Below are 72,089 nucleotides of genomic sequence, written 5' to 3' on the forward strand. Positions count from 1 at the left end.
TTGCACGTATGCTTGTGAAGCACATCTCCAGTGGGGCTCTCAGGGGAGCGCTTGCAAGTCATCTGTTCCTCAGGGGGAACCGTCTGGGGCTCTTCGAGCATGGGCTGTCCCTCTGGTAAGGCAGTGGAGACCGTAGACAGAGCCGAGGGGGTCTAGGCAGAGTCCAAGAGGGTGGTCAGGGGTTTTGATCTGATAGAGAGGACCCTTTCTACCACATCGAATGCCAAAGGAGAGTGGACCTCCTGGGAACCTAATAAGGAGGCCGGTCTCCCCGGGTCCAATGAGAGAATTGGAGCTGGTCCCGAAGTGGACGGAGCTCCTAGGGAGGGGACCTGGCCTGACAACATCAGAGTCGATGGAAAAGGTTCCATTCCCTCAGATCCAACACCCAAGCTTCGGCTCCGAGAGCAGCTCAGATCTGAACTGGTTGGATCCGAGATGCTCCAGGCAGTTGTCGGCATCGAGGAAACAAGTACCATCAGCACTGACACCCAGACCAAGGCCAACCTTGAATCCGAGTACTCTGAAGCTGAAGGTCGGATCAAGGAAGGAGAAATGGGTTGAAAAAAAGGAAGCGAGCTCTCCCCTCCAGAGGGAGAGGGGCTGGGAAGACCCCCATATGGATCTGTGTATGGATAAAGCATCTCATCATCTTATCCAGATCCATATCCAATAAGCAGCAGGTTGAGTGTGACGAGGCCATGGACTCCGACCTGGCGGGTCAGGGAACCAAGGCCCGGGAGGACTGAATGTGCCTCCTCCAGCTCCAGGGAGAACCTTGTGGACCGGAGCCGTGGGGAGTCACAGATCCATGCTGACTTGCTTGGAGAAGCGAGGTCCAGGGAACTCTTCCTCTTTTCCTTCATCTTAGACCCTCTCTCCTGTTCTCCAACTCTCTTCCACTACCACAGGCTTAGGTGCAGGAGTTTGAGTCCCAGCCTGGAAGGGAGGAGAGGCCAGAGGAAGAGAAGAGGGAGAGGCAGTCACAGCAGCCACTGTGACTGAAGCCGAAGGCGAGGAAGGAGGTTCAGTAGAAAGAAGAATACCTTTAAGGGCCAACTTGGCCTTCCTATCTTTTAAAGCTCGGGGGTTGAACCCCGCACAAATGGAGCAATCCACACTAAGGTAGGCCACACCTAAGCACAACATACAAAGAGTGTGGCCATCCGCTGGGGAGAGCTTATAGCCACACTCTGTGCAGTGCTTGAAGACAAGGTTTTCAGCCATCCTATGAGAAAGAAAGAAAGCCTTAAAAAAGGACAGGCAAAAACTTTCTTAACTCTAACAGACACACACCCACTCACCACACTAGTCCATAGACAACACTAAAAGGGGGGTAGGGGCACCACAGAAAAAACTACTCTATCTAAACAAACCAACACTCAACACCAAAGTGATGGGAGGGGAGAAGGGGTACCTAAACTAACCTAGATCGGCTGAAAGAAACAGAAATTTTTAACTTACAGTAGAGAAATAACCCACTGCTAGCTGGAGCTCTGAAGACACGATGTATAACAAATTGCCGCAAACGAGCTCTGGGGATGGAAGGCAGTGGAGGTGTATTATGCATAAGGGGAGGAGTATTCCCACTATTTCAGATTGTAATTTAATTTCAGTATCTGAAATTATCTGGATGTTACTAGCACAACTGATTGCCCCTTTTGTGGAGCCAAGACATTTGTATAAGATTTTAAAAATAGGTCTATATTCTATTTGAGCCAATATGTTTGTATAAGATTTTAAAATAGGTCTATATTCTATTGTGTTTGAGAATAAGTTTTAGAACCTGCACACAATTTATCGATTTGCATATCTTTACTCATACCTCATTTTTATATCAAAAAAACTGTTTCCTACTGTGCTCAATATTTATATATAAATTGTCTTTAAATTTTTCCTGATCTTGTTTTACACTGTGTTTAATTTGTATGTCCAGTTTGTTTTCTTAAGTTTTCAAAGTTATAGTTCAACCTCATTTCCATTTCTTAAATTTTTATCTCTCAAATTAAGTATCTTTTCTCTTGTGGAAATATATCCTCCTGACCTTGCGTGCCTGGTTCCTGATGCTGAACATTTTTTTTTTCTTAAATTCAAACTATTTTCCTTTCAAAACTTGCCACATTCATTGTGAAGTCTTTCCACTGAATGAATCCCTCCAGTCAGTTTTAAATAATGACTATTCTGCTTCCACATAATCTATTATTAATCTTCTGTGCATTGGTTTAGAGTTTAGTTTAGTCAAATAATCTAGCAGTAGTTTAACTTTTATAACCCCATGATCACTGTACATCAAAGGTGGTAAAACTTGGCATGAAGTAATAATTACCTCCTTAGGAACACAATACCCAATCCCTTCCTTTCCCTGGAAGGGTTGTTTATAATCTGCAACATTTTTTGTTCCTGAACATATATTGTAAATCATTTCCTTACCACTACTGTAAAATCAATTCAATTTCAGCTTGATTCTGGTAAATGTAAGTCATCAGCTACTGTTAGGTTTCATTCATGTATTTTATACATGAAATATATGAATTTCTCTAGGTCATCAGCACTTGACTTTGGTGGTCTGTACACTCCAATAATTGTAATCTGTTCCACTGTTGTCTTTATTGTCACAGTTACACAATCTACAGTACTGATGTTATCACTGAGCATGTAATAATCACAGGTCTCATAACAATCTTTAATCCTTATCATAATACTTCCACCTGACAGAACTGCTTTCTAATCATTATTATTTAACCACATTTCACAAGCAGTAACATCAATCTCATGTGAACACAGAAGATTTTCCAATAAAAAATGTATTATTAATGCTCCTGACATTAACAACTAGCACAGAAAAATCAAATTTTGCTATCTGTGAACTATTAAATTTATAACCTGGCAAACATTATGTCTTGTGCTTGTGATATTTTGCAATATATCTGCTACAAAACTTTTTCCCTTGTCTTGGCAAGTAGACTCAATTCTGTCTAAATTTATGTGTGCCCAAAATTAGGCTTGGATGTTCTACACATTTTCACTTTTTAAAATGAGACATTTTTTTTAATGTAGGCATTTACCCAAAAAATATTTTCATTAACGCTGACCTGACTCTTTTTTCTATATGTGATTTGTGAAAAATGCATCCTAATACATGTACAAGATATGTTATCTAAGAGGCCGCAAATTCTCTACCACCAGTCAGTGAGTCTTTGAAGATGAGCTCATCTGAACCACATGAATACAAACAAGTTTATACTTCCTTACAGTAAGGTGATGTAAGGCTCTATTCAGATCCAATAGTTTTGTTCCTGGCAAGCACAACATTTTTCAATGTCCATTACCTTCTCTGCAAATGGGAATAACTGTTCATGTAAGAATTGATGCTTCAATTACTAGTATATAATTTCTGTCCAGATCTGAAGAATCTGCTATTTCTAATTCAGTAATGTCTGTTTTTTCAATTGTTGCAAAAGAATGATCTTTATCACTATTAGTCATATTAATCTTGCTATTTTCACTGCTTATTTAATTTTTGCAATCATATAATTTGCATCTTGTCGTCTTTGTACTTCCACAGCCTGAGCCATGTTGTCAAATTCAGGCCTTCTCTTTCTCCACAGGAATGTTTTTTAATCCTTCCAAGTTCTATTAAGATTTCTTCTTTTTAGTCCACCCCTCCCCTCTTTTGTTTACTTTCTCTGTTAGCAAATGATGTATTTTTTTTTGTAGACTACAGGTTTATGTGTAGAAAATACAAAAAGCTGAGTGTTTTTCAAATTATCTTTCATTTAACATCTGCGATCAAAAATGACAAGAAAAACAGCAAAAAAAAAGATATTCTGGATATTTGAGATCCAAACATGATGTTTCATTTGACAATTTTACTACTGGCAATGCTTTGTTCTTGACTGATATGAACAATGATCAGGGATCTACATCCTCAATCACCAAAAATGGACAAAACCAATTGGCCTTTTTTCAAGGAGGAGGTCAGGGTAGAAACACAAGAGATCAGCAAATTATAGAGCTATTCCAGAAACTGATGGATAAATAGATGGTAGTAATTCAGAACAATTGTTTTTTTAACCTTTCTTCTTACGGGTTTAATGAGCATGAGATTTGTCTGTGAAATAAAGGGCTAATTTTATACCTATTTGTTTAGTGACAGAATATCAAATAGCTTCTGATGTTAGAGCCTTCTGTAAGAAGTTAACTTTGAAACTTTTAAACAACAGAACACTGCAACCAACTTACCTAAAACAGTCACCTTTCAAATTCCATTTTCTGCTCTCTGCCCCCCATAAAATATATGTGTGGTTGACTTTGAGAAAGCAGTCTTGAAAGATGTGTATTTTCATAATAGAGAGGCATCCATATACATTTGACAGTTTAACTAATGAAGAGAAAAAGTATCTTAAGTTATTACAAACTAAAAGAGATATAGACATTACTAAGGCTGGGGGCAGCACTGTGGTTCTTAATGATAGTGATTATCAATACGAAGCCGCTACACAGCTGAATGATGGAAGGCTCTATCAAAAGATGGTGCTGGGTCCTACTAGTAAATTCAAAACAGAATTTGTTTGTCCTTGGCAGCCAGTGAAGGCATTATTTTTTAATGAACAGCTACTGAATATCAAAATGTTTACATTCTTCCTAGAATTCATGAAAACATGGACATGGGCAGACCTATTGTGGCAGGATATGTATCTTTAATGGTACCCTTCTCCAGTTTTCTAGCTAAATTTTTGTCCCTATTATTAGGCTGAGTGAGATCTAGATTAAAAGACTCCACAGAATTTTTATGTATATCAGAAGAGGTCCAGAAAGAGACAAATTCCATTTTTCTCAGTATACCACATTGGGTTGGCTTAGAAACACTTGAATATTGGATAACATGCATAGAACGTTATAGCCCAGGTTTTAATACTTTATGTCTGATGGCGCACGTATTAACAAAAAATGTTTTTTACATTCAAATACATGAGCTATGGGTGCTTTGTTTGTGCACATTTATGCAGATTTGTTCATAGGGTATATTGAAAAATATCTAACATATATCGGTCATAATCTATTTTTCTATGCCATGGACATGTGGCATACATTTTTTTCTAGGGGTATATATCAGAAGATCAAAGTTTCAAAACTTCGAATCTGATATGGTTGACACTATATAAAGTCTTGAAACTTCAAATCTTTTAACAGAGATCTCTGTACAGCGCGGAAAGGGAAGATTTCTCTTTTCTGGACTGCAGTGTGATCTCGGAGTTGGTATATTTAAGTAGCGGGGGGGTGCAGGGGGGCTTTCCCCCCTGCTTAGAGCATTTAGATGGTTTGTTTTTGTAGGTTGTTGTGTTTTATTACATTTTTGATGTTTCAAAACTTTGATTATATGGTGTCGACTATATAAGATTCAAAGTTTTGAAACTTCGATAATGTAATATAGACTCCATTTCTAGATGTTAGTGCAGACTGATTTAACTGAGCAATAAGGAACAAAACCTCTCTATATCACCATAGAAGAAAGTTCACAAAAAGCTCATGAATAAAAAAACAAAAGTTTAATGATAAAAATGACCACTGGTAAGCGCTTTCAAAGTAAATAAACTGCTTCATCAGACCACACACATAATAAAATACAACCATATAAACTTAAACAATAGCCAATCAATATAAAATAACTAGTCACATGTCCAGAGTTCATTTACAAAAATGAATAAATAACTCAACCCACGTGCCTTCAATACTGGGTTAACTGAGACTGTTTCATTTAAGCCGGGATGTTTATCTGCTTAAAAACAAACAATCCATTTAAGTTCCATTCACTCAGTCTTATTCTTTAAATTGCCTCCTCTTAAACAGTCTTTAACTACTTCTAAAACAAAAAATCTAAACATATGAGCTGGACCAGCATCATATAGATGTTTAGCTAAAGAACTAGTCATTTTTACATTACAGATACCACTTAAATGTTTTAAAACCCTGTCCTTAAAACTGCAATTTGTCTTACCAATATAAAAACCATTGCAGGCACAGCACTGGGCAAAATAAAGAACATTTTTATCTTACAATCTGCATAAAAAATTAAAATTAATAGATGAAAGATGTGGATGTGTAAAAGAACTCGGTGCATATATAAGAACAGGCTGTACATGATCTACAAGAAAAAGTGCCCTTACGAACAGAAGAGGTGGCACTATAGTCAAATTGCTTATAACATAATTGTCTTTTAAGAGATAAATGATTATGAAATGCAAACTTAGGACGCAGTCTAACCAAATCCTTAAGTGTGTCACCAGCTAATAATACTACCCATTTTTTTCTAACAATATCACAAATTATCCCAATGTTACTAGAGTATGTAAGTACAGGTCTAGGGGAGAGGTAATGAGAAACATTATGAACAACCAAACTGTTATGTTCTGCAAAAAATGGTGCAGTAGCAGTCTCCATTCATAGGAGTAAACCATTAATAACATGTTGTACCTCATCCTTAGAATAACCACGACAAATAAATTAATTAGATACCATGTTAACAGCTTCCAAATTAGCACTATCATCATTATAAAGTAACATAGTCCTAAGTAATTGCCCTTTAAGAATATTCTTGGGAATATGTCTTGGGTGCATACTGGCTTTGTGTAAGAAATTATTTTTCTTACATGGCTTCCTATAAACACTTGTAGTCATATGACCAAGGTCATTTTTAGTAATCATAACATCAAGAAAATTAATAGAGTCTTTAGAAAAATTCATAAACGGAAAAAATCAGTTGTGGTGTGTAAAAAATCGAGAAAAGATATAAGATCCTCAACTTTCCCCTTCCAAACTAAAACCATTGTCAACAAACGGTCTGTAATAAGCAATCTGGTGGATAAAGGGATTATTATTATACACATTATTACATTCCCATTTTGCTAGAACAAGGTTAGCATAAGAGTTAGCACAAACTGTGCCCGCAGCTACACCTGTACATTGTAAATAGTAATCCTGCTCAAACAGAAAGACATTATTCTTGAGTATTAACTCAATTAATGTACATATAACCATCACTTTATGTGAAGAAAGATCACTATAATGAGTAAGAAAAGCCCTCACATTCTCAACACCATACTCATTAGGTATAATAGTAAACAGTGATGCAGTATCTAATGTAACAAATATTAAGTCATGATCAGCTTCCAAGTCCTTATACCAAGCATATAAATCAGTGAGAAAACTTTTAGCGTCTTTTAGTACTCCAGGAACCCCATCTAAAATACGATGTATAGTCTTTTCAACAAAAATAGAGAGTGGCTCCGTGATCCACCAATAACAACGGACTATAGGACGCATGGGTGGGTCATGTAAACCCTTATGTATCTTTGCGAGACCATAAAGCACCAGAACAATTGGACATTCAACTGTAAAATAATCTAGCATCTCAAGTGAAATAAGACCTTGTCATATGGAGATCATAAATGTAGAAGCCAACTTGCTTTAAAAGCTCATCTACTTGGTATTTATACAGATGCACATAAGTGTTTGTGTCTGCAAGCATCTCACACATTTTACTCAAGTATCGATGTCTATTATCCATAACAACAGTTCCACCCCCTTTGTCTGCAGGACATATTTCAAGGTAAGGGGTCTCACGCAACTCTTTCAAGGCTAAGATTTAACCTTGACTCTAATTATAAAACTCTGCTTTGTCATTAGTAGATAAGCCTGGTCTAAGATCATTTTCACATAAATTCACAAAAACCTCAACAAGGGGGTGTCCAGATGGTACAAAGCAATTAGGTCTCTTAAAAATGGAGCATGTGAAGGGTCATGTTGAGGAGACATAAGATCAAGATTGTGATTTCTGGCAAACTACTTCACATCAGTGATGGCATCAGTCAAGCTCATCCTCTTAACTGGTATAAAGAATAAGCCTCTATTCAAAAGGCTCATCTGTTCAGAAGTCAATGAACAGGAAGAGATGTTCCTTACTAAATTATTCACTTCATGCTGCTGGTGTTCACAGTATGCTCCATGTTGTTGCGATACAATGACCGATCTCGCCTCTTCCTCATTTGGCTCTGTGAACGTTCCCTCGATGACCGTGCCTCTATTGGAAGGGGATATTTCAGGAAAACATTAACAGTATCAGTAGAGTCAGAGCCACTAAAAGTTGAAGAGCTGTGAGTCCCTATTGGAAGGGGGTCTTTTGAAGAAAGTTGAGCAGTACTGGTGGAATTAGAGCCATTAGGTACAGTAGAGGTATGGGCAGAGGATGGAAGTAACTTATCACTACAATCAGCGGGAATGGCAGATACTACATTATTAGTAGTATTAAATGTCTGCTAGCTTCTGTTTGTTTTTTGATCTGCCTGAGCTACAGAAATTTGTTCTTTACCTACATTAAAATGATTGAGTAATTTTACTCACAGTCAACCATCATTTGAATGAGGTTTCTTTTCTGGATGTAACGATCAGAAACCAATCAGATAGATGTACTACTTTATTTAAAAAAGGATATTCAACAATAATTCTTTATTATTGTCTACAAACTGCCAGCCACACCAGATTATTAAATATATAACTAAATTGCAAGTTCTTAGAAGTAGATGCATTTGCTAATTACCAACAGATTATGACATTTGCTCTCAAGATATGAAGGACCACATTATCAGAAGGCAATATAAGTTGGGAGACAAAGGAAATGATAAACAACTGATACAAGACCTAGAGGTCAACTTATTCATTATACTTCACATGTAAAAAAATGATAATTCTGAACTTACTTTTGTCACTACTTTTAGTAAAAAAATTTGCCATGTCAAAAAGTTAATCACTACTGGGGTATCTTGCATGCTGAACCTGAAATTAATAAACTGTTACCTCAGTTGTCATTTTGTACACAAAGAAGAAAGTGGAAAAATGTCTTGGCTCATATAAGAAGGGGCATAACATTTCTTTTACACAAGAAACCTTAGATGGTAGCATAATGAGTGGTTGTTTTCCATGTAGTAAGTGTACCTTTTTTAAAAAAAAAATGACTTCAAGGAATTCTCAAAAAATGTATGAGACCAGAAGTTTCATTATATGTAGAAGTGGGAATATTATTTAATTATCTGTCTGCATATGCTAGGCATTTTATGTGGGTCAGACGTCTAGAATGTTTAAATCACAAATATCTGAGCATGAGTGATATCAGATGTCATAGAATCAGTAATGCTCTATATAAAAATTCTGTTCAACATCCAGAGGTACGATTTTTTTTAAAACATAGTACAACTTTACTGTGAAACATACAACTTTCATTCCATTCATTTATGCAGTCTTCATGCATGGTGCACTGTTAAAAGGACCCCAGCAATTGTCCCATGACAGTACTAGCTTTCATATCAAGTACCTTTATCTTTCATCTACACACATAAGGAACAACCCCAGTTCTGGGGGTTACAGTAGTTTTCACACATCATTCTACAAACTTCATATGACAAAGAATGACACAACTCACCCTTGCCCTTATTTTTAAACATTACATTCCTCATTGCACAATTTCCCATCTTTGTACATTGTCTCAATTAGTCTCGTGTTACCTCATCCTATGCCGCATTTCTTTTTGTTAAACTTGCTAGGATTGTGTCTTCCTAACCTTCTTTCATTCTCCTTCAAATCTTCCATGAGAGCTCCTATTATTCAGCTACAAGGGGATCACCTATCCTTCCAAGATTGGAACGCTAAGAGCACTGCCCTCAGTTCTAGGATGTTGATATGCAAACTGGCCGCTAAAGGGACCAAGTGCCTTGGACTGTCTTTCCCTGGAAATGCCTCCCTACCCTATCAGGGATGCATCCATGGTCACTACGGCCTTGGGCTGAGAGGGGGGAAAAGGTGAGTCTCCATAATTCGTCTTCTGGTTTCATCCACCAATAGAAATCCTGCTTGCATTGGTTGGTTATTTGGATTGGGTGAGTTAAGACTGACCACTGTGATGCCAGAAGCCACTGAAGCAGCATCATGTGGTATCTCACCAGAAGAACTAGAGTGATCGTTGCAGTCATAGACCCAGGAGCTGTAAGACTTGGTGAGCTGGAACCCCGTCTTGAAAGAGTATCACTTGAAGTTGTGAACTCAAGTTCTCCAGTCTGTGAAGTGGAAGAGTAGCTATGCAGGATTTTCTGATTTGCCTTGCTCTTATGAGTTCTATGTCCTGGGTTGGGGATAGTTTTGACTTTTCCTTGTTTAGTGATGCTCAAGAACTCTGCAAGCCCTAGAATGGAGTCCAAGGCAGAAAGCAGCAGATGCCTGGTGGGGGCGGTGAGGAGCTAGTTGTCTAAATATGGAAACATACAGAATCCCTGTAGCCTTAAGTGAGCTGCCACCACTACCATGCATTTGGTGAACACCTTGGGGGCTGTGGTGAAACCAAAGTGCAGTGTTTGAAACTGGTAATGACTGCTCCTAGCTGGAAGGGGAGGTATCTTCTGCAGCATTGTCCATTTTTATGTGGTAATGTGTCCTGAAGATCTACAGAGCACATCCAATTGTATTTTTCCAGAAAGGAAAGGATAGACTGAAACATGACCATCCAGAATTGTGTCTGCTGAAGAAACTTGTTCAGTAACTGAGGTCTAAAACTGGCCTCTACTCCCCTGTCTTTTTGGCAGCAAAAAGAATCTTGAGTAAAATGCGGATCCTATTTGGTCTGGTGGGACTGTCTGAATTACTCTCTTTTGAAGCAGCTTTTGAATTTCTAGTGCTACTATATCCCTATGACTGGGTGGAACATCGGGGATTTGCCTTTGTGGTCTGAGATAAAGAGTGAAGAGGATATGGTATCCTCTGATAATTAATGTCTGCACCCAGGAATCCGATGTCACTGTGTGCCAGACTAAATGGTGCAGAGAGAATCTTCCCCTGACTACCTCCAGAGGTAAACAATCGGGCCACTGCTCAGGAGCACTGGAAGGGTTGCCCAGATAAAGAATCTCTGGAACCCTGGTTACGTGGCCCCTCTGCCACGTGAGGGGCATCTTCCAGGAGAGTTCCCCCCTCTGCCTGGGAGGAATACTCAAAATGTGTGTCCTGAAAAGGCCCTTGGGACTTAATGAACCACATCTTTCCACTCTGATTCCTGGAGTAAGGTCGTTGAGGAGCTTTAAGAAGCAAAGACCCGCTTCCCAAACTAATCATTGTCCAGGACTCTCGGTTTGGGGGATGGACAGCTGGACTTTCCTCAGTGAGTTCCTTTTTTGTGGCAGCCACCATCACCATAGCATCTACTGCTAGATCTTTTTACCAGTGAGGCTGATCCTCAGGCACAGGAAGAATGTTATCCGGTGTCCAGGGAATTGGCTCTATAGTGTCAGCAGCCTTCTACGCATGCTGCATGATGAGTTTTACCAGTTCATCGGCAGGTTGGGTCACCCAGGAAGTAGAGAGCTGGGCACAAAAAGCCTGCAAGAAAACAGATTCCTCAGAGGATGGGTTTGTGGGCTTCCAATCACCCCTCTGTTTTAAAATTTCCAGGATGTCTCCAAAGAAGACATCTTCAGGGGATGCCCAAGGGGAACTTTCCCCTTCACAGAAATCTGTATCCTCAGTGACCAATTCTTCTAGAGAATCCAGATGCTTCCTCTTGCATGATCTCTTATGAGGTGGCTCCTCAGGGGGAAGATCTGAGAAGGACTCCGAAGAGAAAGTACCCTGAAGCAAGTTGTCTTGCTGCTCTTGTGCCCGCTGCCCCGAAGTAGCAGCTTGTGACAGCTGCAAGCCAGAGTATATATAAATGTGACACTCCGACGAGGGTGGTGCCAACTGTGAGACTGCTGAGGCTAGGGCTCTCTCCATAATCTGGAAGGCAGGCAGGCCCACCTGAAGAGGGATGGGAGTCAGGAACCAAGGAAGACAACCTCGGCACCGGGTTCACACCTCGCTCCAATGAGTCCACATGCAGAGTACAAGCCACTAGAGGACTTGTAACTGCCAGGGCACCAGGATCTGTAGACGGCACTGTGGAAAAAATCTGAGCTAATCTAGGGATCCCAGAGCCAGCAGCCAAGTCACAGTCCCCATGGGTCACCTCTGACAGAGCAGCTGACCACAGAGTCAGTTCCAGAACCAAGGTGAGGTCCACCATCGGCACCGAAGTAGATGGCACTGGAAACATCGAAGTCAAGGGCTCAAAGACCTGCAGAGAGGTTAAAGGAGGAAGATAAGTGGAAATTCTTGGAGAGTAAACCCCGGCTCCAGATGGGAGAGAGGTCCTAGATGGTGTAGGGAGACCTCTGGCTGCCAAGAGCTGATCCATTAATCGGACTACATCAAGCTCTGAAAGGCTGCTGGTGGAATGGAGGGCCATCCCCGAGGATGATTCTGGCCTTTCAATGAATGGGCTTAATTGCTGACCCAAGAGGGGTCTATAGATGGAGAGTACCTAATCCTGGTTGTACTCTCAACCTTCAGCACCATGGTCGGTTGACCAATAACTTGCTTTGCAGGGGAGGAATTAACCAGTATACTAGGGGAAACTATTGTTAGTGCTGAGAGGGTCATTGGTATCGATGATAAAATCAGTGCCATAGGAATTTTCGAAGTTTCAGCAGTTATCGGCACCATGGGAGATGTGACAGGCATCAGTCCTGAAACAGTAGCAGTTGGTGTCAATTTTGGTATCTTGGGCCTCTGTTCTGAAGGATGAGTCGGCACCTGGCCCGTAGTAGGTTGTGACTCGTGCAGTTTAGGAGATGCAGGAATGGAATGACTCCCTTTCTTGGTCTCTTTTTTGGGAGACTTATATCTCCGCCTCAGACAAAGTCCCACCAAAAAGGGCATTTTAGCAGGCCTTAAGGATAAGTTTATTATGCCTCTCTGCAAGGGTTCGAGCACTGAAACCCTTGCAGAGTTCACAAGGCGGTTGTATTTCCAAATGTGGCACCCCCAAACAAACGCAAGAAAGATGCCCATCTGAGTTGGGCATCTTCCTGCCACATTCCTCACACTGCTTGAACCCTGTGGTTCCCCTTCTGTTTCTCAGCCATCTTTCAAAAATACAAGAGGGCACGTGCCCAGAGACAAACTCACACATGCACACTAACAGAACTAATAAACTAACGGAAAGTACAGAGTAAAGATTTTTTTTTTTTTTAAGTGTACCAACAATGGTAGTTAGGAAAAAATACTCTCAAAAATGGTAGAGGGCGGAAAGAAAGAAGAAAGGGAATACCAATGATAGTATTTAAGAATTTACCAGCAGTAGGAGTGAAGGGAGGGGCCTATACCAATGATAGTAAGCTTTTATCGACAAGGTAAAGAAGAAAGTAATGTATAACAAACCAAAAAACACAGTAGTAACAATGAATAACAAGGAGAGGCAACTAAAGAATTAAAGAGGAGAAATTATATATATATATATATATATATATATATATATATATATATATATATATATATATATATATAAAAGTTAGCACTTAGCTGAGAGCACAGCTGACGCGTCTGATTTTCTATGCGGCAAACAAGATCTGAATGGAAGACAGGCAGTATGGGTAGCCTTGTCTTGAGAGTTTCTGGCTGGCATGAGCTTGATATAACGGCCGAGCTGGTTCCGAGGATTGGAACTGAAACACAACAGTCAAGAATAAATGAAGACTGACATCAGACTGTACTTTTGAGAAAAGCCTTGGAAATCTTGAAAGCAGTCAAGGGAACATTGTCCCTACTAATATGTAAATTAGAAACAGCTGCCAAATGCATCTTAATTATACAAAAACTAGAGCCTGAACAAAACAACTCAGCAATAAAATCCAGAACAGGCTCTAAAGGAGCAGGAAAAGGGATCAAATCCTTGAGATTCTGCCCACAGCGCAAAACATCTACATTTACTGAAATACACCTACCTAGTAGAAAGCGGTCAGGACAAAGAAAAGATATGCACAACACTAACAGTGTACAGGAAGTTCTGGGGACCAAGCATACAGAAGAGCAGTCAATGGGTGAATGACCCTGAAGAGGGCTATGGTGTAACAGCTGTTGCAAATTTTCTGTTGGAAGTGGTGGCAAAGAGGTAGCAACATGGAGTAGTTAAGCAGAAGACCCAAACTGCCACTTGGATTCAGAGACCACTCATGAAGAAGAATGTCCCTGCTCAAGATGCCTGCCAGAATGATGGACTTCCCCAAGATGTGCATTTCAACCTGAGATTGAGAGAAATTCACCCAGTGCCAAATACTCAAGGCCTCCTGACAAACAGGATTAAGAACTTGTTTCCCACTTGCTTGTTGAGATACCAGATAAACATTGTCAGTATGTATCAAAATCACACTGCTGGGATGAAATCCTGAAAGGCCTGCAATGCAAGGACAGCCCTCATGTCCACAACACTGATGTGGCTGTTGGCCTCCGCTGAAGACCAGGACCCCTGAACTGCCCTCCCTTCAAAATGCCCCCTCCAAGAAGGGAGAAATCTGTGGTGACTGTGGCCACAGGAAGTGGAAAAAGAAGAAGTAATGTCTTACCATAATGTTCCATCTGTGTTGTTGATCTTCATCTATTCTTGACTAATGGGTTACTGTTGTGATTCTCAGAACTGATCCAGCCATTCGATATCTTGTCAGCCAAAAAAAAAAAAACCTCTCTAGCTGTAAGTCTACCCAGAATTCTCCTCTCCAGTTTATGTCAGATCGACTTTGCAATAGACAGAAAGACTGAAAAATAAAGGTCAGAAACCTTGTCCAAGGTATCCATAAGAAGACAGGACTGGAAAGCGCTCCACCAGAAACCAAAGGAGGGGGTAGGCAGGAGGGATGCAAGAATAGATGAAGATCGACAACACACATGGAATGTTATGGTAAGAAATAACTTCTTTACCTGAGGTTGCTAATCTTCATCTATTCTTGACTAATTGGACAGAGTCCCCAGCTACCTTGTAACCTGGGAGGCCTTATGGAAGGACATTCTTGAGGACCACAGAACCAAAAGATGCTCTGCCCCTGGAGACCATATCCAACTTGTAATGTTTAATAAAGGTATGAGGCTTAGCCCAAGTTGCAGCCTTGCAAATTTCTGACATGGAAGCCTTGGAATGGAAGACAACAGAAGTCACTACTGATCAAGCAGAATGTGCTTTGACTGGTTTTGGTAGCTTCATGTAGATGAAAGATGTACAGTCTCTCAAACCACCTGGAGAGAGTTACTTTGGACACTGATCTGCCCATAGTTGCACTAGCGAAGGACAAAAACAATTGTTCAGATCATCAAAATTGTTTAGTTCTGTCTAGATAGAACTGCAACTGTCTATGAACATCAAGAAGGTGAAGGCAGTACTCTCCTTTGTTAGAATAATTTGGAAAGAATACTGGTAAGTCTATAGACTGATTGATATTAATATCTGAAATCATCTTAGGTAGAAAGGTTGGGTTTATCCTGAGAGACACCCTTATCCTTATGAAAAATTATGTAAGGAGCTTTAGAACATACAGCTTGTAATTCAGACACTAGTCTCAATGAAGTGAGAGCTACAAGTAGCAACGTCTTCCAGAATGGAATTTTAAATCACAGGTAGCTGCTGGTTCAAATGGTGGTGCCATAAATGATTGCAATACCAGAGTGAGATCCCAAGGTGGGACAGGATCTATAAAAGGTGGCTTTAAGCATATTGCACCCTTCAGGAAAACCTTGCAAGGTCTGTGGCAAATTAAAGGTTGGTCTCCAAATCTGGAATGAAAATTTGAAATTGCTGCTAACATAACTGACGCCAGAAGCAGAGGGTCCTTTATTAAAGATGGCAGCTAGGAATTTCAGAATGTTCTCTACTGGTGCTGAAAAAGGGTCTAGTCCATTGTCCAATGCCCAAATAGAAAATCACCAATTGTTCAGGTAGAGAGTCCTGGTGGACTGTTTATGACATGCCAACAAAATGTGCCACACAGGAGAAGGTACACTATTATGTCTGGCAGCTATCAGAAGTGGAGGAACCAAACTATCAGCTTGAGAGTCTGAAGACTGGGATACACTAGCCCTTTGGGAATGGGACAGGAGATCTGGAACTGGGTCCATAGTCCATGGTCAGCACAGCAGATGAGGCCAAAGGAAGGGAAACCATAGCTGTTGAGGTCAATAAGGAGCAATGAGGATCACTTTGCTTCTCAACTGAAATGCTTTCTTGAGAAATAATGGAATTAGAGGGAAAAGGGGAAAGGCATAGAGAAGATCTGTGGGCCAATCATGGAGAACATCATCTCTGGGGGACTTTCCCGGAGTGGGAATTAGGGTAAAGTAGCTTCTGCACTTGTTCAGCGGTGAGGCAAACAGTTTGCAGCAAGGCTGGCCCCAATGAAGAAAAATCTCCTTTGCTACTCTGGAGTTCAGAGACCACTCATGAGGCATGAGGAAGCATCTGCTCAATTTGTCTGCAATTACGTTGGAAGTCCCCAGGATGTGTGCTATCAGAAAGCAGTTGGAGGGTATGGCCCATTGCCACACTCGAAGAGCTTCTCGACACAATGGGTAGGACTTGGTTCCCCCTTGTTTGTTGATATACCAGACCACTGACATGTTGTCTGACTGAATATCTATCATCCCTAGAGGTAAGGCAGAATGAAAAAGCTTGCAATGTGAGAAGCAATGCTCTTAGCTTCAGTATTTGATGTGCAGGTTGGCCTCAGAGGGGACCAAGTACCTTGGACTGTCCTCTCCAGATAATGCCCCCCACACCATCTGAGAAGCATCCATGGTCACTATGGCCTTGGGCTGAGGGAAGATAAAGGGACAACCCTGAAGAATCTCTTCTGAATACATCAACCAAGTTAGATTGTTCTTGCATTGAATGGATAAGAAAATTAAGTGGTCCATGGGGTGCGTTAGAATTGACCATTGGTTTGCTAGTAGCAATTGGAGGACCCTCATGTGAAACTTTGCTAATGGAGCTAAGGTGAAGGCAGCTGCCATGGAGCCCAGTGCCTGCAGAATCAGCTGAGCAGGTATCTTGTTTGAGCATAATAGTGGATGAACCTGCACCTGTATCTTCTGTAACCTGTGTAGGAGAAAAGATGCTATGCAAGAGGAAGTATTGAGATGAGCTCTGATGAATTCCATGTCCTGGGTGGGGATTAACTGGGATTTCGCAGAGTTTACTATTATGCCCATTTGGTGGGATAGGTCCAGGATGAAGTTCGTGGTCTGCTGTAGCAGATGCATGGAGGGAGTGGATAAGGAAACACTCAGGATCTGTGCAGCCTCAAGTGAGCTGTGACTGCTGCCATACATTTGTGAAAACTGGAGGACTGTGGTGAGGCCAAAGGGCAGCACTCTGAACTGGAAATGACTGGCTCTCAGCCAGAAGTGGAGGAACTTTCCTGAGCATTTGTCCACCTTTATGTGGTAATAAGAGTCTTGAAAGTTGATGCAGCACATCCAATCATCTTTCTCTAAGAAGGGAAGAATAGACTGAACAGTGACCATCTGGAATTTTGCTTGTTGGACGAATTTGTTTAGAATGCTGAAATCCAAAATTGGTCTCCAGTCCCTGTTTTCTTTGGCACTAAAAATCTTGTGTAAAACCTGGATCTTAATTGTTCTGGTGAGACTTCTTGGATGATTTTTTTCTAGCAGCTTTTGTATTTCTATTGCTGTTTGAACTCTGATCGGGTGGAACATCGAGGAGTCTTGCAGGGGTTCTCGGATAAATGGGAAAGGGAATTAGATAACTTCTGGTAATTATCTTTAGCATGCAGGCATCAGTAGTTATGGGTCGCCAGGCATCTTGGTGTAAGGAAAATCTCCCAACTACTTCCAGAGGTAAGCAATTGGGCACCCCTTCAGTAGTGCTGATAGGGTTGACCAGTGAAAGAATCTCTGGAACCCTGATTCTGCAGACCACCCCTGCCTCTGGAATGGCGTCTTCCACTATAACTCCCCCTCTGCCCTGAGGGGAGTCCGAGCCACGTGTGCCCTGGAAAGGCTTCTGGGATTGCTTGAACCACATTTTACCACTCCTTTGATTCCTGGAATAGGATCATTGAGGAGTGGAAAAACATACTCCCACAGCAGACAAAGTCCTTCCATCCTTTTCACACCTGGACAGAGTTTCCCTTACTTTGGGACCAAATAAACAGGACCCATCAAAGGGGGCACTGACAAAGGAAGACTTGAATGGTTCTACAAACTCGCACAGGCACATCCAAGTGTGTCTCCAAATTGTAATGCCTGAAGCTGCTGACCTGGTCACCTCTTTGGCCACATGTGCGATAAGCTTCACAAATGAGTTAGAGATGGACTTCAGGGTAGTTAGTTGGGAAGCCACTTTTTCCTGGATCCCCTCATCCACAGCTCCTGCCAGAATATCTGACAGAGCCTTGATTAGATCCCTTTGGAACCTGGTTAAGTGTGCCAAGAAGTTCAAGGATCTGATGGAGAAGGTCGATGATGCATATACCCACTTCCCAAATCTATCCATCTCTCTGGACTCTTGGTTTGGGGGATGGACAGTAGAACTTTCCTCAGCTAGTTCTTTTCTTGTGGCAGCTGCTACCACCATGACATCTACTACTAAACCTTTAGTCCAATGTGGTTGGTCTTCTGGGACAGTAAGTATCTTATTAAGTCTACGGAGGACTGGTTTCACAGAGTCAGGAGCCTTCTAAGCCCACTGAGCAATCAGTTTAATTAGGTCAGCGGGCGGGGTCACCCAGGAAGTAGATGGGCGTGTACCAAAGGCCTGCAAGTACACAGATTCCTCAGAGGATGGGTCTTTGGAATTCCAATCACCCCTCTGCTTTAGGATCTACAGAATGTCTCCAACAGAGATGTCTTCTGGAGTGACCGTGGAGAACCCTGCTCATTGTCGAAATCTGTCTCTTCTGTGACGGATTCTTCCAGAGAATCAAGGTGCTTCCTCATACACAATCTTTTCTGAAAGGGCTTTTCAGTGGGAACATCTGAGAAGGACTTGGAAAAGGGAGTATCTTTAGAAGGCAAATCTTGCAACCATGATGCATGCTGTCCAGGGGTAGAGGTAGGTGGCTGAACTGAGAAATCTGGGGTCACAGGGGAAGACTTCAATAACCCAGAAGCCACATGAGAAGAAGCAGTGGCGAAAGCCCTTTTTATAGCCTGAAAGGCAGGAGGAGGGATAGGAGCCTGGAAAGTACAGTTGTGTACACTTACCATAAATGTAGATGTTAGAGTGTATTCACTGTTGCAGTCATTACATTTGGGCAATCTGCTGGGAGGTTGCCCTCAGTCGGCCTGAATTCCAAAGTCTTGGGTCCTGCGTCAGTTGCTTTCTTCTCTTCCATGACGTCAGGTCATCAGGGGTATAAAACATGCAGCCAATGCCATTTTCATTCGTTTTTCTTGCCCCAGATATATATATATTCCAGGCTCCTATCCCTCCTCCTGCCTTTCAGGCTATGAAAAGGGCTTATATATATACATACTTGACCTTCATCTACAAGCAACTACACCACATAGGTTGCTTGTAGAAGATAGAGAAGGAAAGATAAACTATAGAATGACAGGGGGATGGCGGGAGGGTAACCTGGACTGCAACAGTGAATACACTCAAACATCTCTATGGTAAGTGTACACAACTGTACTATGTTCTTCGTGTTTCACTGTTGCAGTCATTACATTTGGGTAGAATCCCAAAGCTATGGATGGGAGGCTGGAGCTAAACAGTATTAGGTGAGGCTACAAGGCCCTGCAGCACTGCAGTGGCAAAGCCGGCCCTGGACTTAGAGTAGAGAGGCAAATGGTAATGCTTTGTAAAGGTGTGAACAGAACTCCAAGTAGCAGTGTCTAGAATGTCCTTGGTTGGTACTCCTTTGAGAAAGGCTGATGAAGTAGCTGCAGCCCTGGTGGAGTGAGACCTAATGCCCTAGGGCACAGGTTTGCCATGGTGCAAGTAGCAGAAATGGATGCAATGGCTTATCTGCTTTGAAATAGCCTTTCCTTCTGATCCTGCAGCATATGACACTAGTAATTGCTCAGTTTTTCTTAGAGCTTTAGTCTTCCTCAAGTAGAATCTTAGCTGTCTGTGGAATGCAGAATTCTCTCCCCTTTATTCTGCGGATTTGGATAAAAAGTTGGCAGATGAATTGTTTGGTTAAGAGCCACATTAGAAACGACCTTAGGCATAAAAGTAGGATTTGTCCTCAGAGACACCCTGTCTGGGTAAAATATGATAAAAGGCTCTACAGCCATGAGGGCCTGTAGCTCTGAAACTCTTCTTGCTGAAGTGATTGCTAGTAGCAGAGCTGTCTTCCATGATAAGAACTTTATATCAGTGGAAGCAGCTGGTTCAAATGGAGGCAGGGTGACCTTTTCCAACACATAATTGATGTCCCATGCAGGTAATGGTGATCTTCTAGGAGGCCTTACATTTTTGGCTCCTCTAAGATACTGCTTTAATAAAGGATGAGAAAAGATTGGTGGCTCTGTATTGTAATGAGCCAAAATGGCAGAGGCATGGATTTTGATTGATGAAAAAGATAGACCTTTGTCAAGCATCTCAGTTAAGTATTGTAATATCTGAGGAATATGCGGTTCTGCTGTATCAGTTCCTTGTGCTTGATTCCAAGCACAGAATCTCTTCCACTTGTCAGCATAAGATTTTCTAGTACTAGGCCTTCTGGCTTCCAAAATGACATCCATCACAGCTTTACTGAGAGGTGTCATCTGTATGATTACAGGATTAGCCATGCTGCCAGGTTCAGAGTCTGTAGTTGATTGTGCAGGATCTGATTGTTTTGCTGGGACAGTAGTTATGGTTTTTGAGGCAAGGTCCAAGCTGGGTATTGAGATAAGTTCCTTAGGATTGGGACCCAGTATTGGCGGGGCCAGTCTGGGGCAATTAATATCATCTTTGGCTTCTCTTGTCTGACTTTTAGGAGGACCTTGGGTAGAGGAGGAAAGGCGTAAACTGATAGGTTTTTCCAACTGAAGGATAGGGCGTCCACTTTCCTTGTGCAGAATCTTTTCAGTTGATAATTTTGAGGAGAGGCAAAAAGTCTATGTCTGGGCTCCCATTTCTCTGCTATCATGCTGAAGACTTGTGGATTTAGTTTCCACTCGTGAGGATCCATAAGGTTTCTGCTTAAATTGTCTGCCAGAGTGTTTTGTTTTCCTGGCAGGAATTGAGCTTGAAGATTTATTTGGTAGGTCAAAGCTGTGTCCCACAGTGCCATGGCTAATCTGCAAAGGGGTATGAGTGTGTGCTCCCTTGCTTGTTTATATACCACATGACTGTGGTGTTGTCCGTCTTTATCAGTAGTTGTCCTGGATGAAGTAAGTCCTTGAAGGCTGTTAGGGCATTTTGAACAGCTAGCATCTCTTTCTGGTTGATATGTAGATACATTTGATTTGGTGCCCATATGCCCTGAATGCAACTTCCTGCCATGTGGGCACCCCAGGCATAATCTGATGCATCTGTTGTTAAGGTTTGGCTGGCAGGGGGTAGAGTGAAGGGCCATCCCATGTTTTGGTGACAGGCCTTTGCCCACCATAGAAACTTTTGTTGCAGGCAGGGGATGAGAGGAATCATTGTTTCCAGACTGTGTGAATGTTGACTCCATAAACTTTTTAGGTACCATTGAAGTTTCCTCATATGTAGTCTTGCATATGGAATTAGTAGGATGCAGGATGCCATGAAGCCCAGAGCCAGCAGAATTTGTCTTGCAGAACACTGAGTTTTTGTTGCCATCAGTTTGAAGTAAGACGTCAGTTGCCTTTGTTTGTCTGGCGTGAGGTAAGCCATTTGGGCAGTTGTATTCAAGCTTGCACCCAGGAATGTTATCTTTTGAGAGGGTACCAGTTGTGATTTCTTTTCGTTTATTGTGTACACTAGGCATGTTAGAAGCCTTTTCACAAACTTCAGGTGTTGTAGAAGAGTGTCCTTGTTCTCTGCTTGAATGAGACAGTCGTTCAAGTAAGGATATATTTGAATACTTCTTTGTCTGCAAAATGCAATTACTGGTGCCAGGCACTTTGTAAAGACCCTGGGCACAGTAGATAAGCCAAAGGGCAGTACAGAGAATTGGTAATGCGTTAAGCCAGGCTTGAATCTGAGGTATCTTCTGGTGATCGTCTTATTGGGACATGCAGGTATGCCTCTAAAGTCACCAGCCAAGCATTCTTGCCCAGCATGGGCAGAAGCTGTTGCAAAGTGAGCATTTTGAATTTTGGAATGTCCAGGTATGTTTTCAAAATCAATAAATCCAGTATTGGCTGCCAGGCCTTGTCCTTTCTGTGTACCAAGAACAGTCTTGAGTAAAAACCTTCTCCTTTTTCCTGTTCGGGTACTGTATGAATGGCCCCCATATCCATGAGGGACGTAACCTGTTTTTGTGCCTCTGCCCATTGTTTTTTGGCAGATATGGCCAACCATTTGCCATTGGCAGAGTGTGGAAATGGAATCTGTATCCTTGTGATACGATGTTTAGTACCCACTTGTCCTGGGTTATTAACTGCCAGTTTTGAGCAAAAAGTGCTAATTTTCCCCCTATGGGTGCTGCCAAAAGATAAGTGCTTGGTGTAGACAGAGGGAAGTCATTGGGATTACTTTCTGTAGGTTTGTGCTTTATCTCCTCCACATTTGGAGGTGGATACGCCCCATTGCTTTGACCTGTATGAGTCTTGAGCCTAGTACCAGAAACCCTTAGGGTGTCTGGATTTCGCCCTTTGAGCTCTGTCTGGCACAGGAAAGGAGCAATTTTTTGTAGGCCAGTGTCTACTGAATCTAGGTGGCTGCACTTGTAAGAAATCTTTAACAGTTTGCATAGATTTAGCTTTGTCTTCCATTTTTTTTAAAACCTCTTCTGCCTTAATACCAAACAGAGAATCATGCTGTAAAGGTGCACCTAGCAATTTAGCTTTAACATGATCAGGCAAATTTTGTTCCTTTAACCAAGCATGCCTCCTAATCACAGATCCAGTAACTGTGGCCCTGCAGGAGGCCTCTAAAGAATCAAAACCACATTGCAAAGTATGCTTTCCAACTTGTTCAGCTGCATGCAATAATTCCTGCAATTCCTTATTTTCTGCACATTCTGAAATCATCATCATTTTCTCTCTCAGCAATCCCATAACATGTTGTTGGTACTTAAGCATATGAAATTGACAATTTAAGGCCCTGATTGCCAAGGTTGCAGATGTATAAACCTTTTTTCCCCCATCTGTCCAGTGCCCTTGAATATCTGTCGGAGGGGGTAGGGTTTTTTGCTGTTGAGGCCTTAACTCCCTTTGGACCCTGTGAAATAGTTTTAGGATCAGCAGCAGGGTTTCTAAATCAAACTTTATGTGAATCAGGGACCCTGTAATATCTGTCAGGCTTACTGGGAGCCAGAGGTAAGGAGTCAGGGGTCAGGCTTGACTCCGAAAACACATCATCCACAATGTCTAAAACAGGGGGAATGGCTAAAGGCTTGTGCTGAGGGAGAAGAAGGAAATCCCTGAGTCTCTTTTTTGATTCTGAGAAGTCTTGACTCTCCCAGTGAAAATGCTCCCTCAAAGTATGCAAGGTTTCTCCAAATGAATAATCCTCAGGAGGAGATGCAGATGGAATAGACTCCTCAGCATCAGAATCCTCATAGGGAGGTAAAGATAATTCCTGATCAGAAGAGGAATCAGAAGAAATAGAAACCTGATCGGAAGATTCATAGTCAGTGTATTGCCTAGGCCTCTTATCTGGAGGGGGATGGGTACCCCTGATCAAGGTAATAAGGTCTTCAGCCATTTTGATCATCTGTTTTTTAGGCATAGAAGCCTGTGCACATGGCTCAGGTGTCATTTTTTAGTTTTAGAAGGTGTCTTTGCCTTTGGTTTTGCAGCTTTTGTCAGTTTGATATAAAAATGTTGAGGTCTGAATACACCCTCAGAAGCCGGTGCCTGCTCAGCGGCTCCTGACCCATCCGAGGGAGATACATCCATCGGTCCAATACCTTGAGTATCTTGCAGCATGCCGGACTCCACATGGGTGTCAGTAGAGGCCTGCGACTTGAAGGTAGCAGGTATCAGCGGCTGCGAAAGCGCCTCACTGAGTACCAGCGAACTGGCGACTGGCTTAGGAGAAGCTTCGTCGTCGATTTTGGATCTCAACTGCCTTTCTCTGTCCTTTTCTTTGCGTTATGTACACCAGTAATCGGATTGCTATCCAATGACATTTCTGGGTAGTTAAATCTGTTTCCAAAATACTTAGATGCAAAAATATACTGACGCTTAATAATGCGCTGGTTAAATCTAGCACAAAACCGACAGCCAGGCACGTTGTGATCAGGGCCTAGGCAAGGAATACAGTATAAATGGAAATCTTTATGAGGTATTTGCTTCTTACAAGTGATACAATTATTAACTTTTTCTGACATAGGTAAAAAGCAAGAAAAATGTTTCCTCAACGAGGTACTTAGCTTTAGTGAAGACTTTGGTTCTGAAACTCAAACTCGAATATTTCAGTAGTCGGCCGACTGGCACTTGCAAAATGCTTCTGCTTCGGGCACCGTGCGGCAAGCAAGACTAAAGAAAATAGCGTCGGCTGCATGTTTTATACCCCTGATGACCTGATGTCACGGAAGAGAAGACAGCAAACGACGCAGGACCCAAGACTTTGGAATTCAGGCCGACTGAGGGCAACCTGCCAGTGAATTACCCAAATGTAATGACTGCAACAGTGAACTCGGAACCGGGATCATACCCCACCTGACAGACTGGAACCGGGGAAGGGCCCAGTGTCTCCACAGTCGTAACGCATACAGATGGCTCTACAGAAAAGCTCAGAACTGACATGCACTCTTCATGCTCAGCAGCAAGGACACTGTCCTGGGGACTCGGTGTCGATGGCACCAAGGGTCCAGAGCCAGACATGGTGTCAAGGACAAAGCCGTAGTTGGCACTGAAGTCATCAGAACCTGGGGTGTCAGAGCTGATGGCTCTAAGCCCTGTGAAGAGGTTAAAGGAGAATAACTGGGTGTGGATGAACAAAAACACCTGCTCCGGAATGGAGAGGGGACTGAACAGAAGAGGGAAGACCCCGGGGTGCCAAAATCTGTTCCACCAACCTAGCATTCATTTCCAAAAGACTTCTGGTGGAGTGCATCAAAAAGGCTGAAGGAGATTTGGGTCTCTCTAGGAAAGAACTAGATAACTGTCCATGGAAAGGGTCTGTAGATGCTGAATAAGTAGACCTGGGTTCTGAGACTATCATTAGTTTCAGCACAGACTGTTGCACAATGGCATAAATAGTCGGCACTGGAGTCAGAGCCATAGAGCTAGGACTCTGAACCACAGACACAGCCAGTGTAGAAGGTACCAAAGAACTTTCTGGTGCCAGAGACTTTGTTCTGAAAGTTTCTGAATCTTGGTTTTCAGTTCTGAGTTGGAACTTTCAGAGGCATGCTTGTGTTTCTTAATGGTTGGTGCCGAAGGGGGTGATGGCACCAAGTGAAATGACTTAGAGCCAGAGGCTGGCAGAGACTGGTCAGCCTTGGACAAGGCTTCCTTGAAAGGGGTCTTAAGGAGCCCTTTGAGGATCAATTTATTTTTTCCCTCTGCCAGGGTTCTATTACAATAGCCCTGGCAAATGGAACAAACCACACTCAAGTGAGGAACACCCAAACAATAGACACATTTTTCTGCCTTACTCAGTACATTGTTTAAACCCCATTGTAGAAGATTTTGGCTTCTCTGCCATATCTATCACACACACACACTAAAGAAAGAAAGCAAGTCTACCAACAATGGTAGAAAGGGTTATCACAACGGTAAGATGGAGAACAGACTACCAATGATGGTAGGGGAAAAGAAAAACTACCAGTGGTAGGAGGAAATCACACACTCAAGGGTAGACTCAACAGTTAACTGAATAAACTACGAAGATGGTTATAAAAAGTGAAGAAATAGGTATGAGAATAATGTAAAAGTACTTAGCTATGAGAGAGTCGGCCAATGTGTTTTATTCACAACAGTGGCAAACAAGATCTGAGGTAAACTGGAGAGGGTAATTGTGGGTAGACTTGCAACTCAAGAGATTTTTTTGGCTGACGTGAGCTATAGAATGGCTGGATTGGTTCCAAGGATCAGAACCGTAATCCATTACTCAAGAACAGATGAAGACTGACACGAAATCAAACTGTCTCGCACTGATCACTTATGGATACTGTAACTGCCATCAAACCTGATTGTGACACACCTTTATCAATCTTACTGGAAAAGCCATTGGATGGGTGAAGAATAACCACTGTACTGCAACAGTCCACGGCATAGCCCTCGTATGGTACCTCGCTAAAGGGACCAACCCTACTGAAGCTGCCATGTGACCTAGGAGTTTCCTGATTGCATGAGCTTGAGACTTTGACAGGGCAAGCACTACCAAGGACTAAAGGCTGATCACTCTGGAACTTGGAAGCTTGGTAACCTGACTGACCGTATCGATGTGGCAAACCTATGAATTCTAATGTTTGAATACGTTCTAGCCTCGACTTTAAACAAATGACCATAACTCGTAACTGGCCACATAACTGGAGTAAGGTACCTCTGGCAATAATTAGTGATGCTTTTGTGGGGGCAGTAAGGAGGCAATTATCCAGGTGAGAGAAGAACTATAAACGCAGCAGCTGGAGTTAGGTTGCAACCACTGCCATGCACTTGGCGAACACCAGGGGGAGGTGGTAAGACAGAATGGCAAGGCACTGAAATGATAATGACTGTCTCCTAGCTGGAAGTGCCGAAACTGCCACTGCACAAATATCAACAGATATTCTTGACCAAAAAGCAGACTGAAGTAGCCATGAACCTAGCTGAATGAGCCTTGGGTGGTTTAGGTAGGTAAATGCCTTGCTGAGAACAGATCTAAGAAATGCAATCAGTGACCATTTTGCTGGAGTTAACTTTAGAAATTGTGTAACCCAGTTTTTTTGGGGAGAAGGAAATAAATAGCTATTCTGACTTTCTGATTTACTTTGTCGAGTGTATATAAAAACAGAACTGTGTACATTCTAGGGGATGTAGCATGCATTCTTTATTTGAAAATTTTGGAAAGGAGACCAGTAAATGAATGGATCGGTTAATGTTTGATTCAGAAGCTACTTTAGGTAAAAGGAAGTGTTTGTTTCTAAAGTAACCCCATCTTTATGCAAAATAATGTAGGGGGTCCTTTAAGAAGCTGCCTGGAGCTGAGAAAACATTGTAGAAGTAACAGCTACTAAGAATATTGTTTTCCACGAAAGAAATTTTAGGTAATTTTTTTTTTTTTGCTGAAGGTTCACAGCATTTTTGAGTTAGACCTTGTAGCACAGTAATCAGACCCCAGGGAGGTGAATGATCCTTAATTGGTGATCAAAGGAGAAAAAAGCCTTTTAGAAATGCTTTACACAATTTGGAAGAAACCAAAGAATAATTTCCAACTCCTGTATGAAAACTGGAAATGGCTGCCAATTGCGGTTTAACCATAGAAAAGCTAGCTCCTCCTTTAAAAAGGACGGCCAGAAATTAAAGGCAGCAGAAGGTGTAACAGAAAATGGGTCAACATCAGTTTCAATTCCCAAAGGGAGAATGTTTTCCACTTGCTCTTGTAAACCTTCTTGGTAGAGGTTTTTTTTTTTTTTTTTTTTGTGAGGATAATATGGTACATACTGGGGAAGAAAGCCTGGCCTGACCATTACTGAAAGCAGAGAAATCATGCAGTTAAGCTTGAGGGCTTGGTGGCTCATATTCCTGAGGGATGTGAGAGGATATCTGGAAATTCTTCCAGTATTTATGGAGAATAATGCCGTGGTGGTATGGCGGTAGGGTTGTTACCTCACAGAAGAGGTTCTCCCATTCATTTCTCGGCTGGGCTTGGGAGTGCCTTGTGTTTGCAGTCTGCATGTCCTCCCCGCGGTTGGGTAGCGTTCGAAAGACATGTATGCGTAAATGGGCGTGCCTTTGTTGAAGGTTGGGCGTCGAGCTGGCACCTTAGCGTTTCGTAAAAATCTACTGCCAATCATTAGCGGACCGGAGTTCCGCTGTGGCGACCCCTTACCGGAAAAAGCCGAAAGACAAACAACAACAAAGATGACAGCATAGGAAGGGGAACATACCTTCTGAGGCAAGTAGTGGGCAATGAGGATGACTGAGCTCTTCAACCAGGTTGCTTTCTGTAGAAATTTGGGAATCAAATGAAGTGGATGATAGGCATAGAGGAAACTGGATTGTCAAACAATTTCTTGCTAAAATACACAGAAAGAGTACATTTTGTAATTCATACCTGCATTACACGAGCCTACACCCACAATCACAGAAAAAGGCTATAGTAAAAGGCCAGGCAATTAGAGCAGCTCGTATGGTCACTCGAGACAGCGATTTTATCAGTGGATGCAAACTACTAGAAGACATGTTTAAGCATAGAGGATACCCCAAGAGGTTCCTTAACAATATATTTGATGAAGTCAACAGGAAGAGAGGAAACAGAGTAATTTTGCCCATTTTGAGAGAGAGAACGTGTCAATTTGGTTGTGAAGAGTCAGTAACAACTGAACCTTATAGTTATTTAAATACTAGTATAGATTCAAATACTAGTATAGATACTAGGTCATTTAATATTGATGTGTGTGACCTTAATAAGGATAGTATAGTCATTCAGAGTGAACAAACATCTAGAAACAATTTTTGTAGTAGATATATTATGACATTCAGCCTTGAAAGCCACATTATAAGAAGGATCTTGTATAAAAACTGGACTTTATTACTACTAGACAAAAAGTGTGCATCTATATTCTGTGATACACCTAAAATAACTTTCAGAAAAGGAAAAAGCCTTAAAACATTATTAGAAATTAGATCTACAAGAGATAAAGGTAAAGAAAATGGAACTTTTGGTTGTGGAAGTTGCAATATTTGTAAACACATAAAAACAGGCAGTAAGCATACAATTAATAACAAAATATACAAACTTAACCACAGATTGAATTGTAACTCTAAATCTGTGGTGTATGCTGCATTATGTTCAAACTGTACATGTTTCTATATCGGGAAGACGGAAAGACGCCTTCGTGATAGAATCTATGAACATGTTAATGCAATTTCTAAATTGAAAACTGAAAATGCCTTGGCAAAACACACTGTATCCTTCCCAAACCATCAGTTCAAATTTATAGGGTTAGACCAAGTACAACTAGATAATAGAAGAGGACCTTATAAATTAATACTAGAAGAACGTGAACTTTCGTGGCAAATTAGGATCAATGCTTTCCTTGAACCAGGGCTAAATGAGCATTGCAATATTACATGCCTTCTAAAACTTAGAAGTTTGAATAGATAGATTAGAAAAACTGATTTTATTATTTGGATTTACGTCTATTACTTGGTGGTATTTGTTGTTTCTTTAGATAGCTTGTGTTTAGGTATCTTTTTATGTAAATTCTTTCTTATATTATTTTATAATGATTTGACAAAAACTTTTTACGTAAATAGTTGTATTTTTATATGTCTACATAGCAAGTATTTGTATGCGGATATATTTTATGTAATTCAAGAAGAATCCTGTAGTTGAGCTGTAGGACTACATGAAAAGTATATACTACTTTTAACAGTGTTACTATTAACTAATTTATTAATTTGCCAATCAAGCTGATTGTTTGATTGAATAAGAATCTTGTATAAATACAGTGACTTGTTTTTTTGGGATTTATCTGAAGAAGTTATTCCATCGTGAATGACGAAAAGCGCTTAATAATAAACACTCTTCTGTGGTTCGTGAATTCCCTTGCCTGAAAGATTTTTTTGTATCTTTGAGTTTATTTCAACTGTTGGTTTGTGATTAACGTGGCGTTGGAGTACTTTCATGGCATCTGAGAATTCTAACAGCACTGAGACTATGAACGCTAATAGCAGTCCGCTGTTACTTGATCATTCGCAAAATTCTAACGATGACGTGAATCTCACTGCTCTCATTATCACTCTTTCACAACGTGTGGATATGTTAGCAGCTAGATTTGATTCACACAACATCATTGCTACAGCTCACTCAGAAGGCAGTAACAATTCTACCGTTGGCATTACACCAGGACAACGCTCTCCTGTAACCCCCATGATAAACGAAGGGTTAAACTGTGATACCCAGGCTATCAATGACATGAGAATTGGGTCTAACTCTTTACTTGACTGCAACCGCCCTGGGGGCGGAACGTCTACAACTTTTGACCGTGAAGGCGTCGGAGGGCTTATTGGAGTCCCCAGGTTCGAAAAATGGATTCTGGATACTAGCAAATTGAAAATCAAGCATCCTAACACTACAGGACTTTCGGCCGAAGACGCAAACGAGACACAGGTTAGCTTTCCATCTTTGACTAACAAACTGAAACTTCTAGACGCTAAAATGGTTAAAATCAAGAAATTGCAACTTGAGATCAATTATTTTAACAAATGCATTAAAGAGAAACTTGTCCCTAAAGGACTACGTTATCATGTTTATCCTATGGGACTTGTAGCAAATTCCTTGTTCCACAATGAACTTCTAGCATTTTTTGACATGCAAAGGATTGCTTTATTACAACTGATGGTCAAACATTATAGCATTCAAGTTACTGACTTGTCTAAGGAAGTTACAGAATTCAATATAGAAATACTTGGTCATTCAGACTTTCTTCGCTACAAATATGAGTATGATAGATCGTTTTTCACCATTGACCAACTATTAGAGAGACCTAGACTGAACAAAAGTAAAAAAATTACCAGGGACTGGCTAGCTTATGAAAATGGAACTGCTTACCCTAAACCACCATTGTCACAGACTAGCCATCTTATTCTAACTACTGACAATGAGTCTCTAGTCGAAACTGACAATGAAGAGGCTATTTCAACTACTGAACGGCCTTATTCTAACCAAAATTGTGTAGTTCATCAAGACTCTAACAGAAACACATGGGCTAACCGACTTAGGGGAAATAGAGAAAGACCTGATGATAACCGTAATCACGGTAACTCTATTGATAGCATGGACTATGCCCGACAAGGAGCTATTCCTAAAAGTAATACTAATAACTACAACCAGCAGAACCAAAAAAACAACAAGCGTTTTTTCAACAGACCGAGGAGGTAGTAAATAGAACTGAGTCACCAGGAATTATTACTAATAAAGCTGGAGACTTTCACATTTACAACTATTCTTGCCTTGAAGTAGACCCTTTTTTTGTTGAATTACTCTCAAAAGGGAATACTTTTATACCTAACCGACATACGGATCTAGTCCAGAATATCAAAGACTTGAAACTGTTTGTAAGGAAGCTCAATTTGAACTTACTTCTAGGTAATTTAGAACACTCTACCTCTGCTTACAATATTTCTAGTGATTACAATCCTCCGTTGCATCCAGCTTTGCGACTGTTTGAAACTATAATGGAACTGGACTTAAGGTCTTTAGCTAATGCTGATAATTTGTTTTACAAAAATACTACTTCATGCAATGTTACCTCTGATGAAAATGCTTCCCTTAAATTGTTTAAATCATTGAATGTGAGAGCCATAAAACCCAATAAGGGTGGGGGGCTTGCTTTATTTGATCAAAATGATTACATTGACAGGGTATCTGCCATGCTGGATAATGAAACTTATTTAAAAGTCAGTTTAAATGCAGTTAATACAGCATATAGCCGCATCAAAAGTTATTTCAGTGACCTTTTTATAGAAGGCTACATTGATATTGATATGTACAACTATATAAAAATAGAGTGGCCTAAATTACCTGTCTTATTTGCAACACCGAAAGTACACAAAAATTTATTTAACCCACCATTCAGACCACTCATTGATGGGCGGAACTCCATCACATATGCAAGTGCAAAACTTGTGGATAACATTTTAAAAAAATATTTGACAACAGAATTACAAGTCTGTAAGGATTCATGGGCTTTCCTCAGTAGGATCAATGAACTTGAATATACTGACGAGTATAATTTCCTCACAATCGATGTGGTGGATCTATATACCTCAATCCCACACGATGAAGGTCTTGAATGGGTTAATATATTTTTAGTCAAGAAAGGAGCCCCTAGTAATGAGGTACACTTAGTTACATCATTATTGGATATAACTTTAACCAACAACTACTTCCTATTTAACAATGAATTGTACTTGCAAAAATGCGGAGTAGCTATGGGTTCCCCAGTAGGAGCTAGCTTTGCGAATATAGTCATGGCTTACTGGGAGGGATACTTTTTATTGAACAAAGAAGAATATACATCCAATATAAAATATTATACACGTTTTTTGGATGATATATTTATCCTGTACCATGGCAATAAAGATACAGCAATCAAATTGATTGATTACTTGAACAATACTACTAACTTCCTTAAATTCACTTTTGACTTTCAAGACGTTAGTATTAATTACTTAGATATTACTGTAGTTAAAGATCTGGATAACAAACAATTTCTTGCTAAAATACACAGGAAGAGTACGTTTTGTAATTCATACCTGCATTACATGAGCCTACACCCACAATCACAGAAAAAGGCTATAGTAAAAGGCCAGGCAATTAGAGCAGCTCGTATGGTCACTCGAGACAGCGATTTTATCAGTGAATGCAAACTACTAGAAGACATGTTTAAGCATAGAGGATACCCCAAGAGGTTCCTTAACAATATATTTGATGAAATCAACAGGAAGAGAGGAAACGGAGTAATTTTGCCCATTTTGAGAGAGAGAACGTGTACATTTGGTTGTGAAGAGTCAGTAACAACTGAACCTTATAGTTATTTAAATACTAGTATAGATTTAAATACTAGTATAGATACTAGGTCATTTAATATTGATGTGTGTGACCTTAATAAGGATAGTATAGTCATTCAGAGTGAACAAACATCTAGAAACAATTTTTGTAGTAGATATATTATGACATTCAGCCTTGAAAGCCACATTATAAGAAGGATCTTGTATAAAAACTGGACTTTATTACTACTAGACAAAAAGTGTGCATCTATATTCTGTGATACACCTAAAATAACTTTCAGAAAAGGAAAAAGCCTTAAAACATTATTAGAAATTAGATCTACAAGAGATAAAGGTAAAGAAAATGGAACTTTTGGTTGTGGAAGTTGCAATATTTGTAAACACATAAAAACAGGCAGTAAGCATACAATTAATAACAAAATATACAAACTTAACCACAGATTGAATTGTAACTCTAAATCTGTGGTGCATGCTGTATTATGTTCAAACTGTACATGTTTCTATATCGGGAAGACGGAAAGACGCCTTCGTGATAGAATCTATGAACATGTTAATGCAATTTCTAAATTGAAAACTGAAAATGCCTTGGCAAAACACACTGTATCCTTCCCAAACCATCAGTTCAAATTTATAGGGTTAGACCAAGTACAACTAGATAATAGAAGAGGACCTTATAACTTAATACTAGAAGAACGTGAACTTTCATGGCAAATTAGGACCAATGCTTTCCTTGAACCAGGGCTAAATGAGCATTGCAATATTACATGCCTTCTAAAACTTAGAAGTTTGAATAGATAGATTAGAAAAACTGATTTTATTATTTGGATTAAATCTATTACTTGGTGGTATTTATTGTTTCTTTAGATAGCTTGTGTTTAGTATCTTTTTATGTAAATTCTTTCTTATATTATTTTATAATGATTTGACAAAAACTTTTTACGTAAATAATTGTATTTTTATATGTCTACATAGCAAGTATTTGTATGCGGATATATTTTATGTAATTCAAGAAGAATCCTGTAGTTGAGCTGTAGGACTACATGAAAAGTATATACTACTTTTAACAGTGTTACTATTAACTAATTTATTAATTTGCCAATCAAGCTGATTGTTTGATTGAATAAGAATCTTGTATAAATACAGTGACTTGTTTTTTTGGGATTTATCTGAAGAAGTTATTCCATCGTGAATGACGAAAAGCACTTAATAATACACTCTTCTGTGGTTCGTGAATTCCCTTGCCTGAAAGATTTTTTGTAAATTTGGGAATCAAATGAAGTGGATGATAGGCATAGAGGAAACTGGATTGTCAAACATGGACTAAAACATCTCTTGGCAACTCCCCTTGAAGGGGGAAAACAGCAAAATACCTGCTGCACTTGTTGAGGGAGGAAACAGAGGTTGCAGCAAGGTTGGCCCCAATGACAAAAAAATCTCTTCCTGCGCAGACTTTTCAAGAGACCACTCATGCTGCATCAAAATGGACCTGCTTAATTTGCCCTCTAATACACTGGCTTCCCCTGTGAGTGCAGTTTAAGGAGATCACCCACTGACACACTCTCATGGCCTCTCTGCAAAGAGGGTAAGTCTGGGTTCTGCCTTTTTTGCTGATGTGCCAGACACATTGTTGGTCTGAATTGCAATAGTCCATAGAAGGAAAGCATGTTGAAATGCCTGCAACGCTAATAGGACTGCTGTTATCTCCAGTAAACTGATCAGTTGGGAGGCATCCACAGTCACTATGGCCACTGGGGGTGGTAAAACAAAGGGTCAGCCTAGATAAATGTCATCAGACTGGATCCACAAGTGGGTGGCAGTTGAAAATTTGACCAGAAAATATAGGGGTTCTCAAAGAATACACCACTGAACAGCTAGAGTCCTTTGAAGAACACTTGTATTCTATTGTGCTAAGGGAAGTAATACTTTGGCAGCTGACATGGATCCTAGCACTGGCTGGAGGAGATGGATGGGAAAGAATCTGGTGGACCTGAGATCTGAATATGGTTGTACGATGAGTTGGAAATATTAGAGTTGTTGTGTTCAGATGTGTAGCAATGAACTTCAGGCTCTGAACTGGTGCCATTTGATTTGGAAAATCTGGAGCAAATAGTCCCTGGACTGTTGAAGGTTCTGCATGGAGGGAGTGATGAGGAGCCAGTCATCCAGATACGGAAACACTTGAAATCCTTTGAGTCTCAAGTGAGCAGCCACCACTGCCATGCATTTGGTAAACACTTTGGGGGCTGTGGTAAATCCAAAGGGCAGGGCTCTGAATTGGTAATGACTGGCTCCCAGCTGTAAGCGCAAATGTCTTCTGGATCACCTGACTATTTTGATGTGATGATACTCATCCTGAAGCTCTGTGGAGGGCATCCAATCGTCCTTGCAAAGATACGACAAAACTGACTGAACCATGACCATTAGGAACTTTGAACTTTTTATGTACTGATTCAATTTGCTCAGATCCAAAATTGGTTTGAGGTGCCCCATCTTTTTGGGCCTCAAAAAAATATAAGTTCTGAATTCTATTTGGTCTGGTGGAACCTCTTGGATGACACATTTGTCTAGCAGGTTTTGAATATCATGCTCTGCTGCATTCCTCTGACTGGGTGGAATATTGGGAAGCTTTTTCCTTTTGCAAACTGAGCTGGAAAACCAGAATAGAATAAGCTCAGGAAAATATTCTTAGTGCACAGGAATCTTCTGTTATATTTACCCAGGCATCTGGGTGCAAGGACACTCATCCCCCGACTGCCTCCAGAGGTGGACAGTTGGGCAGTGCCTCATGAGTGCTGGAAGGGTCTTGTCTGGAAACGAATACTAGAAAACCTGATTTTCCAGGCCTTCTCTGCCTCTAGGGTGATGTCTACCATTGGAATTTCCTCCTCTGCCTCTGGAGTTGTTACCCCTGTGCAATCTTGGAAAGGCCACTGAAATTTCCAGAACCACATTTTCTTACCACCTCTGATTCCTGAAAAGATTCGTTGAGGGGTACAAAACTTGATTCCCATGGCAGACAAAGTTTTTCTTTCTTGTTCAATCTGATAGACCAAATAAGAATGTACCATCAAATGGGGCATTAAGGACATCTTAAAAGGCTCTACAAAATTGCACAGACTCATCCAGTCTCCTTATGGCAATGCCTGAACCGGCAGCTCTTGAGGTGCCTTCAGCTGTGTGAGAGATTAACCTCATGGAAGAGCTGGAAACTGACAAAGTGGCCAGCTGAGATGATGTTCATTTCAAATCCTTTGCAGACATGGACTTGGAGGGAATTTTTCAGCTCTTTGGTCAAATCTCTCTGTAATCTTGTGAAGTGTGCCAGGTAACAGAGATATCAAAGCAAAGGTTGCCAAGGCAAAGACTCTTTCCAAATCAGTGCCCTAGACTCTGGCAGATAGACAGAAGAGCTCTGTTCTGTTAGCTCTTTCTTAGTTGCTGCTGCCAACACCATAGCATCCTTTGCTCCAGTGGGATGTATCTTTGGGAGGAGCTAAGAATTTGTCATCTGTTTTTGGAATAGGTTCAATAGTATCTGGCTCCTTCCATGTCTTGCGGGAAACTAAATTAATTAGTTTATCTGCTGGGGGGGGGGGGGGTAAACCAAAAACATAGATTGTATAGAACCAAAAGCTTCCAAAAATACAGATTCCTCTGGAGAGGGATTTTCAAAAGAAACCACTTCTCTGTCTGAGGATCTCTAGTATGTCTCCAAAACAGATATCTGGTGGAGATCCAGAAGACCCTTCCTCATTAAAATCAGAATCCTCTGTGAGAGATTCCAGCAGGGAATCTTATGTGCCTCTTCTTGCACATTTTCTTAGATGAATCTCCTCTAGGGGATGTTCAGGAGAGGTATCTGAAGAGGTGGAGTTCTTCTACAAGGACTGCTTGGAAACTAGCTGGAACTGGCTGTCCCTGTGGAGTAGGCCTGATCAACTCAGAGCTCAGAACTGAAGAAGGAATAGGGACTGGATAAGAGAAATGAGAAGCTGATTTTCTGGAAAGAGAAAAAGCCATTTCCATGACCATGAAGGCAGACTGACCCAGAGAAGCTGAGATGAACCGCACCAAAGCAAAGACTTCCAGAGCAAGCAGGAATGGATTTGAGAAAATCAGTCGATTCCAGCCTCATAGATCCGATGCTGACACTTCAGTTCCAGGACACATTCTGATCTGAAGGTATAAAAGCGGAACTAGTCGGGGAATGCTGTTGGAACTAAAAAAAGAAATCTTCAGATCCAGCTATGGACCTCTCAGGGTTGTTGGACCATGGGTTTCTGAAACGGTGGGATGGATCACAGAAGTTAGAATAGTATGAGACATGGTTGGAATGCTCACAGATCCAATAGGGGACAGAGCTAGTATGACTCCTATCTGAATATGAGCTCTAAGAAACGTTCGCATCATTCTATCCATATCCACTTCTGGCAAACTTCTGGATGATGTGGTGGATTGTGGACTTGAATGTTTTTAGGAGTCTATAAAAATGGAGAATGTAAAGTATGAATAACTGGATCCAGACTAAATTCTGGTGTGTGAACTCTGAGAAGTGCCAGGCTTTGGATCTGAGGTAGCTACCGCGCCGTAGGACTAGCAGATAAACTGACTGGGTCCAAAGGTTTAGGATCTGACAGTTTCGGATCCAAAGATTGGGTTGTTTGATCAGACATCTGATCCAAGGATTTTTGGATCTTAGTCGGTGTCTCCGTTGAAGTCCTAAGGGAGTTTTTGCCAGGGAGCATTTTCTGTGCTCCAATAGAGCAGATTTTAAGGATTTGGCAGGGGTTTGAGCCCCAAAAGAAGAGGCTGCAGCAGGAGGAAATAGGCCTTTCAAAATTAACTTGCTGTATCTGTCAACCGAAGCCCTTGGATTAAAAGAAGAACAAATGCTGCAGTTGGTTTGCAAATGGGTGGCTCCGAGGCAATAAACCTACTCCTTGTTGGCATCTCTGTTCAGAATTTTATGCCCACAACAAGTGCAATTCTTGAACCCAGTCGGTTTATTGGTCATGACAGAAGTAAGGTAGGCAATGGAAAAACAGAAGTGCACTAGAACAGTAGAAGAATTTTTTTTTTTTAATCCGAAAGCAGAAAAGAAAGAAGGATTACCTACAATGGTAATTAATGAAAGTACCCTGTGTTAACAGGTAAAGGAAAAGAATTACGAGCAATGGTAAAGCTATGAATACTAAAAAACGAATAGAAAAAAACTAATGAATGCTAAAAATAAAAATAAATAATGCTGTAGTGTACACCAACAGGGAGATTAAGAATAAAGTACAGTTTTGTACCTATCATAAATGTAGATGTTCGAGTGTATAACACTGCTGCAGTCATTACACTTGGGTTATCCTGCCATCAGGCGGTTCCCCAGTTGGCCTGAGTTCCAAAGTCTTGGTCCGGCGTTGGTTACTGTTGCTTCTTCCCTGATGTCAGTATGACACGGGTATACAAGATGCAGCAGACGCCATTTTCTTCAGTTTTTCTTGCCCCAGATGTCAGGTGCCCCCAAAAAGGTAGGCAATTCAAACTGCTAATAAAACATATATAAGAAAAGCAATCAACAACTTTCAATTACCAGCAAATACTCCCCATAGGTAGTAAAGGGTAGAAGACATAGGTACGTACCAGCAAGTAATAGGGGAAGGAGGGAGGGTAACCTGGACTGCAGCAGTGTATACACTCGAACATCTACATTTATGGTAGGTACAAAACTGTACTATGTTCATCATGTTACACTGCTGCAGTCATTACACTTGGGTAGAATCCCAAAGCTGAGGTAGGGTGGCTGGTTCTATACAGCATTAGGGGGTGGCTATGAGGACCTGCAGCACTGCAGCGGCAAAACCAGCTCTGGATTTAGAGTATAGAGGCAGATGGTAATGCTTGGTGAAGGTATGTACAGAACTCCAAGTTGCTGCTTCCAAAATGTCCTTGGTAGGTACTCCTCCGAGGTAGGCAGTTGAAGTGGCTGTTGCCCTTGTGGAGTGAGATCTAATGCTGTTAGGTACAGGTTTCCCATGGTGTATATAGCAGAAACATATACAGTGTCCTATCCATTTTGGAATAGTCTGTTTTGAAATGGCTTTTCCCTGTGCTCCTGCAGCATATGCTACCAATAATTACTCAGTTTTTCTGAAAGCTTTGTTTTTGTCCAAGTAAAAGCGTAACTGCCTGTGTATGTCCAAAGAATGCAGAAGTCTCTCCCTTTTATTCTGTGGATTTGGATAAAAAGTTGGCAAGTGAATAGTTTGGTTTAGAGCCACACTTGATACCACCTTTGGCATAAAAGTAGGGTTTGTTTTTAAAGACACCCTGTCTTGATGGAAAATGATGAAAGGTTACACTGACAGTGCCTGTAATTCTGAAACTCTTTGTGCTGATGTTATTGCCAGGAGCAGAGCAGTTTTCCAAGAGATATATTTTAAATCTGCTGTGTTAGCTGGCTCAAAAGGAGGTAAAGTTAATTTTTCCAACACAAAATTGAGGTTCCAAGTTGGAGTAGGTGCTCTACGGGGCGGTCTTATGTTTTTAGCCCCTCTGAGGTACTGTTTTAGCAAAGGATTAGAGAAAATTGGTGGATCCGTGTTGTAATGAGCAGAGACGGCAGAGGCATGGATCTTGATGGATGAAAAGGAGAGGCCTTTGTCCAGCATCTCAGTTAAATATTGTAGTATCTGAGGAATATTTGGGACAAGAGGGTCAAGGCTGTGAGCCTGGTTCCAGGCACAGAATCTCTTCCATTTATCCAAATAGGCTTTCCTGGTACTAGGCCTTCTGGCCTCCAGAATGGCATCCATAACAGCTTTGGAGAGAGGCATTGCTTGCTTGACTAAGGAATCTTCCATGCAGCCAGGTTTAAAGTCTCTAGCTGGCTGTGAAGTATCTGATTGTTGCGCTGAGTCAGAAGATGTGGGATTTGAGGCAAAATCCAGGGTGGTCCTTGTGGTAAGTTCTTTAATATTGGGTACCAGTGCTGGCATGGCCAGTCTGGGGCAATCAGGATCACCTTTGGCTCTTCTTGCCTGGCTTTTACGAGTACCTTTGGAAGGAGAGGTAGTGGTGGGAAAGCATATACTTGTAGGTTTTTCCAGCTGAATGAGAGGGCATCCAGTTTCCATGCTTGTGGGTAGTAAGCCCTTGTGCAGAATTTCTGTAGCTGGCAGTTCATTGGGGATGCAAACAAATCTATGTCCGGGCTCCACCATTTTTGTGTTATCATTCTGAATATTTGTGGATTCAATTCCCATTCGTGGGGATCCATGATGTTTCTGCTTAAGTCGTCTGCCAGTGTGTTTTTCTCTCCAAGCAGGAATTGTGCTTGCAGATGAACTTGATAGGTTAGAGTTGTGTTCCACAAGGTCATGGCTTGTCTGCAGAGGGGCTATGAGTGAGTGCCCCCTTGCTTGTTTATGTACCACATAACTGTGGTATTGTCTGTCTTTAGTAGTAGTTGTCCTGGATGCAGAAGGTCCTTGAAAGCTATAAGGGCATAATGTACAGCTAGAATCCTTTTGATTGATGTGAACATGCCTTTGTTCTGCAGGCCACTTGCCCTGAATACATTTTCCTGCCATGTGTGCTCCCCAGGCATAATCTGATGCATCTGTTGTCAGTGTTTGCCTGGCTGTGGGTTGAGTGAAAGGCTGTCCCTCGTTGAGGTGACAAGCTTGACCCCACCATCGAAAATCCTGTTGAAGGCAAGGAATTAGTGGTATTACTGTTTCCAAACTTTGACAGTGTTGAGACCAGACACTCTTTAGGTACCATTGTAGTTTCCTCATATGCAGTCTGGCATATGGAATTAGTAATATGCAAGATGCCATGTAACCCAAGACCTGCAGAATTTTTCTTGCAGGGAGTTGGGTTCTTGTTGCCATCAATTGAAAATATTGAGTCAGTTGTTTTTGCTTGTCTGGCATGAGATAAGCCATCTGGCATTGTATTCAAGCTGGCACCCAGGAATATCTCTTGTGAGGGCACTAGTTTTGATTTCTTTTCGTTTACTGTGTACCCTAGGCAACTTAACTTTTTTTACAAACGTCAGATGCTTTAGAAGAATGTCCTTGCTCTCTGCTTGAATCAGTCAGTCGTTCAGGTATGGATAAATTTGAATTCCTTTCTGTCTGCAAAATGCAATTACTGGTGCCAGGCACTTTGTGAAGACCCTGGGCGCAGTAGATAAGCCAAAGGGTAGTGCAGAGAATTGGTAGTGCATTGAACCAGCTATGAATCTGATGTACTGTCTGTTTTGTCTGATAGGGACATGCAGGTATGCCTCCTTGAGGTCCAAGGTTATGAGCCAAGCTTTCTTGCCCAGCATGGGAAGAAGCTGCTGTAGTGTCAACATTTTTAATTTTGGAATATCCAGGTAAGTGTTTAGAGAAGAAAGATCCAGAATGGGCCTCCAGGCTTTGTCCTTTCTGGGAACCAGAAAGAGAATTGAATAAAATCCTTGTCCTTGCTCCTTTGGTAGTACCTTTTGAATAGCTCTTATGTCCATTAGTGCTGTAATTTGTTTTTGAGCCTCTGCCCATTGATTTGGTGGCAGATTTGGCATTCCCTTTAACCTTGGCAGAGTGTGAAAGTGGAACCTGTAACCTTGAGATACAATGTTGAGAACCCATTTGTCTTTGGTGATCATATGCCAATTTTGATAGAAAAGTGCCAGTTTTCCTCCCAAGGGGGCTGCCAAGAGAGAACTGTTTGGCAGCTGTAGTGGGAAGTCATTGGGGCTGTTTTTTATATGGTTGGGGCCTGTCTTCCCCCTCTTTCTGGGCTGATGCACCCCATTGTTGAGGCCTGTAAGGACCTTGTGGTTGACCTCTACCTCTTGGACGTCTGTATCTGCCCCTTTGAGGTCTGTCTGTAACTGGAAAGGACCAATTCTTTGTTGGCCAATTTCTGCTAAATCGAGGTGGCTGAACCTGTAAGAAATCCTTCACCGTTTGCATAGATTTTGCCATATCCTCCATTTTCTTTAATACCGCTTCTGCCTTATCTCCAAATAACACATTCTGCTGCAAAGGGGCATCCAATAGTTTTGCTTTAACATGATCCAGTAACGTATGTTCTTTTACCCAAACATGTCTTCTAATGACAGAACCTGTAACTGCTGCTCTACAGGAGGCCTCTAAAGAATCAAAACCACATTGCAAAGTATGTTTTCCCACTTCTTCAGCTGCATGCAATAAATCCTTCATTTCCTTAAGATTAAGAGGATCTGAGTCTGGAAGCATTTTTTGTTTTAAATATTGCTGATATTTTAGCATGTGAAACTGGCAATTTAAGGCCCTCATTGCTAAAGTTGCAGATGTATATACCTTCTTCCCCCATCTGTCTAATGCTCTGGAATCTCTGTCAGAGGGGACTGGATTCTTTGTTGATGAGGCCTTAACCCCTTTGGGGCCCTGAGAAATAGTTTCAGGGTCAGCAACAGGACTTTTATAAAGGAATTTGTGGGAGTCAGGGACTCTGTAGTATCTGTCAGGCTTACCTGAGGCTGGAGGTAGAGAGTCAGGATTTAAGCTGGATTCAGTATACACATCATCCACAATATCTAACACTGGCGGAAGAGCAAGGGGTCTGTGTTGAGGTAATAAAAGGAAGTCTCTGAGCCTTTTCTTGGATTCTGAGTAATCCTGGCCCTCCCAATGGAAATGTTCCCTCATGGTATGTAAGGTTTCCCCAAAGGAGTAGTCCTCAGGCGGAGAGGCTGAGGGAATTGATTCCTCAGCATTAGAATCCTCATAAGGGGGTAAAAGAGTATCCTAGGTCTGGGGATGAATCTGAAGAGATGGATACCTGGTCGGATGAGTCATAGTCTGCATCCTGTCTAGGCCTTTTATCAGGAGGGGGATGGGACCCCCTGATCAGAGTGATTAGGTCTTCAACCATTTTGAGCATTTGTTTCTTAGGCATGGAGGCCTGTCCTGGAGAATGCTGAATTTGTTTCTTTGTTTTTAAAGGAGGTTTAGACTTAGCAGAAGATTTAATGCTTAACTGAGTAGGTCTGAAAACACCCTCTGAAGCTACGGGTTGTTTAGCTACTCCGGATCCCTCTGAGGGGTTAGTCTCGGTAGGCTGAAAATCTTGTGCATCCAAAGGCCCAGCCAACTCCATGTGGGAGTCAGAGGCAGCCTGTGGTTCTAAAGAAGCGGTCGTCAGGGGCTGCAAAGGCACCTCTTTGAAAACCGGAGAACTAGCGACTGGCCTAGAAGAGGCTTCATCGTCAGTTTTGGGCCTTGGATGCCTGTCCCTGTCTTTGCACTTTTTATGTATTCCGGTTGTCGGTAGTTCCAATGGCATGGTATAATTGAATTTTTTGCCAAAATAATGTCGGGCAAAATGAAACAGACGTTTAAATAGTGCGCTTGCTAAACCTAGCACAAAACCGACAACCAGTGACGTCATGGTCTGGGCCTAGGCATGGGATACAATAAGAATGGAAATACTTATGAGGTATTTGCTTCCCACAAGAAATACAGTTATTAACTTTTACTGACATCGGTCTGAGGCAAGAAAAAGTTTCCCCAATGGGGTACTTAGCTTTGTAGAAGACTTCGGTTCTGGATTCAGAATGAAAATTTCAGGAGTCAGCTGACCAGCACTTGTGAACTCCTTTTGCTTCGGGCACCGTGCGGCAAGAAAGACTAAAGAAAATGGCGTCGGCTGCATCTTATATACCCCTGTCGCACTGACGTTAGGGAAGAAGCAACAGCAACCGATGCCGGACCAAGACTTTGGAACTCAGGCCGACTGGGGAACTGCCTGACGGCAGAGTAACCCAAGTGTAATGACTGAAGCAGTGTAACATGATGAACATCAGAGAATAAGTTTAAGTAATATATGAAATCACTCACAGAAAACTAATTTTCGCTCGAGAGAAGGAACCTGCGTCTGAGCACTATGGTGGCAAATGAGATTTGAGGTATTGGCAGAGGAGCTTGAGAGTTGGATTCAAAGTCTAGAGTATATGGCCAAGTCATACAGTGTAGGCTCCACACCCATGTGTTGAGGAAGAATGAAAAGGACATCAGATCCTAGCTACCTTTGATAAACCTACCCTAAACAATTATCTAAGAAGGGAAAACACTTTAGAAAAACACTACCAAAACAGTTAAATGAAAAGGACATGCTACTGCAGAGCTGGATCAAGCTGCTGACAATAGCGGCAAGACTGATCTAGGGGATTAGCTGAGGAGTGGGGGATTGTGGGTAAGGGAGGCAGAGCGTACCAAGTTGAAGTCTGAAAGATATGGCTGGTGTCGGGTCGAATAACCCACAGGTTGAATCAATATGGTGAAGACATCAGATCTGATGTTTTACAAAAAGCAAAATCTTGACACAAGGTAAGTGTAGATCACTATGTGTGTATGTACCTTTAAGAAGCTATCCAAGGGCTTGCACAAGTGTATAATACTGAGCATGTGCAAGTCTGACTGCCATTTTGTAGTAAGCTGTTGAGATGCAAGCATGTATGTCTGTAAGGTTTGTCTGTTAATCAGTTTGTTTGTATTTTATGATGCTATCTATCCTGATGTGTTTCTATGTATTAAAGCATCTAAACAAACTACCCCATCTGCTTGTCATCTATGTTAGGAGAGGGACGAGCGACATGGTGTCAGAAGCAGCATGTCTAAAAGGACATGGTGCCAGAATGGATCCAGAGTTACAGACATGAGGTAACCAATTAGAAATGGAGGACTATAGAGGAGTGAACCATCCCTACTGCATGCATACTTCACAAAACAGGTCAGAAATAAATTTCAGATATTAAAACTTGCTCAGCACTATTTCTTATTTGCAAAATATGACATGAGGCATACAGAATGCTCTAAAAAAGAAGTTATGTCTTACCATAACGTTCCACCTGAGTTGTTAATCTTCTTCCAGTCATCACTGATGGGTTCGGTTCTGAGCCCTCGGAACAGAGTCGGCCTTATACCAAGCTTGCGTGCACAAAAAACTCTCGAGATAAGCTGCTACCCACAATGCCCTTTACTTAGTTACCTCAGATCGAGTTTGCATGCAACATATAGAAGAAAAAATAAGTCAGAGGCCATAACCCTAATACATCACAAAGACCCAGAAGATCCACCAGGAACCTTTGGAGGGGGTCAGTGGGAGGGTGTGATGACTGGAAGAAGATCAACAACTCAGATGGAACGTTATGGTAAGCCATGACTTCTTTATCTGAAGTTGTTAATCTTATTCCTATTTATCACTGATGGGATCGAGTCCCCAGCTACTTGGAGAACCTGGGTGGCCCTTATGGAAGAACATTCCTGAGAACCATTGAACCAAAGATCCAATTTGTAATGCTTGATAAAGGTGTGGGGCTTAGCCCAAACGGCAGCTGCACAAATGTCATCCATGGAGGCTCTAGAGTGGAAGGTAACAGATGCTGCAACAGCCCTAGTTGAGTGAGCTTTGATTTGGCCAGGCTTAGATCCCTCCGTAAATGAATATGTGAAGGCAATGCAATCCCTGAGACATTTAGACAAAGTAACTTTCTATACTGCGCCTCCTATTCTAGGACCTGCAAATGAGATGAAAAGCTGGTCCGACTTGCGAAAGGATTTAGTTTTGTCCAGACAGAAATGCCTATTGTCTATAGGTTCATACTAGGCTATCTGCCCTAGGGCATTTATAGCCAGAGTGTGTTTGGCTTTCGCCACCCATTTTAAATTAATTTTGCTATGCCCTTTTTCGAGGTTAGTATACTGTGCGCCTCTGTCTAACAGTGACACAGCAGTGATACCCGGGGTAAACCTACGATCTCCCATCCACTCATCAAGATTCCTCTTGAAGAGAGTCAATGAGGGGACTCTGCCTAACCTGGACTGGGATTTTATTCCTGAGTGAAGGGAGCCTCTGGGTTATGAATCTGTCCCTCCATCATGTCCTATTTATTTCAGTGCTGAGGTTCAAGTCTCTCGAGCGCGTAGCTCGATGGGATTTGGATTTTCTGAGGTGCAGCATGTCCATTAATTTCGGGTTGGACATGGCTTTATACGTCAGGCACAGATCGCCTCTGAGCAGGCGGTATGCCACTGAATAGAGCTGGAGTTTCTTTAACCAGGCAGCATATGGCATCTTTTTGAGCCCACTGATCCTCTTGGTGAGGTACTTTTGGGGTCTTTCCAGTTGCTGCAGGTGTCTGGTAAGGTACATCCCAAAAGGGGCATTGTACTCAATTATGGGCCTGATGAGGGATGAGTAAAGAGGCACGATGACCTCCCCTGATCTAGATGTGAATCCCTTCATGATTAGGTGGGCTATATAAAATGTTTTGCTAACCACTTTGGCCACATGGTTGTCAAATGAGAGATTGCTATCAACTTGGGTCCCCAGGTCCCTAATTACTTCTTCCGTACTTAATGGATTACCACCTATGTGGTAATTTGTGGGCACTTTGTTTTTGCCAAAGGGGATGACTATACACTTTTTGGCGTTTAGCTTGAGGCCATGGCTCTGGCACCAGTTGTCTGTTTCTATGAGGCCCTTTTGGAGGATGCTTGTGTTGGCTGGAGAGTCGATTATGGCGCCCAGTTTGCAGTCATCTGCAAACTTGGTCAGCCACAGTCCTTCCGTGTTGGCCTGTACATACCGAACAAGAGAGGTCCCAAGACTGAGCCTTGTAGGATGCCATTTGTAACTGGTTTGGAGTCTGACATAGCTCCAGCAATTCTAACCATGTGGGTTCTGTCCTTGAGCCAGTTTGCAACCCATCTAGTGGCATAGGGGTTTATATTTAAGCTGGTGAGCTTATCTATAATGCCCGAGTGGGGTATTGTATCAAAGGCTTTTGCGAGGTCCAGGTAGGCTGTGTGGACCACCTTCCCCTCGTCAATGGCCTTGGTGACTGTTTCAAAGAAATCAACCAGGTTTAAGAGGCAGGATCTGCCCTTAAAGCCGAACTGGGTAGGATCCAGTGTCTGTAGGCCCCCAATATCTTTATTTATGAGGTCCATGATGATCCTTTCCATAGCTTTGCATACCAAGCTAGTCAGGCTTATGGGGCGATAGTTTCCAGGATCTGTTGAGGCACCACCTTTGTGGAGAGGGACCACTGCTGCTGTATGCCACTCTGGGTACATATCCTGTAGTAAGGCTGAGATTGAACAGCAGTTTTATGTTTGGGTTTAGCTCTTCTTGGAGTTCATGTAGGACACAGTCCAGGACATCGTCTGGTCCCATTGATGCTGTTTTTTTTGCTTTGGAGAGGGCGGCTCTTACCTGAACCTGTCAGCTAGGATGTTGGTAATGTCTGTGGGTTCGGTGTATTTTTTGTCATTTTGGACTAATTCTGAGCATATCTGGGAATTCCCACCCAGGTTCCTAACATAACTAAAGAAAGCCTTGTGATTATCGTTAGTGTCCTGTGCAATTTTTTCTCTCTAAGCTGGCCTTAGACGATTTTATGAGTGCCCGTAGTTTTTTGCTAATACTGATCAGAGATGCCTTCCCTTTTTGGGATTTTGCTCTATCATGTAGTAGCTTCCTCCTTCTAATGTATAGTTTGTTTATGGCTGGGATCCACCAGACAGGACGTCTGCCTTTGGAGGATTGGGTCTTAGTTTTATTTGGGATTGCATGATCCATGCATTCCTGAAGGTGTTCATAGAATGCGTTTATAAAGGAATCTGCGGTCTGGGCCGTATTTTCCACAGGCCCGGGGGCTTTGAAGGATTCCACCTCGGTTTTGAGGAGTGTGAAATTTGCTTTAGAGAAGTTTTTCACTGTGGTTTTCTGGGAAGGGTTGGTGTCGGGATGTGAATATCCAGTGAGATTACTTTATGGTCTGATCTTACCAGTGAGGGATACATTTCTGGTCTGGAGCATAGAATCCCCATGTTGGTGATTATCAGGTCCAGTATGTTTTCCCCTCTTGTGGGAGTGGTAAGAAGTTGTTCCATAGCATGGACATCCAAGGAATGTAGGCAGTATTCACCCCTGTTAGAGTAATTTGGGAAGAACACAGGGAGCTCAATGGACTGGTTTGAAAAGTCAGAAACCACTTTGGGGAGAAAGGATGGGTTAGTACGAAGTGATACTCCGTCCTTATGAAAGATCAGACAAGGGCTCTTGATACATAATGCTTGTAATTCAGAAATTCATCTGGCTGAAGTTATAGCCACCAGAAATAAGGATTTCCATGACAGGAATTTTAGGTCACACATCACAGCCGGCTCAAAAGGGGGCAGAGAAAGAGACTGCAAAACACAGGACGGATTCCAATCCTCCACCGGCTGTCTGATGGGAGGCCTGCTGTGGAAAATACCCTTGAGGAAAGTCTTGCAAAGGTGAGAGGAAATAAGTGGGAGTCCATCTGACCCATTATGGAAGTTGGAAACAACTGCTGGATGGACTCGAATGGTGGAAGATGAGGCCCCACTGTCGAACAGTTCAACCAGAAAATGAAAAACAGGGGCTTAGAATAGGTCTAGCTTCTGATTATGTGACCAAATAGAGAATCTTTTCCATTTGTCCCTGTAAAGTTTCCTGGTGGAAGGTTTATGAGAGGCCAAGATAATATCACGTATGGGTGAAGAGTGTGTTTCCTGCCTGGCAACTAACAGAAGTGGGGAAACCAAGCTGTCAGCTTGAGAGTGGACAGATTCGGGAGAGTCAGCCCTTGTGGGTGAGATACGAGGTCCTGACGAGCATCTAGGATCCAAGGAGGTTGTAACATATGAGGTCAAAGGACGGGGAAACCACACTTGACAAGGCCGGAATGGGGCAATGAGGATCACTTAGCTTCTCAACTGAAGCTTTCCTTAGACCAAGGGGGATCAGAGGAATCAGAGGATAAGCATAAAGGAGACCTGTAGGCCAATCGTGGATCAAAGCGTCTCCCGGTGACTCCCCGAGGGGGGAAAAGTGGGCAAAGTAGCTGCTGCATTTTTGTGTTTGAGGGGGAGGCGAAAAGGTCGCAGCATGGCTGGCCCCAAAGACTGAAAATTTCCACCGCCACACTTGGGTTGAGATACCACTCGTGAGGATGGAGAATGCATCTGCTCAGCCTGTCCACAATCACGGTGGAGCTCCCTGGGATATGCGTTGCAATAAGAAAGCAGTTGGAAGCTATCGCCCACTGCCCTATTCTCATGGCTTTGCGACATATGGGGTAGGATTTGGTCCATCTCTGTTTATGTACCAGTCCACAGACAAGTTGTCCGACTGGACAGCAATCGTTCTGGATGGAAGGAGTGGATGAAAAGCTTGCAACGCCAATAGCACCGCTCAACTCCAGGACATTGATATACAAGTTGACCTCTACATCGGACCAAGTGCCTTATACTGACTTTCCCTGGAAGTGGCCCCCCACCCCATCAGGGAAGCATCCGTGGTCACTGTGGTGCGGGGCTGGGGAGACTGGAAGGGGCGGCACCAAAGATTTTCATCTGTACTCATCCACCAGAGGAGATCTAGTTTGCAAGTGTTGGGTGATGAGTATCTGAGTTCAGGGGGTGAGATTGGGTATCCACTGGGCCTGGAGGAGCCATTGTAGTAATCTCATGTGTAGTTTGGCTAAGGGAACAAAAGAGATGGCTGCAGTCATAGACCCCAAGGCTTGGAGAACTTCCCTTGCAGACACCTTTCTTCAACAGAGTATCACTTGAACTTGTGCCCTTAGTCTCTGAAGCCTGTGAAAAGGAAGTGAGATCAGGCTAGACTGGGTATTGAATATTGCCCCTATGAATTCCAGTTGTTGTGAGGGCTGAAGGTTGGATTTCTTCCAATGTATGGTGATGCCCAGTGACTCCACTAGAACCAGGGTGTAGTAGAGGGCCTTGACCAGAAGATGCTTGGTGGGGTAGAGACGAGCCAATCGTCTAGGTACAGAAACACCTGGAATCCCTGAAGTCTCAGATGAGCTGTTACCACTGCAAGGCATTTTGTGAACACTCTGGGGGCCGTCGAGAGGCCGAAAGGCAGGGCTCTGAATTGGTAGTGATTGGCTCCCAACTGGAAGTGGAGGTTCCTGGAGCGCTTGTCCATCTTGATATGGTAATATGCATCCCGGAGATCTAATGAGCACATCCACACACCCTCCCGCAGAAAGGGGAGGATGGTTTGAATCGTGACCATGCGGAATTTGGTCTGACCTACCAATTTGTTTAGTTGGCTGAGATCCAGAATGGGCCGCCAGTCCCCTGTTTTCTTTGGCACCAAAAAGAATCTTGAGTAGATCCCTGATCCCCACTGATCTGGGGGGGGACCTGTTGGATGGCTCATTTTTGACATAGCTTTCATATTTCAGATGCTGCCTCCTCCCTTTGACTGGGTGGAATATCGGGAAGGGATTTTGGAGGTCTTGGATAAGATATTAGAGGAATATGGTAGCCTCTGGTAATGATTCTCTGCACCCACTGATCATTAATGGAGAGCCAGGCAGCTTGGTGCAGAGAAAAATGCGCCTGAACTGCTTCCAGAGGAAAGCAATTGGGCAGCTCCTCAGGAGCGCTGATACAGTCTACGCGAGAAGGAATCTCTGGAGCCCTGGTTCTGGGGACCTCCTCTGCCCTGAAAGGAGCATCTTCCATTATTGGAACCCCCTCTGCCTCTGGAGGAGTCCTCACCACGTGCGTTTCGGAAAGGAACTTGAGACTTCTTGTGCCACATCTTCCCGCTCCTCTGATTCCTGGAGAAGGAACGCTGAGGTTTGGAATAGCATAGGACAATGGCAGACAAGGTCTTCCCATCTTGCTTCCCTAACCTGCCCACTGCCAGGGACTCTCTGTTGGGCGGGTGAACAGCAGGACTCTCTTCAGCAAGGTCCTTTTTTGTGGCTATCGCCACCACCATAGCGTCCACTGGCAAACCTCTAGACCAATAGGTTTGATCCTCTGGAGGGGAAAGTACAGTACAGTTTTGTACCTATCATAAATGTAGATGTCTGATAGGTATGCATCTGCAGTCATAACATACGGGTTGTCCTGCCTCAGGCAGCCCTTCGGTCGGCCGGATTCCAAAGTCTGGGTCTGGCCTCGGCTGATGTCACACTTTCCCTGACGTCAGAGCGTCTGGGGTATAAAAGCATCAGCCGACGCCATTTTCCTCAGTTTTTCTTGCCCCAGATGCCAGGTGCCCTCTAGGAAGGCTAAATTTGGATAAATGCTGAAAAGTTCCAAACATTTGCAAATTATATACACGTATAAACAAACAAATACACCATAATAGATTCCCCCAGCTAGCTAAAAGAGGGGTAAGCACCCTAGGAATACCACAGAGGGGAAGGAGGGAGGGTAATCCTGACTGCAGATGCATACCTATCGGACATCTACATTTATGGTAGGTACAAAACTGTACTATGTCCTTCAAGGATGCATCTGCAGTCATAACATATGGGTAGAATACCATAGCCAATCTGGGGAGGAGGTACTAAGAAAAGGATGGTGTAGTTAAGATCCCTGCAGGACTGCAGTTGCAAACCCTGCTCTGGATCTAGAGTATAAAGGTAGATTGTAATGCTTGGCAAATGTATGCACGGAGCTCCAAGTAGCAGCTTCTCAAATGTCCTTGGTAGCCACCCCCCATAGGAAGGCTGTAGTGGTGGCCGTGGCCCTTGTGGAGTGAGGCCTGATATTTTCAGGAACTATCTTTCCATGAAAGGAGTAGCAAAAGCGAATGCAATTTCCTATCCATTTTGAAATTGTCTGTTTGGAAATTGCTCTTCCTTGCACCCCAGTTGCATATGCTACAAAAAGTTGGTCAGTTTTTCTGCTAGTTTTTGTTCTGTCCAAGTAGTAGCGTAGTTGTCTGTGTATATCCAGGGTGTGCAAAAGTTTTTCCCCTCTATTCTGTGGATTAGGGAAGAACGTAGGCAAGTGAATAGCTTGGTTCAAGGATACCCTAGATAACACCTTTGGCATAAAAGTAGGATTGGTTCTTAGTGACACACTGTCCTGGTGGAAAATAAGAAAAGGCTGCACTGCCATTAATGCTTGTAACTCAGATACTCTTCTTGCTGAAGTGATTGCCAGAAGGAATGCAGTTTTCCAAGATAGAAACTGTAGATCCGCTGATGCTGCTGGTTCAAAAGGAGGTAGTGTCAGTTTCTCCAGCACAAAGTTGAGATCCCAGGCAGGTAGAGGGGGTCTTCTTGGAGGTTTAATATTTTTGATCCCTCTCAGAAATTGTCTGAGGAGAGGGTGCGAGAAGATAGGTGGATCCACATTGTATTCTGCTGAAATTGCTGAAGCGTGAATCTTAATGGAGGAATAGGACAGGCCATTGTGGAACAATTCTGCTAAGTATTCTAGGATATGTGTTAGGTTTGCCACTGTGACATCTGTGCCCTTTGATGTGCTCCATATGAGAAATCTCTTCCATTTAGCTGAGTATGTCTTCCTTGTGGAAGGCCTGCGAGCCTCCACGATAATGTCCTTCACCCTCTGAGATAAAACAGTTTGATTGGGATTTAAGGAATTTTCCAGGCAGTTAGCTGCAATGTTTTCAAGTTGGGATGCAGGGTCTTGAAATTGTTCTGCGTCAGAAGAAGAGGCCATAGGGGGAGAGGCCATGATTTTGCCTGAGACATGCTTCTCAATAATGGATACCAGTGTTGTCTTGGCCAGTCCGGAGCTATTAGTATCACTTTTGGCTGTTCCTCCCTGATTTTCAGTAGAACCTTGTACATCAATGGGAGAGGTGGGAAGGCATATACTGTTAGGGCTTTGCAGCTGAAAGAGAGAGAGTCCACCCTCCAAGCTTGTGGGTGGTATGTCCTTGAGCAGAATGTCTTCAGTTGATTGTTGAGTGGGGAGGTGAACAAATCTATCTCCTGCATTCCCCATGTCTTTGCTATGAGTTGGAAGATGTCTGGGTGCAGCATCCATTCGTGTGCATCCATGGTAGTTCTGCTTAAGCTGTCCACCAGTGCATTTTCTTTCCCTGGCACGAATTGGGCCTGCAGTTGGATATTGAGATTCAGGCATAGTTCCCACAGATTCATAGCCATCCGGCATAGAGGGTAAGAATGTGTGCCTCCCTGCTTGTTTATGTACCACATGACCATGGTGTTGTCTGTCCTTATTAGCAGGTGTCCTTGTTGGAGGACGGGTTTGAATGCTTCGATTGCATGCCTCACTGCCAGCATTTCCTTTTGGTTTATGTGCATGCTTAGCTGTCCTTGAGGCCATAGGCATGGGATACATTTGTCCTCCATGTGTGCTCCCCATCCTCAGTCTGAGGCGTCCATGGTGATGGTCTGCCTTGGTTTTGATTTGTTGAAAGGCAACCCTCTGTTGGACTGGCAGGCCTGAGCCCACCACAGGAATTCCTTTTGAAGGCATGGAATGATTGGTATCATGGTTTCTAAACTGTGACTGTGCTGAGACCATACACTCCGGAGGTACCATTGTAATTTCCTCATATGCAGCCTGGCATGCGGTATTAGAATTATGCAGGATGCCATATAACCCAGGGCCTGCAGGATTTTCCTTGCAGTAAGCTGAGTTTGTCTTGTCAGAATCATGAAATAATCTGGAAGTTGTTTTTGTTTTTCTTCTGTGAGAAAGGCCATTTGGGTGGTTGTGTCCAGATCTGCACCCAAAAAGGTTATCCTTTGGGATGGTACTAGTCTTGACTTTTGGATGTTGACTGTGTATCCCAAGGTCTGTAGCAGGTGTATGGCATAGGCCAAGTCCTTTATCAAATTTTCCTTGTTTTCCGCTTGTATTAGGCAGTCGTCCAGGTATGGGTAAATTTGAATTCCCTGTAGTCTGCAATGTGCAATTACTGATGCCAGGCATTTCGTGAATACTCTGGGTGCAGTAGATAAGCCAAAGGGCAATGCTGAGAATTGATAATGCTCTGATCCTGCAAGAAGTCTGAGGTGTCTTCTGCAGTTTGGTCGAATAGGGACGCGCAGGTATGCCTCCTTGAGATCTAGAGTCACCAGCCAAGACTCCTTGCCCAACATGGGAAGAAGTTGCTGTAGGGTTAGCATTTTGAATTTTAGCACAATGAGATAAGTGTTCAGTGCGGACTGGTCGAGAATAGGCCTCCATTGATTTTCCTTTCTTGGTACAAGGAAAAGTCTGGAGTAAAATCCTTGGCCTTGTTCTGAACATGGTACCTTTTCTATAGCTTTCATCTGAAGTAAATTGCTGATTTGTTTTAAAGCCCCTGCCCTCTGATTTAGTGAAAGGTTTGGCATTCTGCCTCTTTTTGGCAAAGTGTGGAAGTGGAACATGTATCCTTTGTCTGTTATTTGCAGTGTCCATGTATCCTTTGTGATATAATGCCAGTTTTTTTGAGAATAAAGCCAGCTTTCCGCCCAAGGGTGCTTCCAGTTGATCCCTGGTAGGCGAAATCAGAGTTAAGTCATTGACCCTGTCCTGGTGTACTAGTTGTTGTTGTTGCTGTTGCACTACTCCTCTGGTTGGCAGGCTGCCACTGCCGGCCTCTGTAGGAGCCCTTCGATTGACCTCTGCCTCTAGGGCGCCTGTTCCTACCTCTCTAGGCTCTGTCCGAGTCTGGAAAGGACAAATTCTTAGTAGGCCAGTTTCTGCTGAATCTCGGTGGTTGAACTTGCAGGAAATCTTTAACTGTTTGCACAGATTTTGCCTTTTCTTCAACCTTTTTTAAAATCTCCTGAGCAGAGGAGCCAAATAAATTTTGTTTCTCCATTGGAGCATCCAGGAGTTTAGCTTTGACATGGTCTGGCAAAGATTGCTCCTTCAGCCAGGCATGCCTACGAATAACTGCCCCAGTCATAGCTGATCTAAATGAAGCCTCCAGTGCATCATAGCCACATTTTAAGAAATGATTACTAACCTGTTGTGAGTTGTGTACCAAATCCTGAAGGGATTTACGGTCTAGGGGTTCAGGAGAAGAAAGTTTCTTATTCAGTTCATCTAACAAATACTCCTGGTACTGTATCATATGAAATTGACAGTTTAATGCCCTGACAGAAAGAGTTGCAGAAGTATACACCTTCTTTCCCCATCTCTCTAAAGCTCTAGACTCTCTGTCAGAGGGTAGAGGATTTTGGCAGTAGCGGCCGCAACCCCTTTAGGGCCCTGAGAAATAGTTTCTGGGTCTGCAGAATGGGCTTTATACAAATGGAAATGAGAATCCGGGACCCTGTAGTATCTGTCAGGTTTGGCAGGGGCCGGAGGGAGAGTATCAGGGGCTGTACTGACATCATTGTACACATCATCAATTACATTCAGAACAGGAGGTATAGCTAAGGGCCTATGCTGAGGCAAATGCAAAAGGTCCTTAATCTTTTTCTAGAATCAGAGAAATCCTGACCTTGCCATTGAAAATGCTCTCTCATGGAGTGTAGAATCTCACCAAAGGAAAACTCTTCAGGAGGGGAGGCCGAAGGGATAGATTCCTCTGCATCTGAATCCTCATAAGGCGAGTAAGCCCCTTCCTGGTGGTCTGACAACTCAGATCCATCCGTGGAATCATCTGAGGAGTGTGGATCAGAGGGGTCAGTCCTGGGCCTTTTGTCTGGAGGAGGTTGAGAGGCCCTGTCTGGGTGAGGTTGTGAACCCCTAATTAAGGAAATAAGGTCCTCAGCAAGGCTGAGGATCTGTGAACTAGAGGAAGGCCTCTAGGAGGTAGATTTGGCAGGCAAAGCTTTTGAAAGTTTGGCAGCTTTAGCCCTTGAAAAGGCCTTAATGGACAAGGTGCAGGGGGCCTAGCTGCCCCACGTGCAGGGGTAGAAATGTCCAAAGGTATGGTGTCGGACAATTCCTGAACACTAGCTTCGGTAGGTAGTTCTGAAGCCGACTCAGCCGGGGCCTTTCGGACCTCGGTGGTCGGAAGTATGGTTTTGGAAGAAGGAATCGCCGAGGACTCGGTTTCGTCCGAAACCGAGACACTTGCGGTAGGCCTAGCCGTGGTTTCAGCCGAAACCGCGGGCCGCGAGTGTCAGTCCTTTTCCTTGTGCTTTTTGACCATATGCGAAGTCGGAGTCTCCGACGGCATTTTATAAGCAAAAGCGGCTCCAAAAAATTCCTCTGCAAACTCCGTCCGACGTCTAAGAGTTCGTCGGTTGAAGGAGGCACAGGCTAAACAGGCCGATACGTTGTGGTCTGGGCCTAAGCAAGGAAGGCAGTAAGAATGGAAATCCTTATGAGGTATTTGTTTCCCACAAGTTAAACAATTATTTACTTTGTCTGACATCGGCTGAGGCAAGAAAGAGTCCCCAACAGGGTACTTAGCTTTTTTTGAAGTCTTCGGTAGCTGAAATCACTGGATCTGACCGACCGGCACTTGCGAACAGCTTCTGCTTTGGGCACCGCGCGGCAAGAAAGACTGAGGAAAATGGCGTTGGCTGATGCTTTTATACCCCAGACGCTCTGACGTCGGGGTAAGTGCGACATCAGCCGAGGCCAGACCCAGACTTTGGAATCTGGCCGACCGAAGGGCTGCCTGAGGCAGGAAAACCCATATGTTATGACTGCAGATGCATCCTTGAAGGACATCTTGTCTGAACTCTTCGGGATGGCCTCAGTCCGGATTCTTCCATGCTCGTTGCACGATGAGCTTAAACTCATCGGCGGGGGGTCACCCAAGAAATAGAGGGCAGAAATCGAAAGGCCTGCAGGAATACAGATTCCTCTGAAGGACTGGAGGGCTTCCAGTCACCCCCTATGTTTCAAGATTTCTATGATGTCCCTGGAGACAGTCAGGGGGAGACCGTGGGGATCCTTCCTCATCATCGTAGTCCGTATCTTCCATGAGGGACTCCTCTGAAGAGTCCACGTGTTTTCTCTTACACAGCCATTTCCAAGAGGGCTCTTTGGTGGGAGCATCCGAAGAAGACTCAAAGGAAAATACCCTGGGCAGGGGTTTCCTGGGCCTTGTGCTCACGGAGTCCTGGGGTGGTGGCCTTTGACAGGTGTGGCTCAGAAAGAACTGGGGGAATAACCACCATAGGAGGATTGCTAGAAGCAAGCACCCTCTCCACTCGGAAAGCAGGCCCGCCCGGAGTGGGAGCCCAAAACCAAAGAAAACAAAATTGGAACCGGGGGGTCACACCCTGCTCCACACAGTCCATCCCCGGGGACGGACCCTCAAGAAAACTCAGAGCAGTAGTCACCTTCGGATCTGAAGTCGGGACCAACAGTCGGAACAGATACCGGAACTGGAGGCTCCACCCCCAAGCATGAGATTGAGGAAGGGTGGGTTCCAACAGAACCGACACCCAAAGGGGCCTCAGACAGTGTTGTTGTCAGCGTCGAGTAAGGGGGTCCTCTAGAAAATGTTGGATATATGAGCCTTGGATCCAAGGGAGGACAGTAAGTAGGGGTCGCTGGAGTAATAGACCCAAACCCTGGAGTGGGATAGGGATCTAGGCAAATTTGAAATTCCCCTGGCGGTCAGCAGCTGGCCAAAAAGGTGCACCACATCCAATTCTGAAAGGTGCCCGGTGGATCTCACTGATGCCCCTGAGGGGGAATCAGGCCGGTCCAAAAAGGGGCTGCAGGCTTGTCCGGCAAATGGGTCCACAGTCGATGAGTATCGGGTCTGTGGTGTATCACAGAATGGCACAGATGATTCCAATTTAGAAACCGGCAACAACGGTACGGTTGGAGCTCAGAACGGGCTCGGAACCAAGGTCACAACAGGGGAGTATGACAAAAACTGCTCCGAGGTTGTTGTCGGAACCGGTATCGGAGCAGAAATGGGCGATGTCTGTGCCAAGGCAGACAGAGAAAAGCTGACCGAAACCGAGGCAGTAGATGGCGCAGTAGACCGTACCGGGGTAGGTGCAGACGAGGCGACCTCTGTAAGCTTCGCTGAAACTGAGCTCAGAACTGATGTAGTCAGAACAGAGGAGGCAGTATGGTGCTCTGAGGAAGACTTTTGGGCCTTGTGCTTATGGCTTTTACCTCTGTCACCGGCCAGTGAAGAGGGGTATGAGCGAGGACGTTTCTTGTCCACAGAAGGAGGGTATGAGACCTCCGTCGCAGAAATAGCCTCCAAAAAGGTGAAGCAAGCAGGATCTTCAAAATCAGTTTATTCTGACACTCATTCAATGTCCGCTGACTGAACCTAGCACAACTACACGGGGGGTTTTTGCCGATAAATACGGAACCCCCAAACAGTACACACACTCTACATGGAGGTCGCTATACGGAAGTTTACCACTGCAAGAAGAGCAGTGTTTAAACCCCGTAGTTCCCTTCTTTTCAGACATAACAGAACACACACTCTCACAAAAGGGAAAGAGTGAGGAAATACCAACAATGGTAGTAAGATACCACAAGGGTAGATAGTTCAAAAATACCAACAATGGTAAGAAAGATACCTGTGGGTAGAGCTGAGAAAATAGGGATATCAAAGAACAGACTATAAACAGGAAAAAACTTTTACAAAATCTTGTAAATGTATAAGATAAATCACTTAGCTGGAGAGCTCGGTGAAACGCTGCTAAATGGCTGTGTGGCAAACGAGATGTGGGCTGAGTAAAGGGCATTGTGGGTAGCAGCTTAGCTCGAGAGTTTTTGGTGCACGCAAGCTTGGTATAAGGCCGACTTGGTTCTGAGGGCTTGGAACAGAACCCATCAGTGATGAATAGGAAAAAGATTAATAAATTCAGATTAATATTTGCATAAACCGATAAATCAGATACTGATAAAATATTCAAATTACTACAAAAAATGTTTGTAATAGTCTGAATTGCATAAAAAATAATGAAATAAGAGAAAACTACTGCATTTTTCAATATGTGCTTAGTGAATCCATATTTTTTGTATTATCAGAGATATGAGTTTTCAGAAGTGAATGAAGTGTTCGCATGTTTGTGCAGTATTAGAGTAAAGCTATTTCACAAAGTTAAGCCATTACAGACCATACTTCACAAAGTACAGTATTCCAGAGTTTGTTGTGCATTTGAATGTTATTACAAGCTCACAGAACAGTTTGTTCATACATAATTACAATGGCCATATTTCCAGTGTGTTTGTGCATACTTTGTGGGCATGTCAGATGGATTTTGAAAATCCAGTGCAATTGTTGTTGTTGCATCTTTCGGCTCCCAGTTAGGGGTCGCCACAGCGGAACTCCGGTCCGCTAATGATTGGCAGTAGATTTTTACTTACCGACTTGCCAGGCCTGATGCACAACCTTCAACGAAAGAATGCCCGTTCACACATCTCCACACACAAGACGCTTTAGCTGAGAATCGAACAGGATGTCTTACTGTGAGGCGACAACGCTACCACAGCACCACCACCACTGCAGCTACAATCCAGTGCAATTGTATTTGACAGTAATATTGCTGAGAACTGGAGAGTGTTTGAGCAAAGAGTACATGTTCATACAGGCTGCATTTTCTGATAAAAATGACAGTACAAAGGCATTTTTCCTGATTAATTTAGCTGGATCAGAAGCCATAGAAAGGGAACGTTCATTTGTGTATGAATTTGCTATATATATATATATATATATATATATATATATATATATATATATATATATATAGGAGAGGGAAAAAAAACTGTCATATTGTTGTATCAGCTGAGTCAAGGGAGAACCCAGAGTGCTTAAAACATAAATTTAGTGAAATGTTAAACGCCCAGACAAATGTTATAATGGAAAGGCACTTATTTTACACAAGGGATCAAAAGCTTTGTGGAACTTTTGCAGCATATATAACCGACTTGAGAAATACAGCTAAACATGCAGATTTGGTGATTTAAGAAATGAGTTGATATAAGACAGATTTGTGTGTGGTATTAAAGATGATGCTTCTTTTTTCGGCTTTTCCCGGTTAGGGGTCGCCACAGTGGATTATCTGTCCGCTCATGATTGGCAGTGGAGTTTTACAGTGTTGAGTTGCCAGCCTGGTGCCCAACCTTCCACAGAAGGCACACACACTCACACCTAAGGCCAATTTAGAGTGTCCAATCCACCTACTGTATGTCTTTGGGATGTGGGAGGAAACCCACGCAACCACAGGGAGGACATGAAGACTCCGCACAGAAGGCACCCCAGCTGAGAATCGAACCTCTTGCTGTGAGGCGGCAATGCCAACATCACCGTGGCCGCCCATTAAAGATGATGCTGTAAGAAAGAATTTGCTTTGTGATTGATGCTTTTGGGATTTGTAAGATATACAAGCTCACAGAAAAAGCACACAAATATGCTTACAAATGAGAACAGCTCTAGAAAGGCACCATGATAAAGCTCATGTTGATAGTATGTATCACATAGTTAAAAGAAACAGGCCTAAGCACATGGCAGCAACTATAGCCCTTGCAGCACTCACTGGTAAACCCCAGAATATTCCAGCAAATTCCAGAGTTCGCACAATCTCAGTGAAGCATAAGAGTGAGTTAGCAAACTCAAAGCATGGGCCCCAACCTACTTTCATTGCCAACTGCCGTAATTGTGGTGGAAATCATGAATCTAAAAGGGAAAAATGTTTAGCTTTGGTCAACAGTGCCACAAATGCAATAAATGGAATAATTTCAAAAGGTTTTGTAAATCAAAAAGCCCCCATTCTTTTATTAAAAGGGAACGTTTTAAGAAAGGAGTTGATCAATTAGTGAGCTGCAACCCTACTCGTTATGTTGATGGTGTCACTGCTTTATGAAAGTCAATGCAGTAGATTTAAGGGCAAAGAATTAAGTATTTTGCACTGTCCGGATAAATGGCAAACCCAGAAAGCTCAAAGTTGACACAGGTACCAAGTGCAATGTTATGTCAGCAGAAACATTTGCTAGTGTGTGTCATGGTGAAAGGCTTGATTTGGCAAGGTGTGCAAAGCTTGTTTCTTATGGAGGTGAAGAAATTCAGACTGAAGGCACAGAAGTGCTTTCATGTTACTCTGCTGAAGAAGCTATGACTTATGTTGTTCAAGAGGCACTACCCGTCATTATTAGGGCTCAGAGACTGGTTGAAAACGGGACTGCTTTCATTTAATAAGGAAGTCTACCAAGTTAGCTTGAAAGACCACTACTCTAATTTTGCCCAGTATATTTTTTCCACCTATTGCTGACCTTTTCAAAGACAAATTAGGGAAGTTTCCAGCTGTGTACTCCATGAAGTTAGACCCAGATATCAGTCCAGTCATCAGGCCAGCTCAAAAAGTTCCAATAGCCACGCAGGACAGAGTTAAAGCAAAGTTAGATAAAATGGTGCAACAAGGTGTAATCTGTCCAGTTGCAACTCCAACTGAATGGGTATCTTCCACGTTGGTAGCTCATAAGAAAAGCTCAGATGACATCAGAATATGTCTTGATTCACAAAATTTGAACAAAGCACTAAAAAGACATCATCCAATGCACACAGTTGAAGAAGTTGCAGCCTTGATGCCAAATGCCACTATTTTTTTCTGTCTTATATGCAGAGAGTTCATTTTGGCAAATTCAGCTCGACAAGAAATCCTCATTGTTAACTACTTTCAGTACTCTGTTCGGCAGGTACAGATTTTTGAAAGTGCCACTTGGGATAAATTCTGCAAGTTAAGTCATTCAATGTGCAATGCAGCACATTTTTTCTAGGTATCCTTGTGCTATTACAGTAGATGACATACTAGTAGGAGATAATAGTGAAGTTGAACATGACAAAAACCTCAGAGAAGTTATACAAAAAGCATGTCAAGTGAATCTGAAGCTCAATCCAGGCTACAATATATTATGTTGGTCATTTATTTACCAGTCTAGGCTTATGATCAGGCCCTTCCAAACAGCCATTCTTGACATGCCAGCTCCAGACAATGTTCAAGCCCTATAATGTTTTCCTGGCATGGTTAACTACGTAGGCAAGTTCATTCCAGGAGCCAACTTTCAGCACCGCTTAGAGAGCTGACACAAAGATGTAGCATGGTCTTGGTTAGACCAACACCAAAGAACATTTATGTCCTGAAACAGAATTGCCAGTCCACCAACTCTCAGATACCGTGATGTTCACAAACCAGTTACACTTTTCTGTGATGCTCTGAAATTTGGTCTTGGTGCAGTCATTCTACAAGAGGATCAACCTGCTGCCTATGCATAGAGGACTCTTGCCCAAACTGAAATGCAGTATGCCCAGACCGAGAAAGAGCTTTTGGCAATTGTTTGCATGTTCAACATTCCATGATTATGTTTATGGTAGACCTATCCAGATTGAAACAGACCACCAACCTCTAGTTACTATCTTGAGAAAGCCTACGCATTCAGCTCCAACCAGACTTCAACATGATGCCGAGATTGCAAAAGTATAATTTCACTCTTGTCTACAAGAAAGGCAAACTTCTTTATCTTACTGTTACATTATCCAGATCGCCCAGAAACACCACACCATGACGATGAGAACCTTGATTTTGAAGTCATGGAGGCGAAATTTTTTTCTTCCACAAATCTTGATGAGCTGAGAGATCACACAGCCATAGATCCAGTTTTACAGAGGCTCAACCACCATCAAAGATGGTCATTAAAGCAATCTAGTTTGCTTCAAGAAGTGCAACCTTATTTTCCATACAGAGATGAGATTTTGTCTGACAAAGGTATCACTATGAAAGGTCCAAAAGTAATTGTTCCAAAATCGTTGCAACAAAAGAATATTACTATCTTGAATCATGGTCACCCAGAAACTGACTACCAAAGGAAGGGTGACAGGACTAGTATTTTGGCCTTCTATGTCACAAGACATTGAGAGAGTATTTTTATCTTGTTCCATGTGCAACAGTACTAAGCCACATCAGCAGAAAAAAACACTTCATCCAAACCAGATTCCTGAACTACCCTGGTCAACAGTAGTCACTGATACCTTCGAGTGGAATGGTCAATGTTACTTGGCATTGGTAGGCTCTTACTCCAATTGGTAAGAGATTGATCTACTTTCTAACCTAGAATCCAGTACTGTCATTGCTAAGATGAAGCGTCATTTTGCAGTACATGGCAGTCTGCACAAAGTTATTTCTGACAAAGGCATTTAGTTTACAAGCCAGCAGTTCAAAAGATTTGCTGAAGAATGGCCCTTTACTTATGTCACGAGTAGCCCTGAGTACCCACAATCAAATGGTTTAAGAGAAAGTGCAGTTCGAAGTGCAAAACATTCACTTGAGAAGTCAAAATAAGATAATCATGATGTTTTCCTGAATCTCAGAAACATTCATTGTGATAAACATCTTGGTTCACCTGCTCAGAGACTTTTGTCGAGACAAACCAGAAACACATTACCAATCAGTAGTCAACTGTTTGTTCCATGTGTCAAGAAAAACAGGTCTGTGAAAGCCAATCTGTTGAAGAAACGCCCAACTCAGAATTCCTACTACAATAAGACCAGCAAACCACTCACTCCATTACGAGAAGGAGAAGTGGTAAGGATACATGCATCCAAAGGTTATGATCGGACTGGTGACGTGAAGAACATTTGCCAGAGCCGAGAACATACATTGTGGAATCACAAGGAGCAGGGTTTAGTCAGAATTGGAAACATTTGGGACTGGTATCAGAGCCTCTACCACAGCACATAGCCTTTGAGAAAGACTCTGAGCGAGTTGTCCAGTGCTCCAATTCCAGAAGTTGTTCCAGAGAATATTCCCGTTCCTGTGATGAATCCAGAAGTTCCTGATACGACTTGTTCACCGAAGAGTGTCCCTGTTGCTAAACAGTCTGGATTGTTATGTTGAGATTTGGTTGCATCTCTAAACCATGTAACAGATACACGGCAACTTGGACATGAACATTGTGTTTTGTTTCTAATGTCTAAAGTAATGCATGTCTAACTCTAATATTGTTTTTACAAAGGGCAATCCTTTTAAGAGGGAGGATGTAGATCAATGTGTGTGTATGTACCTTTACGAAGCTATACAAGGGCTTGCACAAGTGTATAAATGTTGAGCACGTGCAAGTCTGACTGCTATTTTGTAGTAAGCTGCTGAGATGTAAAGCATGTATGTAAGGTCTGTCTCTTAATCAGTTTGTATTTTATGATGCTGGCTATCCATCCTGAACTCTTTCTATGTATTAAAACATCTAAATGAACTACCCTGCCTGTTTGTCATCTATGTTAGAGAGGAACGAGCGACAGCAAGTACTTCTTTTTTACAAGCTCTTCAAGCACAGACTCTATAGAGACACACACAGCTAGATTTCTGGTTTAATATCCAGGAAAGGTCATTGAAATACAATATTCCCATCATGGCTGTAGCAGTTACTGTTGATCTCAATTAATCCAGTGCATTATAAGCATAGTTCTATGATTGCCAATATTTTCAGCAGTGAAAAATCAATGCAAGCATTTTTTTTCCTGGAACAGATTAGAAAGTCCCCAAAATCTGATGCAACATGGGTACTACACATTCAGCCATATCAACTGGGAAACAGCAGCATATATAGCTAGAAAGTTTTTTTTTATCCAAAAAGCTAAACTGGTCTGCATCTTCTGCACTTGCCAACATAGTGAAGTCTGCAGTATTTTACTTGGGAAAGCCTTCAAATTCCTAAATAGTTCTTAAACATCTTTAGGGGCTCTGTAACATTTAGCCACCTTCTCATGAGCATGACCTTAGAATCAAGGATTGACCTTAAAATGAAGACTGAAAAGATTCCAGGAAAGTAAGTATCAATAAAAGTTGAGGTTTTCCATTAACCTGATTTTTTTTTTGGTTAATTAGACATGTTTGCCCTTAATTGTCGATCTCTATAAACTTATTCCATTAAAGATCACATCATCTTGTAGGGGAACAAAGTAAAGAGAATACTGGTAATCAACATTGGTGTTCACTGCATAAGGTAATTAAATGTGGGTCACAGAAAGGCTTCTAAAGAGAATAGTAGCTAAAATAATCTTTTTCCTCTGCTTTGAAAAGGAAGCAGTGGGGATGCAAGATAATTAAGTGGGACTAATTGTGTTAATTGCCTGGATTTCACTGGACCAGAAGTGCCTGCATCCCCATGAAACATTATCCTGTAAACTAGCACTGACACATGAAATGGTACCATTCCCTGCAGGGGTTCATGTAACAAAGGTCTGGCTGGAGAGAGCACAATGACATGCCCTGTCACCATTTTATACATCACAGGAGTTATATGGAAACTATTTGTGTATTTTTAGTTGAGAACCCCTTAAAACCCTAATTTTTTTAAAGTTTTGTAGGATGCCATTTAGCATATGCCATTAAAATTGAATTACTTTTTTCTTTCCCTTCTAACTCACACTGGTGATGCCTCATTCTCTTTTCTGGAAGGGTACAGTTGTCTTGCTGTGGAAGCCTTTGACAGCATCACCATTAGAATCTGAAGTTGACATTTTTTTCTGTAACAGAAATGCATTCAAAACTAGGTCTCCAACTTATTGACTTTAAGACTTTTAAAAATATATCACAATTATGACCACCAGGCATGCAAAAATCTCCGGTGCAATCTGTTTGCCTCAAGCACAGTGAAAACTTGGAATTTATTACTCTACTAAAAATACTCTAACCTGAAAGGAAAAATATTTTCTCATACAATATAACAAATCAAATTTAGATACTGGTTACATTACTAACTTTGGCCAAGACTATCTTTTGAAACTACAGTCACAGGAAAAAGTCAAGCACCCAATGGTTTTATAGAGCTAAAATAGTTATTGTATTCATAAGCACTGCTGCTCCTCTCAAGTCTGTTGTACTCCAATTTACTTGTGTTGCAGCTGTGTAAGCATTGGCTGTTTAACTGATATTTAATCCATCACATGACAGGAACAGCAAATTATTTTTGTACTTAATTGTGCCCTAGTCAAGGCTGAAAAAAACAGATCTAACTGGCTGACAAAAAAAAAAAAATGGATTGTAGTCAAAGCAAAAGTGAATAAGGCTATTAGCCTTATGCAGGGGTACCTTCAAATCCTGGCCAGATGACAGACAACTATAAACAGATGCCCAAAAGTTAACAATACTGCTACAAACGTCTTTTCCCACAAAAGAGAGTAACCTGGATAAGACTTAAGGGTATTAGTAGTTGGAAAGGATCACTTCTGGAATTATGTCACAAAAAATGCACCACCCAGTGCAGAGGCACATGCCACTGATGAAATCTAAGTGTGCTTCTTGTATGTGTACCACTACGGGAAGTATTCTGCTAGCACTATTCACCAGTTCCATTTACTGGCAGCTCCCTGCTACACTTTGATTGGGAAGAACATCTCTACAAAAGGACCAGCCAGCTTCAAAAAATCCACACTTTTGCTTTGTAACATTCCTTTACCTTTCAGCCGTTCTGAATCATTATTGGCAGTGAAGTGAATGAAATTGTGGGACTCATCAGACTGGCACTTTTTCTATTAATGTAGACAATGTAATGCACAAAACACAGTTTATTAATATCTCTGCAGAAATGGGATATTCCTACTTTTTTTGCCCGACTATTTTAAAGGACACAAGAAGGAACAATAAATAAATGCCAATGAAAGACATCTATCTGTTGTCTATCAACTCTGCCTGTGTACTGCAGACTACTGCAAACCAAAAGCTGCTTTACACCACTTCCATGCTGTGATCCATGCATCTGTGAACACTTTTGATTAAATGTGTTACACTATTACTTCAGGAAATGCATTCTAGGGAGCTTGCCTCTCTCTCTGAAGAGGTATTTCCTTGAATTTGTCCTCCTCTTTTGCTCTTCAAGCTAACATCCACATCTCTGTCCTAATTTGTCCTATCTAATTCCAGCCCGCTAACTTGCTCCCTAGTAATTCCTCCATTTTCTTTTGTTTCTACTGGTAACCATAACCTAAATTCATTAGTACTCCTTCCACATGCTTCACCATTTTGACAAAGTCTGTTACATAATACCCAACTGCTTTTTCTTCTCTATATATCGCTTACAAATAACTTTTGTGACTCAGCAACCAAACCAAAAAAGCGAGATCGCAGGACTCAGCTCCTCAGAAGTAAAAAGTTTATTCAAGCCACAGATGAGGAACATAAAATAAACCACCATTAACGCCTTTTCCAAAACTGTTGAACACACAGCGTTTTCGTCAAATTAATTGACTTCATCAGACGACCAGTACATTTCCTAAGCTCCTTTATATATTACCATCTATTAACTCATTTGATCAATTACATAAATGATTAATTAGTTGGAACACCAATTCCCTTTTATGTAAAACTTGTTCCTAAGAACTGAATAAAATATGTGCATAGAACATATGATACTTTTAAAACACATATAAATAATTTTAAAAATGTTTTACTTAGTGCATATTTTATCCTATTACCTAATTGTTAAAAATCATACCATAAATACATTAATGTGTAGGTTGATTTTCCATATTTAGTTAATAAAAAACTTTGTTTTAAAAAACCTTTTTAAGAAATATATAAATAGATAAATAAATGGATAAATAAAACATTGTCTCATTGCATTATTACCAAGAGTAATGAAATGATTTGTGTATAGTCAAATGTAAAAGGAATCAATTTAAAAAAGAATCAAATATAAAAAGGTAAAAAGATAAAAAGAACATGTGTTGTGACATCTAGTGGTAAATGACAATATTGCAACATTGCCTATAATTTAGCTGCTCTTAACCTAAGAATTGGCAGTATAGATATTTTATCATTTAATCCAGGAAATTTGTCTGAATTCAAAGACAACTGCCACCACAGCTCTCTATATTCCACCCTATCTTCCCAGGGACCGCCCCTAATATCTTTCTTAACTTGTTCAATTATTAAAAATTTATATTTGTATTCCATACATATTTTACTGTGTTTGTAAAGTGCATTGCTTTCTTTTCCGGTCGATATATCGTACATATGTTCGTAGATCCTCCTCTGAAGGGCTCTCTCTGTCTTCCCTATATAGAAGGAATTACAAGCTTCACAAACAGCTAGGTATATTATACCCTTGGATTCACAATTGAAGTAGTCTGGGCTATATATCCATTTGTTTCTACTCTCTAGGAAGAATCCCTCCTTATTCAGAATGTGACAACATTGTCTACAGCGTCCACACTTATATGTACCTTTTTTAATTTTATTCCTATTTTTCCTATTTCCGCATTTCGTCTCTAGGATGTTGCCTAAACTTCTAGAATTCTTATATATAACTTTCTTAGGGATATTGTCAATGCCTTCTATATCTGTTAATGCTAAAAATCTATTCCATTCTCTGAAAAATATTTTTCTAATTTCATTGTTCAATCCATTGTATTCTAGGATCAGGGCCCTAGTAAAGTCCTCTCCCTTAGTGCATTTCACATAATTTAACTCCATAACCCCTTCTCTTTCTTTCCTTATTTCATTTATCCCTTTACTACAATATATGGGAGCAAACCTACCTTTTCGTCCTTTCTCCACTTCTTTTCTGATTCCTTTAATGAATGCCTCAGGATAACCTCTTTCTTGGAACATGTTTTCTAGTAGATCACACTCATTCTTGAAATCAGAATCTGAACTAGTCATTCTGCTCCCTCGGACAAACTGCCCTTTGACTATGTTTTTTTTGCAATGCTTAGGATGGGCACTTTGATAATGTAAATAGGAATTACAAAAAGTGTCCTTCCTATGTATTTTTGTTTCAAAGTTATTACCCACTTTATACAATTCCAGATCCAAGTATACCATTTTATTTTCAGATATCTTGTGGGTGAATTTTAGAAAGCAGGTGGTATTGTTAATATATTTTATAAACTCATCTAATTTATCTGACCCTGCTGTCCACAAAATTATATCATCATCCAGGAATCTTTTATAAAGAATCCAGGATGATTTGTATTCAGAGTCAATAATGTATTGTTCCTCCCATTTCGCCATTACAAGATTAGCATAGGAGGGGGCACATGCTGCCCCCATGGCAACACCCTTAATTTGTTGAAAAAACTCACCTTTAAAAAAAATATAGTTGTACTTTAGAATTAGGTCAGTTTGCCATAAACTTGCTATCTTGTCTTTGTGTGTCATTTTGTCATATTCAAATACTATTTCCTCTAGCATTTCTTTACCTTCCAAATAAGGGATAGAGGAGAATAAGTCCACCACATCAATTGTAATAAATAAAATATTGTCTTGCCATTTGCATTCATTGAAACATTTCAACAGGTCCCAGGAATCCTTTAGTATACTTATTTTATTCATCCATATGGGTTTTAGTTTTGAATCAACATATTTAGCTAGTGTTTGTGTCTTGGATCCTTCCGCTGATACTATAGGACGGAGCGGGGGATCCTCCTTATTCTTATGTATTTTTGGGATTCCAAAAATCGTAGGGATTCTAGGTTTGTCAACTTTCAAGAATTTATAACTTTTATGATCTATCAGCTCCTCCTGCAACATGTTATAAAGATCCAAATCTATCTTATTATAGGAAATATTAATCTCATTTAAAGAAGCAGTAACATATCTATCTTCGTCCCATAGCAGTGAATACATCTTACTATCGTACAAAATATTATCCATTATAATGATGCCTCCGCCTTTATCTGGCTTCATGACCCTTATATCAGGGTTGTGCTTCATGTCATATAGCAACTCTTTCTCTTTTTTAGTTATATTCTCTTCCTTATTCCACCTATTACTATCCTTCCTAATTGCCCCCTCCAAGACCTTTTCTAAGTTTTTTAGCTGTGGGTGGAGTGGGGGGTTGTAGGTACTTTTTCTTTGGAGGCCGTCACTTAGTCCACCATGCAAACTAGGGAGAATAATGTTGAGATTCACTTTTCTCAGGAACAATTTTATGTCAAGAATGCTTTTAGCAACATCACCTTTACAATAAGGAATGAATTTCAGGCCTTTGGAAAGTAAGGTGAAGTGTTCTTTCTCAATTGTAACTTTACTGAAATTGTATATAGAAAAATTACCATATGTGTAACATAGTCCTTCAACCTCTAATTCTTCGCTATTATTTTCTATATCAGGAATAGATTGGGTTGGGAGGGTGATCTCCCCCTCCCCCTTCTCCCTCCATTCCTCTGAAAATTTGTATACTGTGGGGCCTGTCTGTTCAATAGCCTTTCGGACCTCCTTAAAGGGGGAAAGGCTGAATCATAATCTCTATCATACTCAGGATAATTAACATCCCTATTATCTGGTAATTCCAAGTTCGGCTCCATATCAGTACTATCTGTCCTTTCCTGATAAGGTTTATAATAACTATTTTGGTAACTGAACCCTCGGGGTTTAGGGTAACATGTCAAATTTTCATACTCTTTCATGTCCCTTTGTAATTTTTTTATTTTCCTATTAATAATATCATTACATTTCTGATCAATATCAATTCTAATATCATAATATTTTCTCTTTTCTTCCTGTATTCCAAAAAATAAATCATTATGTATGTACTGGTCCAATGTTTCTATATCTTTATGTAGAGCTTCTTGAACTCTACCATTCTCCTTAATAATTAATTTTAGCACTTCTAAACCGCATTTGTTGAAAACCTCACATAATTCTTTATAGTACTCAGTGCCATAAGCAACATTGTTCGGAAATTTAAATACACGTAGGCCCTTAGGCACAATATTCCTGGAAATACATTCACTTAAATATTCATTTTCAATTTCCAGTGATCTAATTTTGAACATTTCCTTGAATTTGTCCTCCTCTTTTGCTCTTCAAGCTAACATCCACATCTCTGTCCTAATTTGTCCTATCTAATTCCAGCCCGCTAACTTGCTCCCTAGTAATTCCTCCATTTTCTTTTGTTTCTACTGGTAACCATAACCTAAATTCATTAGTACTCCTTCCACATGCTTCACCATTTTGACAAAGTCTGTTACATAATACCCAACTGCTTTTTCTTCTCTATATATCGCTTACAAATAACTTTACTAAAGTAAAATATTAAGGCCAGATTCTTTCAAGCTACACTAAAAGTCATAACATTATTAACCCCATGTCCCATAGATGAAAGTACAGTTGTGCTCGCTTACCATAAATGTAGATGTTCGAGTGTATTCACTGTTGCAGTCATCACACTTTGGTTACCTGCCTGCAGGTAGCCCTCAGTCGGCCCGAATACCAGAGTCTTGGAATTTCTGCGTTGGATGCTGTCGCCTCTACCATGACGTCAGGTTGTCAGGGGTATAAAACATGCAGTAGACACCATTACATCAGTGTTTCTTGCCCCAGATGTCAGGAGCCCCCAAAATAAGCAATTACATGATGTGGAAACACCTCCAGTAAAAAGTAAATACCATAGTCATAAGATATGGCCAAAAATAGTAAAGGTATAAAGCATACAGAAGTCAGGGGGCTGGGAGGGAGGGTAACCAGGACTGCAACAGTGAATACACTAGAGCATCTACATTTATGGTAAGTGTACACAATTATACTATGTTTGTGTTTCACTGTTACAGTCATCACACTTGGGTTGATTTCCAAAGCTGAGGAAAGGTGGAGGCAGTCAAGAAGTATTAGGGCTGGCTAGCAGGCCTTGTAAGACTGCTGTGGCAAATCCAGCTCTGGATTTAGAAAAGAGAGGTAAGTGGGAATGCTTGGTGATGGTGTGTAAAGAACTCCAGGTTGCAGCTTCCAGGAAGTCCATGGTAGGGAATCCCCTGAGAAATGTTGTAGAGGTTGAGGTAGCCCTAGTGGAATGAGTTCTGATCCCCTGTGGCATAGGTTTTCCATGGTGTTTCTAGCAGAAATGGATGCAGTGTGCTATCCAAAATGGCCTTGCTCTCTGTCCCTGTAGTAAAGCCGACTAGCAGCTGGTCAGATTTTCTGAAAGGCTTAGTTCTGTCAAAGTAGAACCTGAGCTGCCTGTGCAAGTTCAAGGAGTGCAGGATCCTTTCCCCTTTATTCTGAGGATTAGGGGAAAAAGGTTGGTAAATGGATGGATTGGTTTAAAGCCACACTGGATACCACCTTGGGCATAAATGATGGGCTAGCCCGGAGGGAAACCCGGTCAGCATGGAAAATAATGAGGGGTTCCACAGCCATTAATGCCTGTAACTCAGACACTCTTCTTACTGAAGTGATAGCTAGAAGTAAGGCTGTTTTCCAATAGAGGAATTTTAACTCTGCTGTAGCAGCATGCTCAAAAGGGGGAAGCGTGAACTTCTCTAGTACAAAGTTAAGGTCCCAGGCATGAGTGGGAGCTCTCCTCGGGGGTCAGATTGTTAGCTCCTCTCAAGAACTGTTTGATCAGAGGGTGAGAGAAGAGGGGTGGCTCAGTATTGTAATGAGCTGAGATGACAGAGGCATGAATCTTAATCGATGAGAAGGATAGGTCTTTGTGGAGCAGCTCTGCTAGGTACTCTAGCATTTGAGGCAAGGTGGGCATGGCTGTGTCCTTTCCTTGAGACTGGCTCCAAGAACAGCATTTTTCCACTTTTCTGAATAGGATTTCTCAGTACTAGGCCTCCTGGCCTCAAGGATGACATCCAGCACCTGTTTGCTGAGGGTTGCTGGGGAGTATTCAGGGAATAAGCCAGGCTGCAAGGTTCAGGGTTTGCAGCTGAGGATGCAAAATCTGCCCCTCCTGCTGGGACAGCAGAGACGGGGTCTGATATAGGTGCCAGGGTGGCACTAT

Source organism: Protopterus annectens, chromosome 4.part1 (assembly GCF_019279795.1).
Source record: "Protopterus annectens isolate FY-2018-M chromosome 4.part1, PAN1.0, whole genome shotgun sequence".
NCBI classification, from domain to species: domain Eukaryota; kingdom Metazoa; phylum Chordata; order Ceratodontiformes; family Protopteridae; genus Protopterus; species Protopterus annectens.